Source organism: Chenopodium album, chromosome 8, assembly GCF_948465745.1.
Source record: "Chenopodium album chromosome 8, dcCheAlbu1.1, whole genome shotgun sequence".
Taxonomy (NCBI): domain Eukaryota; kingdom Viridiplantae; phylum Streptophyta; class Magnoliopsida; order Caryophyllales; family Amaranthaceae; genus Chenopodium; species Chenopodium album.
The window spans coordinates 59,415,589-59,487,677 of NC_137841.1; the positions used below are offsets into that span (position 1 = coordinate 59,415,589).

At 35.1% G+C, this 72,089-nt stretch overlaps 3 protein-coding genes, 1 long non-coding RNA gene and 1 pseudogene across 5 annotated transcripts in view; all 5 read left to right on the top strand.

Annotated features, from left to right (window-relative positions):
• Positions 1-30,797: 30,797 nt before the first annotated feature.
• LOC145643098 (uncharacterized) lies at positions 30,798-31,925 on the top strand. The gene has a single exon (XM_081694261.1). The coding sequence runs from the start codon at positions 30,798-30,800 to the stop codon at positions 31,923-31,925; it is 1,128 nt and encodes a 375-aa protein (XP_081550387.1).
• Positions 31,926-34,267: 2,342 nt separating this feature from the next.
• LOC145641907 (glutathione S-transferase L3-like) lies at positions 34,268-44,940 on the top strand. Its single transcript, XM_081692938.1, has 10 exons — positions 34,268-34,590; positions 34,671-34,745; positions 34,825-34,885; positions 35,278-35,364; positions 41,242-41,340; positions 41,423-41,528; positions 41,613-41,689; positions 41,938-42,045; positions 44,437-44,517; positions 44,632-44,940. The coding sequence occupies exons 1-10, from the start codon at positions 34,382-34,384 to the stop codon at positions 44,641-44,643; spliced, it is 915 nt and encodes a 304-aa protein (XP_081549064.1). The 5' UTR covers positions 34,268-34,381; the 3' UTR covers positions 44,644-44,940.
• Positions 38,334-40,727, top strand: LOC145641906 (proteinaceous RNase P 1, chloroplastic/mitochondrial pseudogene; annotated as a pseudogene).
• A 987-nt stretch (positions 44,941-45,927) lies between the features above and the next one.
• LOC145641909 (CDP-diacylglycerol--glycerol-3-phosphate 3-phosphatidyltransferase 2-like) lies at positions 45,928-52,144 on the top strand. The gene is made up of 7 exons (XM_081692939.1): positions 45,928-46,757; positions 47,613-47,710; positions 47,793-47,843; positions 47,934-48,047; positions 50,877-50,933; positions 51,030-51,115; positions 51,510-52,144. The coding sequence occupies exons 1-7, from the start codon at positions 46,178-46,180 to the stop codon at positions 51,631-51,633; spliced, it is 1,110 nt and encodes a 369-aa protein (XP_081549065.1). The 5' UTR covers positions 45,928-46,177; the 3' UTR covers positions 51,634-52,144.
• Positions 52,145-70,971: 18,827 nt separating this feature from the next.
• Positions 70,972-72,089, top strand: part of LOC145556182 (uncharacterized) — a 3,622-nt gene continuing 2,504 nt past the window's right edge. The window contains exons 1-2 of one of the 2 annotated variants that reach the window (XR_014091793.1): positions 70,972-71,229; positions 71,429-71,628. This is a non-coding gene — a long non-coding RNA (uncharacterized LOC145556182). The remainder of the gene's footprint in view (positions 71,230-71,428; positions 71,629-72,089) is intronic. The other variant, XR_014091792.1, reaches the window with a different exon arrangement.

The window sequence follows — 72,089 nt, forward strand, 5'->3', positions numbered from 1 at the left end:
CACTGTGCATGTTTCATCATCTTTCAGGACAACATTCATTAGAAGAAACGTTGTATACTTGCTTATTAGCTTCCTGACCTGAGAAATATTCATTGTTTCACGCATCGCATAATGTGCTGAGAAACATTTATATATCAATGATTTTTAATCATACAAAGCATATCGTGCTTAGCTCCTTGACCTAAGCAACGTTCATTATGCAATAATCACTTCATCTGTATACGTGCTTAGCTTCCAGACCTAAGTGACGTTCAAGATCGTTTCTTTACACCATAAATGATGCTTAGCTCCATGATCTAAGTTCATTCATCGTGTCACATGATGTAATTATCCTTAGCCTCCTGGCCTAAGGACATGCATCATGCATACATTACTTTCAAGAAAAGCAATCCAATCCATGCGATTCATTTTGTCTTGCTCAACGAGGAAGTTCAAAACTTCTTTCCTTTTTTTCGCGTCATTTCTTTTGGGGAAGTTTAAAAAAAAAACTTTTTCAAAATTTTCTCATTGAGGGAAGTTTGAAAATAAAAGTTCAGTTTTCACATCTTTCTTTTTCGGGAGAAAGTCGGTACCCTCCACTCATGACAAAAATTGACGGAAAATTTTTGCTTTTGCATCTTCGTTTGCTTGTGCCTGCACACACACACTCACAAGTCATACACATGTCATGTCACATCAAGTCAAACTTGGTCAAGTTAGTGGTCAAGTCAATCACAATATATACGAGTCCATTGGCAAATTTATTTTTGCAGGTCTCATCTACAGCCCACGTTCGGGGACAAGCGAACCAACTACAACCCACGTCCGGGGACAAGCGGACCATCTACAGCCCACGTTCGAGGACAAGCGAACCAACTACAACCCACGTCCGGGGACAAGCGGACCATCTACAGCTCACGTCCGGGGACAAGCGGACCATCTACAGCCCACGTCCGGGGACAAGCGGACCATCTACAACCTACGTTCGAGGACAAGCGAACCAACTACAACCCACGTCCGGGGACAAGCGGACCATCTACAGCCCACGTTCGAGGACAAGCGAACCAACTACAACCCACGTCCAAGGACAAGCGGACCATCTACAGCCCACGTCCGGGGACAAGCGGACCATCTACAGCCCACATTCGGGGACAAGCGGACCATCTACAGCCCACGTCCGGGGACAAGCGGACCATCTACAGCCCACGTCCGGGGACAAGCGGACCATCTACAGCCCACGTTCGGGGACAAGCGAACCATTTACAGCCCACGTTCGGGGACAAGCGAACCAACTATAGCCCACGTTCAGGGACAATTGAACCACCATCATTTCACGGCGCAAGGTTCTCGATACACAGAGACTTGCACTCTCATCATCTGTCGACTTTCCTCAAGCATGGAAAGTATTATCCGGTGGATTTCTTCAAGCATAGAAAACCGCCAAATTCATATGTCGGCTTTCCTCAACCATGGAAAGTATAATCTGGTAGATTTCTTCAGGCTTAGAAAGTTGCCAAATTCATCAGTCGGCTTTCCTCAGGCATGGAAAGCGTTTCAACAAACGTCATCTGGTGGATTCCTTCAAGCATAGGAACCTGCCAAACTCATTTGTCACCGATACACTGGTGCCAGATACGTATTCTATCCTTTTACTCTTTTATCTGTGGAATTAACATTTTTCTGCAGGTATCGGCGTATACAGAGTGATTTAGGATCGCAGAACATCTTAAGTCATTCTCCGTCCCTATCGGCTACTTAGACTATCGTTTTCGAAACTAAAGTTTCTACAAACTCAGTCAAAGTGGGGGCTTTTGTAGACACCTAAAAATGTCTCCCCAAAACCAAACCCGATGATGAACGATCTTTCACCGCCACTATTGGTCGGGTTCAGTATTTAATCCCGAGAGTGCTTAAACAATCGTATTTAATTAAATTAAATTTTTGAATAGTCCATGGATGAGTCTTGATGTTTGGTCAAAGCATAGTTTTAATTTCAGCCTAAACTTATTTTTTAATTTTAGCACAAACCTTTTTTTTATTTTGTTGCTTTATTATTTATTTTTGGCCCAAACTTTTTATTTATTTTCTTATTTTGGCCCAAATAATAATAAAATCAGAAAATAGCCCAAAATTATCAATCGACACTTAAAATGCTGAACGAAATTAGGGTTAAAAATGAATTTAGACGGAAAAGCGGACTGAAAATTCCCGCGTCACGGCAACAGTCCACCGTGTCACGGGAAAATTTCCCTTCTGACGGTGGGGTTCCCCGTGACACGGGACACCTGCTATGACACGGGGGTTTTCGTGTCCTTTTCGCGTAAACCCTTAATGCGTTTTCTCTCCCAATTAAAAAATATTCCCACGTCACACAAAATGTGACCCGTGTCACGGGAATTTTTCCCGTCTGACGGTGGGATTTTCCGTGTCACGGTACACTTTGCCGTTTCGCAGGATACTTTTTTAGGGTTTTTATCATTTTAGGGTTCCGTGTGTTCCCTCGGCACATTTTTTCTATAAATACCCCCTCATTTCTGATGTACGGGGCATCAATTAATTCTCTATTTTTCTCTCTTCTATGCTCTAGCTTAAACACTAGCCTACCCTTCTTCTTTCAAAATTCCTTCTTCAAGCACTTCAAGGAGTCCATACTTTACTCGTGGTTCTGTCCTTAAGCCAAGGCGTGAAAGGTAGAACTGTTTGAGGGTTTGGCCCCAAATCAATTCTATTTAATTTTATTTAATTTAATTATTGTTTTATTATTATTTCCTTGAAGTTACTAACTCGTTTATTATTTTGTAGTTGCAAACAAACAGAATCAAAGTAAGAATTATGTTTCTTTTCTTTCTATTATTTTTCTAACGATTTTGTATTGTTAGAATTATTGTTAAATTGCTTCCAATATTGGTGTTATTCTATTATTTTTATGATCACCATATTGCATGTTAAGGGGAATATGTAATTGAAAATCACGCCTAATAAGATAATTTGGACAACCGGTTTAGGTTCCTTTTTAATCTTGTTGTTTAATTCAAGTGATCACAATATATTAGAATTATATGTTGCATTAATATTCAACCAATTTAGCCTAATAATAGTTTGGAGCAAATTGAATATTTTGTTTGTATGCCTTTGAGATCGCAGGAATCACTTTTCACTATAAGAATCGAGTAGAGGCCAATACGGGCGAATGTGACTCCATGACTCACTTCGTACCATCATCCCCGATCCTCCTTTCGTGGCTCCGAACCATATGGAGTTAGTAATCTCATGGATTATGAATGGGGTGTAACCTTCACGGGTCAATCGTTGTTGCCTATCGTTGTCCCTTATTTGTTGTTGCCTTTTATGATCCGTGAACGGTTTACAAGTTGCATAAAAAGTTGTTGGCGGCTCCCTACTTTCCTTGTCCCTAATCGTATTATGTCAATTCCCACTTCCTATGAGTGCCAAGCATATTCACAACATGCTTTAACGTAGGCGCACTTCGAGCGACGCCTACAGGGATCCCAATTGGAGTGTAGAGTCTATTACTCTTCTTGGGTTTTTCGGTTACTTGCAAAGAAAAGTTTTTCCTCGTTCCCTTGCTAGCTAGGGGTAATGAGATCTTATTGGCTTCCACAAGATCTTGAATGAGGTTTTGAAACCTGTAGCATTCATTTGTGGTATGACCGTTTCCTTGATGGTACTTCTAGTAGGACTTGGGATCCCACCTTGAAGATCGCTTTTCTGGTGTTGGATTCTTTGTAGGACCAATAGGTTTGATTAGTCCTTGATCATAGAGATGATCAAAATTAGCATCATAGGTCATTCCCATGGGTGTGAATTCTCTCTTGGGTTTACTTTTCGAGGGTGGAACCTCGTCATATTCCTGCTGAAGTTCTTTTACAACTTTGAGAGCTTCGCGTAGCAAGTGCGATCCTTCCATCATAGACAATGTGAGCGATTGTATGTCTTCTTTACTTGCCGGTTCTGGAAGGCTATCCATGGCATCGAAGAAGATCTCCTCGTCTTCTTCGATGGCATGGATTTCTTTGACAGGTTTAATGAGAGACAAGGGGTCGACCTCGTTTTCCTCATCAAAGATAGCCAAGGCATGAGCGAGAGGCGCATTATCAATACTTGGCTTCTTACTGGCAGGGGGCAATGGTAGCTTGTTGTTGTCGATTAAGTCTTGGATAGCTTCCTTAAGCTTCCAACAGTTTTCGGTGAGATGGCCCCTACCTTGGTGGTACTTGCAGTGTGCATTGGGGTTGCAATTAGCCGACCTCTTTTCGACTGGTGGATCCCCAAATGGTCCAATAGGAGTTATAAGACCTTTTTCATTTAGTCGATCAAATGCGGTGTCATAACTCATGCCAATAGGAGTAAAGTTCCTCCTAAATGGTTTCTTTTGTCCTTGATTATTCATAGCAAGGACTTCACCTAGGTTAAAAGTGCTAACGTTGTTTGAGTGGGTGGTTTTGGAAGAAGAAGAATTGTCGTTCTTCTTTCCTTTCCAGCCACTGTTGGAGTTATTGTTGGCAGCTTTTAACTTAGCTAGGTCGTCTTCAATGCTGATTCCAATGTCGTAGATGGCCTTGAAGGTATGAAGATTGTTTTGATACTTGAGATGCTTGGAATATTTTTCTTGAAGGTTTTTGATGAATAATCTTATAGATTCTTTTTCACTCGGCACCTCGATCATCTTAGCTGAGGTTTCGCTCCATTTATTAAAGAAAGAGGTGAAGCCTTCGTTCTCTTTCTGTTTGAGGATTTCAAGTTCCCTATGGTCAGTCTCAACTTGAATGTTGCATTTGTATCTATCAACGAAAGTGTTTGCTATGGATTCCCAGGTGGAGGTCTTTTCTTTTTCGAGAGAAAAGAACCATTGTTGGCAAACGGTCTCGAGAGATAGTGAGAACAGAGATGGGAACACCTTCTTGTCGATACCCTTAATACTCATTATCGTCTCGAAGGCTCTTAAATGAAAATAAGGGTTATCGGTTGCTTTGAATTTCGGGATGTCATTGGCATTGAACTTCTGCGAAAGAAGATCTTTGTCCCCCGAGACCCCTTGTGAACTAATCCCTTGAAACTTGTAGTCGCTAGATAGCTAGTTTGCTTAGGCTCTCTTGCATGAGGTCCATCTGTTGTTGCTTCACGGGAACATCGATCTTAAGTGTGAGGAGCTTCATTGCCTCAGTCACGGTAACCAGTTGGTTCCTAAGCTCAATGACTTCTTCTTGTGTTGCCATTATTATCCTAGCTTTCCTCTTACGAGCTATGGGTTTGTCGAAAAGTTGGACTTGTACGAAAAGGTTGTCTTTGATTAACCGCCCTTCCTTTCTTGACCACGCGCTGTAATTTAAACCATTTTACGTTTTAATTACTTGACTCAAATCGACCTTGACTTTACGGTTTTAAAAAAGAGGGAAAAAAATGGGTGCATATTTTTGGCAAAAATAATGTATATATTTTTAGGGAACTTAGTATAGTTTTTAAATTGGAGGACTAATTTCCGACTTACACCCCTAAAAAAATGACGGAAAAAACGCGCATACAAGACTCTCTTAAACATGGTCAAAGTGTGTGTATTGGTGTGTGCGTTGAGTGTAAGTGACATGTTTGGACTCTTGTGTAAGACCATGGGACTTAGTGCCTAGACTCAATTAATGACTTGACAAGGTATTATTGACAGCGAAGTTTAACCGAATTAATTACCAAACTGGTTAATTAAACACTATGTGATGACTCGATCAATAATCCGAACTGTCGTCAAAACGAAAGGACTGGCGCCTCTCTTTGCAGTGTAGCGCCAAACGACAGAGCTGTCGCCAGGCGCCACACTCCACAGAGTGGCGCTACAGTTCAGATTTTGGCGCCATTTTTGGAGCTTCAATCTGGAACTGTTTTTGGTGTTATTAATCAACAGGGGTATGCCTAAAGTCGTTCTAGGTCAACTCTAATTAAAATATTAGACTTTATTTACTCAAATTAATTAATTAATTAATTAGGCAAAGTTCTTTAATTCATTAATTTATTTAATCTCAGCACAAGTCAAACAAACGGTTAAGAAAAACATAGTATATGCACAACAAATAATGCACAATTAGTCAAGTAGGCACGATATGATGCAATGAGTTTGCAACCTAACCATGGCTCTAGTTCTCTAAATTTCGGGATATGGGTTAGTCAATAGAGGGTCCATGGTTAATTTTCCGGATGCACCGCACGGACGCCTAACCGTGAAGGGTTGGCGCGAGTGGATGGGACACCGCGAGTTTTAGAAAAGACTCACTTCCATGGTTTGGTAAATTCAACAATCTCGGATGTACCCTTTGTTGCTCAGAGCGTTCAATCAGGTAGATGGAGCATGAATTCCCATAGGGTTATGTCCATATGTAGAACACATATGGGTTTCAAAAAAGTGAGAAAAACTCAATCAGGAAGTAGGATCGAGCAAACAATGCTAAAAACTGGTCGAAATTAGAACGCATATTTCTGGCTCGGTATTGGAAGAATTTGGCGCCAGCAAACAGAGATTGGCGCCAGGTTTTAGTTGTAGCGCCTGGCGACAGAACTGTCATCTGGCGCTACAGTTAAAATTCTGGCGCTAATACTCTGGTCGCTGACGATAATTCCTACATGCCTCAGCAGCTTTCTGTGCTCGATAAAATTTTTCAGTTTCGCACAGTGTTATTTCGATCCTAGTTGTGAAAGATATTTCTCAAATTTCCTACGTGTAAAATCCTATGTTTTAACTCATTAAGGATGGTCTTTCCAATGAGATCTTTTTTATGCATATGACAATAATGTTAATCAAAATTACGCACATGAAATACTTAGAACGTTTCGAGTCTCATCCACTCATTCTAAATCATTGCCGAAATAAATTTCAGGAATTAAAATAGAAATCCTCCCCAAGTGGAGTCGCCAAAAACTGTAGGGAATATTTCAAGCATTAATCCCCTACCTTGAACCCCACTGTGATCATACACTAAAGTACGGTGGCGTCCAAAGGGAAAGAAGATAGCTAGAGCAAAAGAGTCGCCAACAAGTTTTTTAGGAACTTGTAAACCGTTCATGAGGTGAAGGTTACACCCCTTAACGATCCAAGAGATCGTCAACTCCATAAGGTCATGAACCAAATAGGGTTTGGGGATGAAGATACAAATCCAACCTAAAAGAGATTGACCTGCCCTAATAATAGGCCTCTACTTCATTCTGATCATACTCATGTGCGCTTTCTGACTAACATGCAATCAATAGGATTAACCCTAAACATGTTTAATCTATGTTGGTTGAATTTAATGCACAAATAAATCTATTATTGGCGATCACTTGAATTATAATTAAATTTAACCCTAACAAGATTATTAATTATCTTATTAATCGTGATTACAAGTACAAATTCCCTTTAAACATGCATAAAAAGGTGTGATCAAGCAATAACAATAAATATCAAGCAACATAATAATCATAAAAATAATTATAATCATAACAATTATCATAAAATTATAATCATAAATCATGTTAAAGCATAATAATAATAATAGCAAGATCCTAGGCATGATACTAACAAGATTAATAACAAATCCTAGCATGTCACTAAGCAATAAAAAATCAAAGCTTTAACCCTAACATGATACTAACAATCATAAATATTAGGAAGAAAATAAAAGGCATCATACTTTTAATCATACTTAATATTAAAGTTACCCTAGACATGATACTAGGAATATCATAATAACAACCTAAGCATGAACTCTATATCATAACATCAATTAAAACCATTAAAGTACTTACTTTGATGCCTCGTACCTCTTTCTAACAACAAAATACACACGTTAGTAACTTCAAGGAAAATAATAAACAACAATTAAATTAACTAATTGAAAGAGAGATTTGGGACCAAACCCTCAGAAATTAAAACCTTTCACGTCTAGGGCGAAGGCAACTTCGAATTATGCTAGGTGTATCTAAGTCTAATGAATGCGGAATTTTTATATTTGAGAGAAGTCTAGTTTAGAAAAGAGAGATAGAGAGAGAGCAATCAAGAAAATCTTGATGAGAGTTGGTGAATGTAAACGGATAATTGGTGAGAATTGATGAAAATTGATGAATGAAAACGGAGTTTTTAGCACGTTATTTATAGAGAAAATCAGCCAAAAAGATAAAACATCAAAAACAGAGTTCTGACGCAAAAAGCCAAGTTAGCGCTAAACGCTGACCTTAGCGCCAGACGCTAAGGCTAGCGCTAGGCGCCAAGCGTAGCGTCAGGCGCTACAGCTGGCGTTTAGCGCTGACTCGTAAATTCACGTGTTTTCTTAAAATCAGATAGAAATTTCCGTACAGGAGGATAAAATCGTATTTTCCTCAAAAACGTTCTTTGATTTTAATCAAAACTCTAAAAAGTCAACAAAAAGTCAATTTATCAATGCTAATTGAATTAGGAATGAAAAGAACCTTCTAGAAGAATCTAGAAAACTAAAACCATTCCCAATTGCATTAAGAATGATAAATCATATTAGGCCCTCCTCTAGATTATTGGGCCGCATATAAGGCTCAAACCAGGCCCAGTTTAGTAATTTGGTCATAACTTCCTCAATACTCATCGGAATTGGGCTTATAATATATCGTTGGAAAGCTCTTTTCAAGCCCCATCCAACTACACTATTATTGGACCAGTATCATGGACCAACCAAACTGGATTGGCTGTTTTCTTAAAATAGGTTTTCAAAAACAGAGAGAAGAGAAAAGAAATTAAAACTTTCCGCAACACTAAACTTTCCACACTTTTACTTCATTCGATTATAATTCGACGTGAAAGGTACTCATCACCGGGTTTGGTTTTGGGGAGACACAAATGGGTGTCTACAGTACCATCATCCCCGATCCTACTTTCGTGGTTCCGAACCATATGGAGTTAGTAATCTCATGGATTATGAATGGGGTGTAACTTTCACGGGTCAATCATTGTTGCCTATCGTTGTCCCTTTATTCATGGTTGTCTTTTATGATCCGTGAATGGTTTACAAGTTCCTTAAAAACTTGTTAGCGACTTCCAACTTTCCTTGTCTCTAATCGTGTCCCTAATCGTATGTCAATTCCCACTTCCTATGAATGTCAAGCATATTCACACATGCTTTAACGTAGGCGCACTTCAAACGACGCCTAGAATAACCCATGTATTAAACATTAAATACTCATATTGATGATAAAAATTTCAATCTTCCAATTCCCAAAAAATATTAACATTAAAATCCCCTAGTTACTTTAAGAACCTTAATTACCAAATTTAATACCCCAATTTTCCAAATTTACACACAATAAATTACTAATTCTACAGATTATAAACCCTAATTCTCCAAATTTATAATCTCTAATTACCCATGTTAATAATTTCGAGGTACATCATTGCAAATCAATGAAAGTCTATGTAAAGTATACTACTAGATTCAATTTAAATATTCTCTTTACTGAGCTATTAAAATCTTATTGTTTAGATGATGAAGTGTTTTCTTTTGTTCACGGTGTTTTGTAGTAGAAAATGGAGAAAAGGAAAGACGATGAAAAGAGAATGGGAAAATTGACTCATTAATAATGGTGTCAACAAATTTAGTCATGCAATATGTTGTTCAACGATCATTTTATAACTTACTCTAATACAAAATTAAAGATATTAATGATCAAAGTTGGAAATCGACAAGACTTTCCGAAAGGTCGAAACTATTGCAATTAAAAAAACAGAGGAAGTACTCTCTTTAATTTGTTCCTAATCCTTGTAACATTTTGACAGCTATATGTGCGATGTACAAATTTGTCCATAAAATATATGCAATCTATATTAATATATTAAAAGGCGTTGCTAAAAACGTCAATATGCCACGTAGTTCCTATTTTGTTGCGCCACATCATCTTGTCAACATCTCATGATGCCACATCATCACTCAAATAATGTCACATCACCCAAGCAACTAACATTAGTCCATATAAAACATAAGGATAACGTGGTTCGAACCCTCAACCTCTTATAACACATATGACTGTTTATGTAACACCCTAGAATTTCCTTCCTTTTAAAAGACCTGTATTACCCTGTTTAAAACTTTAAAGAGGAATATCTAAGACATTATTGCCACCGTGAAAACAGCTAAGGCAACTATCAAAGACACACAACGGAAGACTAATTTCAAAACCATTCAAAACAAGTCGACTTGAAAAGTCAATCAACGAAAGTAAATTCAAACCAAAGTCAAATAAACGAAGTAAAATAAAATCAACCTACAACTTGGAACCATTATAGGCCCTTATTAAAACCAAACCATATTCAAAACCTTTTGCGTTAGTGTAGGCGTCGCTCGAAGTGCGCCTACGTTAAAGCATGTGTGAATATGCTTGGCACTCATAGGAAGTGGGAATTGACATTGCGATTAGGGACGACTATTAGGGACAAAGCAAAGTAGGGAGCCGCCAACAAGTTTTTAAGGAACTTGTAAACCGTTCACGGATCATAAAAGGCAACCACGAATAAAGGGACAACGAAGGCAACAACGATTGACCCGTGAAAGTTACACCCCATTCATAATCCATGAGATTACTAAATCCATATGGTTCGGAACCACGAAAGGAGGATCAGGGATGATGGTACGAAGTGAGTCATGGAGTCACATTCGCCCGTATTGGCCTCTACTCGATTCTTATAGTGAAAAGTGATTCTTGCGATCTCAAAGGCATACAAACAAAGATTCAATTTGCTCCAAACTATTATTAAGCTAAATTGGTTTAATATTAATGCAACACATAATTCTATAATATTGTGATCACTTGATTTAATAAAAAGATTAAAAAGGAACCTAAAACGGTTGTCCAAATTATCTTATTAGGCGTGATTTTCAATTACATATTCCCTTTAAACATGCAATATGGTGATCATTATAACAATAGAATAAACATTAGTATTGGAAGCAATTTAACAATAATAGCATTAGTCAAATCAAATAATAATAATAACGTAATCATGATGCTAGCAATAAGAATAAAAATAAGAGTAATTAAGTGATTAATTACTCACTTTCCACGTTTCCTTGAATTGCTACATCATGAATAAACTGTTAGTAACTTCAATAAAAATATAAATTAAATGGAAATTAAATTAAATAAATGTAGATTTGATTTGGTCCAAACCCTCAGTTAATTATACCTTTCACGTCTTGGTTTAAGTATAGAACTTCGGGTATTGTATGGACTCCTTGGAGTGCTTAGGGGAAGTATATATTATGGAAGAATAGGGAGGCTAGTGTTTAGGCTAAAGAGGGAGAAGAGAATTATTTTATGAACAAGCTTGTTGATGATTTAAAAAGGGGAGATATGACCTCTATTTATAAGGAAAAAAGAGGGGTCGAATCAAGAAAAGATAAGAATTCGAATCGGACAGCACTTTTTGCGGTTTTTGTTTTTATCATATCTTTTGATCCAGAAATCGGAATAAGATAAATAATATTTCGTTGGAAATATCTTGAAGTCTACTTTCTAACCCAATTAGAATAAGATTAAAATATTTTATAGAATAAAATATATGGCCGAAATAGTGAGACGGTGTCAGTTTTGGATAGAGTTTGATATTTTATTCATATCTTTTCCGTTATAGCTCGGAATTGATATTATAATATATCATTGGAAATATAATTTCAAGGGCTATCTAACCATATAAAATTTGGATAAAAAATATGTGCCACAAAAAAAATATCTGTCTATCTTTGAACGTCTTTCAATTCGAATAAAATTAGGACTTTCAAAAAAAGGAGTTTTATTCAATTTCAAACTCTTTAATCTTATCTTTTCAAAAAGGATAATTAGGATCTTTTAAAAACTTATAGAAGCTTCCAATTAATCCTAATTGGTTTAGGAATTAGATTAAATGATTTGGACCCTCCACATGATCATTGGGTCGTAGGTAAGGTGGGCTTAGGTTCGGTTTGGGCTCAGTTTAATATTTTGGCCATAACTTATTCGTTGTAACTCGGATTTGGGCTTATAATATATCGTTGGAAAGCTCTTTTAAATCCCCATCCAACTCTTCAATCATCGGACCCATATTATGGACGAAAATAAACTAGACTAAACGTTTTTTTTAAAAAGGACACAAAATGAATGATTTTAAAGGACACGAAATGAATTTTTTTGGGTTCAAAGGCACGAAAAGAGGAAAATAAGTTATGGTTTGGGGAAATGAGCTATAATTTGGGTTGGTTTATAAAATGGAAATATAGATTTAAGCACTCCAAGATTAAATACTCAACCCGGCCAATAATGGCGGTGAAAGGTTGTTCATCATCGGGTTTGGTTTGGGGAGACATTTTTAGGTATCTACAGAAGCCCCCACTTTGACTGAGTTTGTAGAAACGTCAGTTTCGAAAACGATAGTCAAAGTACTCGATAATGACGGAGAATGATTTAAGACGTTCTGCGATCCTAAATCACTCTGTATACGTCGATACCTGCAGAAAATGTTAATTCCACAGATAAAAGAGTAAAGGGATAGAACACTTATCTGACACCAGTGTATCGGCAACAAATGAGTTTGGTATTGTAGACACCCATTTGTGTCTCCCCAATACAAAACCCAGTGATGAGTACCTTTCGCGTCGAATCATAATCGAATGAAGCGAAAGTGTGGAAAGTTTAGTGTTGCGGAAAGTTTTAATTTCTTTTCTCTTCTCTCTGTTTTTGAAAACCTATTTTAAGAAAACAGCCAATCTAGTTTGGTTGGTCCATGATACGGGTCCAATAATAGTGTAGTTGGATAGGGCTTGAAAAGAGCTTTCCAATGATATATTATAAGCCCAATTCCGATTAATATTGAGGAAGTTATGGCCAAATTACTGAACTGGGCCTGGTTTGAGCCTTATATGCGGCCCAATGATCTAGGGGAGGGCCTAATATGATTTATCATTCCTAATGCAATTAGGAATGGTTTTAGTCTTCTAGATTCTTCTAGAAAGTTCTTTTCATTCCTAATTCAATTAGCATTGATAAATTGACTTTTTGTTGACTATTTAGAGTTTTAATCAGAATCAAAGAACGTTTTTGAGGAAAATATGATTTTATCCTTCTGTACGGCAATTTCTATCTGATTTTAAGAAAATGCGTGAATTTCTAAGTCAGCTCCAAACGCCAGTTGTAGCGCCTGACGCTACGCTTGGCGCTAGCCTTAGCGTCTGGCGCTAAGGTCAGCGTTTGGCGCTAATCTGGTTTTTTGCGTCAGAATTCTGTTTTTGATGTTTTATCTTTTTGGCTGATTTTTTCTATAAATAGCTTCCTAAAAACTCCGTTTTCATCATCAATTCTCAACATTTCTTATTCTTACCAATTCTCTCTATTCATTCACCAACTCTCATCAAGATTCTCTTGATTACTCTCTCTCTCTCTTTTCTAAACTAGCTTTTTCACAAATACAAAAATTCCGCATTCATTAGATTTAGATACACCTAGCCATATTCGAAGTTGCCTTCGCCCTAGACGTGAAAGGTTTTAATTTCTGAGGGTTTGGTCCCAAATCTTTATTTCAATTATTTAATTTAATTGTTTTGTTTATTATTTTCCTTGAAGTTACTAACGTGTGTATTTTGTTATTATAAAGAGATACGAGGCATCCAAGTAAGTACTTTAATGGTTTAATTGATATTATGATATAAAAATCATGCTTAAATTGTTATTTTGATTCCTAGTATCATGTTAATTAGGATGTTTTATTGCTTCCTAGTATCATGTTTAGGATAAAGAATAAGTTCCTTAAATCAAGTATGATTGTTATGATGCTTCCTATTTCTCTTCCTGAAATTCATGTTAGTATCATGTTAGGGTTAAAGCTTTGATTTTTTAATGTTTAGTGACATGCTAGGGTTTATTATTAACTTGTTAGTATCATGCCTAGGGTCTTGCTATTATTATGCTTTAACATGATTATTATAATTGTTATTATGATGATTATTGTTTTGATCATTATGACTATTATTATAATTTATTATTATTTATTATGTTTCTTGATTTTTATTGTTATTGCTTGATCACACCTTTTTATGCATGTTTAAAGGGAATTTGTACCTGTAATCACGCTTAATAAGATAATTAATAATCTTGTTAGGATTAATATGATTATAATTCAATCGATCGCCAATATTTATTTGTGCATTAATATTCAACCAACATAGATAAACAGGTTTAGGGTTAACCTATTGATTGCATGTTAGTCAGAAAGCGCACATGAATACGATCAGAATAAAGTAGAGGTCTATTACTAGGGCAGGTTCAATCTCTTTTAGGTTGGATTTGTACCTTCATCCCCGAACCCTATTTGGTTCAAGAACTTATGGATTTGACGATCTCTTAGATCGCTAAGGGGTGTAACCTTCACCTCGTGAACGATTTACAAGTTCCTTAAAAAACTTGTTGGCGACTCTTTTGCTCTTCCTTCTTTCCCTTTGGACGCCACCATACTTTAGTGTATGATTACAGTGGGGTTCAAGCTAGGGGATTAACTCTTGAAACATTCCCTACAGGTATTTTCCTATGCTTGAAGGAATCCACCGGATGACGTTTGTTGAAATGCTTTCCATGCTTGAGGAAAGCCGACAGATGAGTTTGGTAGCTTTCTAAGCCTAAAGAAACCTACCGGATGACACTTTCCATGCTTGAGGAAAGTCGACATATGATTTTGGCGTTTTTTCTATGCTTGAAAAAATCCACCGATAATGCTTTCCATGCTTGAGGAAAGCTGACAAAGGAATTTGGCAGTTTTCTATGCTTGAAGAAATCCACCGGATAATATTTTCCATGCTTGAGAAAAGTTGACAGATGATGAGATTGCAATTCTTTGTGTATCGAGAACCTTGCATCATGAAATGATGGTGGATCGATTGTCCCCGAACGTGGGCTGTAGATGGTTCGCTTGTCCCCGAACGTGGGCTGAAGATGGTCCGCTTGTCCCCGGACGTGGGCTGTAAATGGTCCTCTTGTCCCCGGACGTGGGCTATAAATGGTCCGCTTGTCCCCGGACGTGGGCTGCAGATGGTCCGCTTGTCCCCGGACGTGGGCTGGTTGTAAATGGTCCGCTTGTCCCCGAACGTGGGCTGTAAATGGTCCGCTTGTCCCCGAACGTGGGTTGGTTGTAAATGGCCTGCTTGTCCCCGGACGTAGGCTGTAGATGGTCCTCTTGTCCCCGGACGTGGGCTGTAATTGAGACCTGCAAAATAAAATTTGTCAGGGGACTCGTATAGACTATGATTGACTTGACCAAGTTTGACTTGACATGACATGACATGACATGTGTATGACTTGTGGTTGTGTGTGTCTTGAGTGAGTGTGTGCACTGACACAAGCAAAAAATGCAAAAGCAAAAATTTTTCGTCATTTTTGTCATGAGTGGAGGGTACCGACTTTCTCCCGAAAAAGAAAGACGTGAAAAATGAGGTTTTTTTTTAAACTTCCCCAAAATAAAAGGGTCATGATAAAAAAAGGGAAGAAGTTTTGAACTTCCTTGTTGAGCAAGAGGAAATGAATCACATGGATTTTCTTCTTGTCATATTGAACTGCTCGTCTTGAGTATAATGTATTCATGATGCATGTTCTTAGGCTAGGAGGCTAAGGACAATTACATCATGTGACACGATAGATGAATGAACTTAGGTCATGGAGCTAAGCATCATATATGGTGTAAAGAAACGATCTTGAACGTCACTTAGGTCTTGAAGCTAAGCACGTATATAGATAAAGTGATTATTGCATAATGAAAGTTGCTTAGGTCAAGGAGATAAGAACGATATGCTTTGGATGATTACAAATCATTGATATATAAATGTTGCTCAGCACATTATGCGATGCATGAAACAATGAACATTGCTCAGGTCAGAAAGCTAAGAAAGTATACAATGTTTCTTTTAATGAATGTTGTCTTGAAAGATGATGAAGCATGCATAGTAAGGAAACAAGATTTCACGATAAAGGGTTCCTAAGGGAAGGATGATTGATATGGATGTGTGAGTGAAGTGTGTAAATGTGATACTAAGGCTGGTTGCAAAGGTTATGGTGATGGAAATATATGTGAGAAGAGTAAAAGATGATGAATCTTTAGGCTGGGTAGGCTAAATGATATGGGTACAAGCCCCCAAGTCTAGCTCTAGATGGATAGGAGTAAGCATTGGATATTCTTTGACTCAATCAAGCATGGATATGAATATAAATGTGAATATGAATGTGGTCGCGCCTCAATGTGAGGTTGCCTACGTATCCGTTAGGAATCAGGCCGAACGTAGCTCTAACTGAACTTTGCACAAGTGTATGTACACCTCAAAGAGGTCTTTCAAGGGTTATAATATGGTTAAGTTGATGGTTTAAAGAAGAAAAAGGTACAAGGCTCAAGATCCGAGAAAATCCCCAAGATGTGTAATTGTGAATTTGAAAATTTTGAATTTTGCAAGTTTATTTTCTTTTTTTTTTTTGTTTTGAATTTCTTTATTCTTTTTTTTATTATTTTGAATCAATGTAGGAAATCTCAGATCATGCGGTCCATCACTCACCTAACATTCATGTTTCTCAGGCACGGTACCAAGCACTCGATGAGAGACGCAATTTGAGACGTGTTCATATCAAAGACATTGGAACACTTGCCTTTAGACATTGTTTTATTGTTGTTTTGCTACTTTTTTTTACTTGCTTTTTGAATGTTATACAATTACACATCTTCCAATCCCAGGGTTAAGTGAATGTGGGTTGAAGAAATGAAGGCCAAACGTTAGACGAGGCTCAAAGTGGTTGATGAAGAAATAGAATGTGATTGAACGGTAACTGGGAATGACAGGGTTGCAAAGGTGCCTCAAATCATTGGTGTACCTTGTGTTTAGTTCAGTAATTGATTTTTGTTGCTAATTACATGATCGAATGTAAGAAAGAGATGCTCATTTATGAAGAAGGTAAGAAATGTGACACAGACACATGGATAAGGAAAACCTATACTAGACTTTTTAGGGGGAAGGGTTTGAAACAAAAGAAGAAGAAAACATGAAATCTTGGTGAGAAGCATGCATCGTGCATTGTCTTCATGGCTGTTTATGAGTAACTTCTTGCCACTTGGTGAGGAAAAAAGTTTCTTGTTGTTGATGCTTTGATTGGAAGGAAAGAATGAAGGAGTGACGTTCCCCTTATTCTTCCAACTATTGCCTAGTGATTTTAGACTCAAGTACTGTGTAAGGATAAACTCACTTAATGCATTCACTCAATACTCGGATTGAAAAGAAAGAGTGTATGAAACGATTTTGAAAACTGATGGGAAATATTCCACTCATTCCTATTACGACGGAAAACGATGCATGCATGGTCCTAGTATACGATCATAAACAATATAGTGCATTACTCGAAGAAAAAGTGTGTGCAATGACTCAACATGTGTGATTAGGTGAGTTTATTAAGACTCATGGTATGATCGCATGGCTAGATATGAGGACGTTGTGAAAAACAAAGGACCCAATGACCAAATAGTACGGAAGACTAAAAGACAAACTAACTTGATTAATTTTGTCCAATTTTAATGTTTATGATATTTACTAGGTGAAAAGGGTCCATTGGCAATCATTAGTCATAAATAAGATCAACCACAATCAAAGACAAAGAACACATGTTAAGGTTAGCACAAAAACTCACAAGAAACTAGGAAGAGGACTAGAATTCTAGAAGAGTTAGGACTCATGGATATATAAAAAAAAATCTATAATCCTATATAATACGAGTTGACATGGATTAAAGGACTTCGCTAAGACTGCTTGACACGAAAATATTTAAAAAAAATTAAAGAAGAAAAAAAAAAGTTGACGCTAAAAAGACACCTAAACTGGACAGACTGTAGTATATCGGTTATAACTTTTGATCTGTGACTCTGATTGGAACGAAACCAACTCCAAATGAAAGATAAAACTCGGGGCTACAAATCCATAGGTTGTAAGATATGTAACTCTTTCTAGAACTCTGGATATGACCAAAACAAGTTGACTCTTGTGCAGTATACAGGAATAAAAATCCGGGTGACTCAAAAATAAAAAAAATCTATGGCTCGACTCTAATAATAAAAAAAGGGGTTTTATAAGAGAAAAAATAAATAAATAAATAAATAAATAAAAATTCAAAAAATGCACATATAAGCACATTGTCACGAATGATGCAATGAAGTTCGCAACCTAAAGTCAAGTTTTATGTTCGACTATGGTCAAGCTTAAAAGGGTGTCAAAGGGTACCATGGTTAAGAGTTTGGACGCATTAGCAAGGCAGCCTCCCTTGAGGGTGTATGCCAACGGGCGGCTCCGCGAGTTCTTGATGAAATCGAACTCGACTCCATGGTTTGGGTGGATTTAAAAACTCGGATGAACCCTTATTTCCATGAGCGTTTTTGGGTTGATAGAGCTTAAATCCCCCAGGCTAGCCACATACGTAGAACACGTACTATTGTGGAAAAAAAAGGTAACCTAAAAAGCATATGCATATGTGACAATGCCAATTAAATCGCAGGAATACAATTCAAGAATCTTTCAAGTCTCATCCACTCATCTTAATTAAATACAGATCACTCAAATCGATAAATAACCAAGAATCCTCTCCAGTGGAGTCGCCAAATTGTAGGCGTCGCTCGAAGTGCGCCTACGTTAAAGCATGTGTGAATATGCTTGGCACTCATAGGAAGTGAGAATTGACATTGCAATTAGGGACAACTATTAGGGACAAAGCAAAGTAGGGAGCCGCCAACAAGTTTTTAAGGAACTTGTAAACCGTTCACGGATCATAAAAGGCAACCACGAATAAAGGGACAACGAAGGCAACAACGATTGACCCGTGAAGGTTACACCCCATTCATAATCCATGAGATTACTAACTCCATATGGTTCGGAACCACGAAAGGAGGATCGGGAATGATGGTACGAAGTGAGTCATGGAGTCACATTCGCCCGTATTGGCCTCTACTCGATTCTTATAGTTAAAAGTGATTCTTGCGATCTCAAAGGCATACAAACAAAGATTCAATTTGCTCCAAACTATTATTAAGCTAAATTGGTTTAATATTAATGCAACACATAATTCTATAATATTGTGATCACTTGATTTAATAACAAGATTAAAAAGGAACCTAAACCGGTTATCCAAATTATCTTATTAGGCGTGATTTTACATATTCCCTTTAAACATGCAATATGGTGATCATTATAACAATAGAATAAACATTAGTATTGGAAGCAATTTAACAATAATAGAGTTAGTCAAATCAAATAGTAATAATAACGTAATCATGATGCTAGCAATAAGAATAAAAATAAGAGTAATTAAGTGATTAATTACTCACTTTCCACGTTTCCTTGAATTGCTACATCATGAATAAACTGTTAGTAACTTCAATAAAAATATAAATTAAATGAAAATTAAATTAAATAAATGTAGATTTGATTTGGTCCAAACCCTCAGTTAATTATACCTTTCACGCCTTGGTTTAAGTATAGAACTTCGGGTATTGAATGGACTCCTTGGAGTGCTTAGGGGAAGTGTATATTATGGAAGAATAGGGAGGCTAGTGTTTAGGCTAAAGAGGGAGAAGAGAATTATTTTATGATCAAGCTTGTTGATGATTTAAAAAGGAGAGATATGACCTCTATTTATAAGGAAAAAAGAGGGGTCGAATCAAGAAAAGATAAGAATTCGAATCGGATAAAACTCTTGCGATAGACAGCAGTTTTTGCGGTTTTTGTTTTTATCATATCTTTTGATCCAGAAATCGGAATAAGATAAATAATATTTCGTTGGAAATATCTTGAAGTCTAATTTCTAACCCAATTAGAATAAGATTAAAATATTTTATAGAATAAAATATATGGCCGAAATAGTGAGACGGTGTCAGCTTTGGATAGAGTTTGATATTTTATTCATATCTTTTCCGTTATAGCTCGGAATTGATATTATAATATATCATTGGAAATATAATTTCAAGGGCTATACAACCATATAAAATTTGGATAAAACATATGTTCCACAAAAATAATATCTGTCTATCTTTGAACGTCTTTCAATTCGAATAAAATTAGGACTTTCAAAAAAAGGAGTTTTATTCAATTTCAAACTCTTTAATCTTATCTTTTCAAAAAGGATAATTAGGATCTTTTAGAAACTTATAGACGCTTCCAATTAATCCTAATTGGTTTAGGAATTAGATTAAATAATTTGGACCCTCCACATGATCATTGGGTCGTAGGTAAGGTGGGCTTAGGTTCGGTTTGGGCTCTGTTTAATATTTTGGCCATAACTTATTCGTTATAACTCGGATTTGGGCTTATAATATATCGTTGGAAAGCTCTTTTAAAGCCAAAGCTCTTTTAAAGCCCCATCCAACTATTCAATCATCATACCCATATTATGGACCAAAATAAACTAGACTAAACGTTTTTATAAAAGGACACGAAATGAATGATTTTAAAGGACACGAAATGAATTATTTTGGGTTTAAAGGCACGAAAAGAGGAAAATATGTTATGGTTTGGGGAAATGAGCTATAATTTGGGTTGGTTTATGAAATGGAAATATAGATTTAAGCACTCCAAGATTAAATACTCAACCCGACCAATAATGGTGGTGAAAGGTTGTTCATCATCTGGTTTGGTTTTGGGGAGACATTTTTAGGTGTCTACAGTTAGTCATTGTAGACACCCAAATGTGTCTCCCCAAAACCAACCCAATAATTGAATACCTTTCATGTCATTGATTATCGAACAAAGCGAAAGTGTGAAAAGTCTAGTGATGAGGATGTTTTTATTAAATTATCTCTTCTTTCTGTTTTTGAAAATATTTCTTTTCTTACTCTATTTATGAAAAAATGTGCATTCTAGTTTAGTTTGATCCATGGCAAGGATCCAATAATAGTGTAGTTGGGTCGAGTTTGAAAAGAGATTTCCAACGATATTATAAGCCCAATTCCAATGAATGATGAGGAAGTTATGGCCAAATTACTAAACTGGGCTCGGTTTGATATTTATATGCGGCCCAATGATCTAGAGGAGGGCCTATTATGGTTTATCATTCCTAATGAAATTAGGATTGATTATAGTCTTCTAGAATCTTCTAGAAGATTCTTTTGAATCCTAATTTAATTAGCATTGATAAATTGACTTTTAAGAGTTTTAATTATAATAAAAGAAGTGTTTTTAAGGAAATTACAGTTTTGCCCTCTCATACGCTTAAAAACGCGTGGAAAAACTGATTGCAGCGCCGTACGACACATCTGTCGCATGGCAACAGACTTGGCGTCTGGCGACATGCGTGTGTTTGGCGACAGCGTCGTGTTTTATTCTTTTCGAAACTCTGATTCATTTTTTATCATATCCGGCTGATTTTCTCTATAAATAGCCTCCTAAAATTCCATTTTTAATCATCAATTCTCATCTAATTCTCACCAACTCTCATCAAGAATTTCTTGATTACTCTCTCCCTCTTTCTAGTCTAACCTTTTACAAACACAATTCCTCATACATTAGCACTAGACACACCTAGCCAAGTTCGAAGTTTCCTTCGCCTTAGACGTGAAAGGTTTGATATTTCTGAGGGTTTGGTCCCAAATCTAGTCTAAACTTTCTTTGATTCTTTATTTCAATTATTTAATTTAATTCTTTGTTTATATTTTCCTTGAAGTTACTAACGTGTGTATTTTGTTATTAGAAAGAGATACGAGTCATCCAAGTAAGTGCTTTAATTGTTTTATTGATATTACGATATATAAATCATGTTTAGGTTGTTATTTTGCTTCCTAGTATTATGTTAGGATGTTTTATTGTTGTCCTTAGTATGATATTTAGGGTGATTTGCTTTTATCAATAATGATTTCTATGATGCCTTTTATTTTCTTTCCTAATAGCATGTTAGTATCATGTTAGGATTTAAAGCTTTGATTTTCAATGTTTAGTGACATGCTAGGGTTTGTTATTAATCTTGTTAGTATCATGCCTAGGATCTTGCTATTCTGCTTTAACATGATGATGATGATTATTGGTTATAATTATTATTATGATTATTTTTATAATGATGATTATTGTTGCTTGATATTTATTGTTATTGCTTGATCACGCCGTTTATGCATGTTTAAAAGGAATTTGTACTTGTAATCACGCTTAATAAGATAATTATTAATAATCTTGTTTAGGGGCAATATGATTATAATTCAAGTGATCGCCAATAATAGTTTTATTTGTGCATTAATATTCAACCAACATAGATAAACAGGTTTAGGGTAAACCTATTGATTGCATGTTAGTCAGAAAGCGCGCATGAATACGAGAAGAATAAAGTAGAGGCCTATTATTAAGGCAGGTTCAATCTCTTTTAGGTTGGATTTGTACCTTCATCCCTGGACTTCCAGTCTTGGTTCCAGACCTATTGGAGTTGACGATCTCCTGGATCGTTAAGGGGTGTAACCTTCACCCTGTGAACGGTTTATAAGTTCCTAAAACTTGTTGGCGACGCTTTTGCTCTAGCTTCTTTTCCTTGGACGCCACCATGCTTAAGTGTATGATCACAGTAGGGTTCAAGTTTGGGGTAATGCTTGAAATATTCCCTACAGTCATGCATAATAATGATATCATAAATAATTAAAGCGATAACCACATCATATACTTATAGAAACTAGCATGATTCGCTCTTCACTCATGCCCATTCATGAATATGCTTCATCAACCGAAAAGCTTCTCTCTACTTGTTTCCACTACTCTCCATTAAAAATAGGTCATCATAGGGACAAGATAATAATTTGGCATGTCCCCTGGTAAGTAGAAATCATCAAATTTAGCTTTGACGGCATAATATGGAGGCTCTTCAGGCAAACAACGAACAATCATGGCTAAAATACGATCAGGGCTATTAAAAACCTTGTCCTTTAAAACATTACTCCTGTACGAACAGTAAAAACGAATCTTTTGAACATAATCATAAGGATGTTCATTAGGTTTCTTTTGGAGAGTTCCTAATATGGTGAATCTGTTAGGAAGGTTCGGCATCCTGTAAAGAAAAGACTTAAAATATAATTCCCTTTTCCAAAGAAAACAAAATAATACAGTTCTTGCATGAAATAGGTTCAATGTTCAATCAAACAATTTTCTTATTCCTACACACATAAATACATATCCTCAAGCCATACGTTCATGATTAAACATTTATAACCTAAATATTAATGCATACAAGAATATGATTATTTCTAACTTATATGCCCAATTTCTTTCCTACCCATTCTCACCAACATGCTTTTAAAACTGTAAACACATAATACTTGCCTTAATCCTTGCTTTCCTGCAAAATGAACAAACTAAAAATATTTTTTACTCCTTTTTAATTTAATTTTTCTTAAATAATAGGGAAAAGACCAAGACATTTCGGCCCTCCCCCTAAAAAAATTCGGACATTCACAAAATAGAAAAAAAAAATTCGGACCTCTTTTTAAAAAAAAATTTGGACCCTTTTTAAAAAAAAAATGGGTTTAAATTTAATCAATAAATATTTGATCCTCCCAAAACAAAATAAAATAAAATAATTCTCTAAAAATTTCACCAGTAAATAAGTACTTGGCCAAGTTTAAAATTAAAACACTTTAAAACACGTTGTTGGCTTTAGTGGTAATAAAATCTCAACCAAAGTTCTCAGATACCATTTGTAACACCCTAGAAATTCCTTCCTTTTAAAATACCTGTTTTGCCCTGTTTAAAACTTTAAATACGAATATCTAAGACATTACCGCCACCGTGAAAACGACTAAGGCAACTATCAAAGACACACAATGGAAGACTAATTTCAAAACCATTCAAAACTTGTCGACTTGAAAAGTCAATCAGGGAAAGTAAAGTCAAACCAAAGTCAAATAAACGAAATAAAATAAAACCAACCTACAACTTGGAACCATTATAGGCCCTTATTAAAACCAAACCAAATTCAAAACCTTTTGCGTTAGTCATGCATAATAATGATATCATAAATAATTAAAGCGATAACCACATCATATACTTATAGAAACTAGCATGATTCTCTCTTCACTCATGCCCATTCATGAATATGCTTCATCAACTGAAAAGCTTCTCTCTACTTGTTTCCACTACTCTCCATTAAAAATGGGTCATCATAGGGCCAAGATAAAGACAAGGCCAACTGTAGACACCCAAATGTGTCTCCCTAAAACCAAACCCGGTGATGAGTACCTTTCGCGTCGAATCATAATCGAATGAAGCGAAAGTGTGGAAAGTCTAGTGTTGCGGATAGTTTTAATTTCTTTTCTCTTCTCTCTGTTTTTGAAAACTTATTTTTTAAGAAAACAGCCAATCCAGTTTGGTTGGTCCATGATATGGGTCCAATAATAGTGTATTTGGATGGGGCTTGACAAGAGCTTTCCAACGATATATTATAAGTCCAATTCCGATGAATATTGAGGAAGTTATGGCCAATTTACCAAACTGGGCCCGTTTTGAGCTTTATATGCGGCCCAATGATCTTGAGGAGGGCCTAATATGATTTATCATTCCTAATGCAATTAGGAATGGTTTTAGTCTTCTAGATTCTTCTAGAAGGTTCTTTTCATTCCTAATTCAATTAGCATTGATAAATTAACTTTTGTTGACTTTTCAGAGTTTTAATTAAAATCAAAAAGCATTTTCGAGGAAAATATACGATTTTATCCTCCAGTACGGCAAACTTATCTGATTTTCGAAAACGCGTCAAAAACAGGCCTGGCGCCTGACTCCAGGCATTGGCGCCTGGCGCCAGCCATTGGCGCCTGGTGCTAGCCATTGGCGCTTGGCGCCAATAAGCTGGTGCTGGCGCCAGCTCTGTTTTGCGTGCGCCAACCTCGTTTTGCGTGCACCAAGTGCTCTGTTTTGATATTTTATCTTTTTAGCTGATTTCTCTATAAATAATGTATTAAAAACTCCGTTTTCATGGACCTACAATCAGTTTTCATTCGCAATCATTAATTCTCTAATTCTCTCTTAATCATTCACCAATTCTCATCAAGTTTTCTTGATTATTTCATCTCTCTCTCTCTTTTTCTAAACTTTTTTTTTCATACAAAATTCCGCATTCACAAGATCTAGAAACACCTAGCCATATTCGAAGTTGCCTTCGCCCTAGACGTGAAAGGTTTAATTTCTGAGGGTTTGGTCCCAAATCTCTCTTTCAATTATTTAATTTAATTGTTTGTTTATTATTTTCCTTGAAGTTACTAACGTGTGTATTTTGTAATTAGAAAGAGGTACGAGGCATCAAAGTAAGTGCTTTAATGGTTTTAATTGATTTATGATGTAGACATCATGTTTATATTGTTATTATGATTCCTAGTATCATGTCTAGGGTATTTTTAATATTAAATATGATTGTTGCGATGCTTCCTATGTTCTTCCTAATATTTATGATTGTTAGTATCATGTTAGGGTTAAAGATTTGATTTTTATTACTTAGTGACATGCTAGGGTTTGTTATTAATCTTGTTAGTATCATGCCTAGGATCTTGCTATTATTATGCTTTAATATTAACATGAACATGATTATGATTATAATTGTTATAATTTATGATGATTATGAATATTATTATTATTATTATTATTATTATTATTATTATTATTATTATTATTATTATTATTATTATTATTATTATTAGTACGTATTGTTTTGATTATGATTATAATTTATGATTATTATTATTATTGTCATTATAATTATTATTCATGATATTTATTATTATGTTGCTTGATGCTTATTTATTATTTATTGCTTGATCACACCTTTTATGCATGTTTAAAGGGAATTTGTACTTGTAATCACGTTTAATAAGATAATTAATAATCTTGTTTAGGGTTAATATGATTATAATTCAAGTGATCGCCAATAATAGTTTGTTTGTGCATTATATTCAACCAACATAGATAAACAGGTTTAGGGTTAATCCTATTGATTGCATGTTAGTCAAAAAGCGCACATGAATACGATCAGAATAAAGTAGAGGCCTATTGTTAGGGCAGGTTCAATCTCTTTTAGGTTGGATTTGTACCTTCATACCTGGACTTCCAGTCTTGGTTCCAGACCTTATGGAGTTGACGATCTCTTGGATCGTTAAGGGGTGTAACCTTCATCCTATGAACGGTTTACAAGTTCCTAAAACTTGTTAGCGACTCTTTTGCTCTATCTTCTTCCCTTTTGGACGCCACCGTACTTTAGTGTATGATCACAGTGGGGTTCGAGCTAGGGGTTAACGCTTGAAATTTATTCCCTACACAAACAAACACACAAAACACACAATCAGCAAAGCTGAGTACATAAGCGTAATTAATACACTAACATATAATTTCCTATCAACACACAACTTACCTTGTTGCACCTGTTTTTCAAGCATACAACATTCAATAAAAAGTTCTCACTAGACCCCTACATAATTTGTTTAATGTTGACTACGCATCGAACGGGTTTCCCCACTAACCCCCCCAATAAATTGAGCTTGCTAACACGGGAGCTAACCGTGCCATCATCAATAACCACATGTAAGTGGCGAAATTCCTGCGCATAACAATAATAAAAGGAATGTACAGCATCCTGTACTCCAATAGAAGTTATGGTTAAATATAAAACCCCATTACTCCCCCTATATGTTCATACTCAAGGTATATACGTTCCAAGAGTTTTGGTGCGTAATCTCTTTCACTTTACGTTCTTTAAAATTTATTAACTTGGTGATGACTCTCAAAACATAACAACATCAAACATCATGATTATTCAAACAATTAAACACTTTAATTTAATTATTGAATAATTAGTGACCACATAATATTTAATGTTGATCCCTTTTTTAATCTACCTCGGTGTCAATGACACCTTAAACGCATTAGGCGCCACAAATCCTATCCCTCGGTGTTAAACACACCTTAAGTGCACTAAGGCACTAGCTTATACTTTATTCCTCGTGTACATAGACACTTACATAGCTCCTTTCTCATGCTTAAAGCATCAATAAAAATTATATGAACCATGATAAAATTCCCTTTTAATATTCCAAACCAAATTAAACATTTAGGGCTTGTTTGGCATCATTTTTGGTTTTCAGTTTTCTGTTTTTTTAAAACTAAAAACCAAAAACAGGAAACAAGAAAAAGGTGTTTTCACTTTTCTGTTGTCAATTTTTAAAATTATCATGATTTTAATAAGTCTAAATAATTTTTGATTCATTATGTAACATATATAATATACTTTTAAAAAACAAAAAACCAAAAAACAGAAAACCATATTGATGCCAAATGAACCCTTAGTAATTAAATATGCTCTCTATCATGCCATAAATAAAAGTGTGGTTCATAAACAATATTTCAAACTATAATTTTCCATCCATTACTCTATCACAAATAAATCGGGCTTCATAATTCAATCACCAATATCATCCAAATCATAATTTCCCTTCTACATCTAGCATGATACTACTTGTAATCAATTAAACACATTTAGTATTCTACTACATCGATAAAATTATGCTAAGTACGCGAGCGTACCTTTCACTTTTTATGAATCCAAATTATTGAAGGCTAAATTAATGTATAATTGCAAACAAACTTTCAATAAAATTATATACTTTATATAAATTGAATCGATTTTAATATACATACAATTATGAAAATAACATAATGAACTTGAAAAAAAACAAAATTACAGTATGAGCTCAAATGTAGAAATAAATACTAACACTGCTATTAATTGAAAACGGCATAATACTTAGCTTTCCCTCAAATTTCATCCTTATTAACAAGTTTCAAAACTAGATCTACAACTAATAAGAACACGTTGTGAAGGAGACTTGCAGATTTGCACCCAACACATGCATAGCTAGTTAGCTACACATATTACGAACCAAATTTGGTTTCTTCAATTGTTATGAGATGAGAGAGATTGACTGATGAGATTAGAAATAACAGAGGGATTAAAAAATGGGAGATTTGAATTTTGAAGAGTGAGAAAGATGAGTAGAGGAGAGAAGATGGTTCAGAGTTTACAATAGGAGAGGAAAAGAAAGCGGCGGAAGTAGTATAACAAGGGTTTTGGGCTTTTGGCTTTTTAGACCCACAAAAAAAATACACTATAAAACCTACTCCGTGTCTCTGTATGACTATCATACATATGTAGCAGGTCGGACTCGGATTCGGGTTGGATCCATCGGACCTCAAGCAGGATCCGAGTCCGATCCGACTCCATTCGGATTCGGACTTTCTTAATCGGTTTCGGATTCGGACTTGACTTTTTCGGATTTGGATCGGACTTTTGCTTCGGATCGGATCGGACTTGGATCGTATTCGGATTAAATTGCCATCCCTACTCATAATTTAATTAAAATAAGCTGAAATTATATTTAAAACATTATACTTTAATCCCAATTAATGGGTAATTGAAATTCCTTAAAGAAACTTGATTTTTAATGCACTACCAAAAATTCTAGCATTATATTTTGATGAAAACTTACTGTAATTAAGCCTTAAAACACTTTAATCAAAGGTTTAAACCATTATACATCATAACCCTTCAATAATTTATAATTCAAGAACCTAGGGTTTCAAAAATTGGGGCTTTTCAATTAAAAACAAAATCTGAAAATTAATTAACATAATACTCATAATCAAACATCAAAAATTCAAATCACAAAACTCATAATTAATAATTAGATCTAGGATTAAACAAAATTTTAAAACAAAGTTTTAATTTTTTTTTTGTTCGAAGAGGGTGGGTGGCAGCGGCAACCACCACGCTTGCTGCTAGCGCCGGTGGCTGCCTGCTGCCGGCGGCTGGCGTTGCTGGCAGCCGACAACCACCTAATGCTGGTGGTCGGCGGTGATGGGGGGTGGTGCAGGGGGGAGGGGAAAAAGAAAAAAAGAAAAATAAAGAGAAAAGGGAGAGAAGTTACCTTGGGTTTTCTCCACTCCGGACAAAGTTTGATTGCCTCAAGTGTTGAATATTTATACCCCTCCTCTAGAAACCCTTCTCCTTAATTTTTTTTTTTAATCTTTCCTAATCTTTTCCCTAATAAAACTTTACTGAAATAAAACTTTCTTAAATTAAACCCTAACTTAAATAAAATAACTAATTAAATAAACTTTCCTTTTTATAAAAATAGTTCCAAACTCATTAAAATGAATAATTTAAATACTTTAAATAAAGGATTTTTTGTAAATTACCACCCTAAAATTTAACATGTGTTGAAATAACCACCCATTTTTGTTGAAATTAAAAATAACCACCCATGTGTTTACAAAACTGTAGGTTTTACCACCCCTACCTATACTCCGACAAGTTTTCCGAGCATGTGCCCTACAATTTCATTATGAAGAACCCTAATTTCCATTTCAAGTCAAATTGAATGAATCAAACAACGATTACATCATTAAATTTCTAATAAAACACATTCCAAACAACAAATATCGTATAACTTGAATTCTACTTCATTAAACATTGCAAAATAACTAAAAAAAAATAAAAATTAAGTGTGTTCTTCAATTACCTTGCTGTATAAATTGGTGTAAAAAAAATTTAGGTGCGTTATTCTTCAAAGGATTTGCTTGTCAATTTGCAAAACTTAGAGTAAAACTTGGTAGAATTTGTGGAAAAAATGAAGAATTTTAAGTTTGGGAATAGTTTGTGAAACAAGAGAGGAAATAAATTGAGAAACAACTTTTATAAAAATAAAAAAGCAGTCGTTATGTGGGGCCCATACTCGGAAAACTAGTCGGAGTATAGGCCGGGTGGTAAAACCTACATGTTTTGTAAAATGTGGGTGGTTATTTTTAATTTCAAAAAAAAAAGGTGGTTATTTCAATACATGGTACATTTTGGGGTGGTTTTTTTTAAAAAGAAATTCTTAAATAAAACAATTCAATTTAATTAACTGCTTCTCAAAATACTTATCTTAATTAAAATACGTATAAAAATACGAGGTATTACAATTTAACCATCTAACCCAATATCAGCTATGTTATTTGTATGGAAAAAAATTCATATAAGTGCATACAACAAGGTTCAATTAATATATATATATATATATATATATATATATATATATATATATATATATATATATATATATATATATATATATATATATATATATATATATATATATATATATATATATATATATATATATATATATATATTTAAAGAATAACTCAATTTTGGTTTGACAATGACAATTGCAATTTTGAAAATTCTTTTAAAAAATTTATTAATTGTACGCCTACAACAGTAGCAACCCGGGGCAACACTCGGGGTCACTCACTAGTTATGTATAAAAAAACAATCGTAAATAAAAAAATTGTTTGAGATATACAATGAAACTGATTCAACAACAAATTACACATTATTTTTTATTTTTTTTAAATAAAAAAATATTATCCCCTTCACTCCATAAAAAGAAAACTTGTCAAAATCAAATACTTGTGAGTTGTGAAGTTGTAATTGCAAATACAAAGTACAAGTATTCAGATATAGAGATAATATACACAATTACTAACATGAAAAAAAAAAAAAAAAAAAAAAAAAAAAAAAAAAAAAAACAATTGGAAGTACAATAACCCCCCATAAAACATTTTTTTTAGAAAGCCACAAGGGTGGAGCGAGAGTTGATCCCAAAACTTGTTGAAACGAGAAAAACTCTAAGTAATTGAGCTATCCCTCACTCTGTCACCTAAAAAACATGTGTGCTTTCTCAATACTTTTACTCAATACTTTCTCAAAATTGTAATGATTTTGATGAGAATTTCATGAATCAACCTCAATTTCAACTTTTCCTACAAAGATTGAGCAACACCTCTCTGCAAAATCCTCCACAACAACAAATACCTCCACAACTTGAAATACCTCCACAAATTCCAACTGAAAACACTGATTACGAGCAATCACCTCCTGTCTACCAAGGAAGTAACTCTCAGTACGATGATAGCCAAGAAAAAAATGTGCCTGAGACACCTCAATACCCTCCGTCGACTCAAAGAATGCGGGTGGGTTCCAACCAACAACTCGCTAAAGCTAGTCGTATTTGGTCAGTCGCAGAAGATGAAGCTCTTATTGGGCTATATTTAAAATACAGTGGAAATGCGATAGTGGGTACGGGCATGAAAGCTGCTGAACTTTGGCGACAAATATCTGCGGCGTACGACATGGTTCAAGCTAAGAAGCCAGAAATACTACCACCCAGAAATGCGAAGAGTTTGGAGAACCGTTGGAGAAGGATGGCGGCAGATGTACTGTTATGGACAAGTTGTTATGATGAAGCGGGTCCGTTAACTGGAAGTGGATTCAACGAAGTTGATCGAATTCAAAAGGCCTCGAAGTTGTTCCATATATCAGCCAAATCACCACACAATTTTGTTTTTCCCCACGCTTGGGAAATGATAAAGAATGACCCAAAGTGGAGGCCGAAACTCAGATGGGCATTGTCACTAAAGGAACGACAGGATTGTCAACTGCGTCCGGAAGGGGACACCGAGGATAGCAGTGGAAGTGGAAAGAGATCGAGAACTGACAGTGAAGCTGAAGGAGATGTTCCCGTTAGTGGGTTTTCATCAGGAGGTATACCCAGACCCGACGGGGTAAAAAAAGCAAAGGCTAAGCGTAAGGGAAAAGCTATTGCTCATGATAGTGCAATTTTAAGTATTGGTGAACAGATACAGGCTTGTACTGAAGTTATAAGCTTTGAGGCAAATTTACGGCAGCAAAGGTTGGAGCTTGAAAGGGAAAAGGAAAAGAGGAAAAACAAACAGGTCGAATTACAAGAGAAGAAGATGAAATTTGATATGTTGCAAGCAATTATGTCCAAAACGACGCCACTTACACCAACTGAAGAAGCGTGGAAGGAGGAACTAATTCAAGAAGTGTATGGTGGAAAGTAGAGTAGTTTATTATGCATTATGATTTCAAGTATTTTGTTTATTTTATGTTGCAATGAATTAATTTTTATTATTAATTATGTTCCAAAAATTTATCAAATTATATTACATTTTCATATATTTTGTTCAATTATGAGTAAAGTACTAGCTACTGTGTGTAGATTTTGTCTTATACAATTATGAGTCAAGTGGTTGGTTTTATCAACCATTGAACTGTCAAATCCCAAAAAGTAGTCAAGTCCAATTGTAGTTTTTATACAACCATTGAGTAGTCATTTCATACATAACTTCAACCGTATGACAAGCATTGGTATTGATTATTAAGAATTGAGTAGTCATGTATTTTGTTTTTACTATACATTGAGTAGTCAGTTCACACTCAGTTGAAGGACATGCACTGATAACATTTCCTATTTAAAGGTGTGAAATCCATAAATTGATCCACAACACCAAAACATTCAAAAACCAAACACAAAAAATGTTTTCCATAAGCTCAACCTCAAGCTCAAATTCTTCTGATTCAGATCAATATGCGGAATTTGATAATCTAGTTGACGAATTTGTCACAAATCACTTACCTAACATAATGCTTCCTCAACCACCTCCATCCGAGACCGAAATTGTAAATGAAGATGAAACAGTCCCGCAGCATAGGGGAGATAGAGAAAGGGAGAAAGGGCATTTGCAATTGTACAATGATTACTTTGCAATAAATCCTGTGTATTCCGAAAATCAGTTTCGTCGTCGATTTCGAATGCACAAACCTTTATTCTGTCGGATTATGAATAAAGTGGTTGAGGGCGATCCGTTCTTCCAGCAGCGTAGGAATGCAGCTGGTAGGCTTGGCTTATCACCTCTGCAGAAATGCACCGCTGCAATAAGAATGTTAGCGTACGGTGTTGCTCCGGATGCCGTAGATGAATACATACGCATGGGTCAAACAACATCTAGAAAATCAATGCAACATTTTACTCAAGGGGTGATCAAGCATTTTGAGGCCGAGTACTTAAGAAGTCCAACAGATGAAGATTTAAGGAGAATCCTTCACCAAAATGAAATGCGTGGAATCCCGGGCATGATCGGTAGCATCGACTGCATGCACTGGGAGTGGAAGAACTGTCCTATGGCTTGGAAAGCACAATACGCAGGTCGTAGCAAGAATGCAACCCTTATCCTCGAAGCTGTTGCGGATCAAGATTTATGGATTTGGCATGCATTTTTTGGAATACCCGGCTCTTGTAATGATCTTAACGTCCTATACCGCTCTCCGGTGTTTGACGATGTTTTGAAAGGTCGGGCACCACCAATTAGTTTTATGGTAAACGACCATGAGTACAACATGGGATACTACTTAACAGATGGTATATATCCAAACTGGGCAACATTTATACAAGGTATCACATATCCTTAACTCCAGAAGGACAAGTTATTTGCAGATAAACAAGCTGCAGTTCGGAAAGACGTTGAACGTGCGTTTGGAGTTCTACAGGCTAGGTTTGCCATATTACGACAACCCTCACTTGCTTTCGACGAAGACATTTTGAGCGACATAATGAAAGCTTGTATCATTATGCACAACATGATTGTCGAGGATGAACGACACAATTACACTCGTGCCGAAGTTTTGAGAAGGTATTACGAAGAAGATCGCCCTCAGCTTCATAGAGCAAGGTCCGGTCCGAGTACAAGTGCCACAGTGAATAACAACGAGCCTTTCGAATTTGACGTTGGCCGACCACCAAACGTTGATTTTGACGCGTATATTCAAAGAAGAATTACCCTACGTGATAGCCAAACCCATTTTTCTTTGAAAGATGATTTAGTTGAGCATATTTGGCAAAAATACGGTCGTAATGAATAAATAGTTTTGTAATCGTTAATTTATTTGGTTTGTATGATTGATGTACGATCATTATGTTCCAATGTTGTAATCGTTAATGTTGTACTAATGAAAAATGAAATTTCGCATAAAATAATGACACAAATAATTAATATTGTACTCATAAATAATTTAATCAATAAAAAAATTTAGTTAAGAATAAATATTATTATTTTATTAAAAAATACATTTTGCAAAAATTAATATTAAAAATAATTAATATTGTACTATTCATAAATAATTTAATCAATACAAAATTTTGTTAACAATAAAATTAAGAAATACTAAATTACAAATTTAATGATGTGTAGGAGAGATAAATATTGGTGGGGTATAGGGTTAAAAATAGGAGAGAGAATGGTGGGGATTATAATTTTTGACCATTGGTGTAGAATAAAAATGACCAAGAAAATGCCCATGGGGAGGAGTAAAAAAGTGGTTAGAGAGAGATTGGGCAACCAAAAAAATGCCCATTAGTGGCAATGCTCTTAATTGATTCAAGTTTATCGCGTATAGACTCCGGCTAAAACTAAAGTGCTTTAATTTCAAAGTGCAGAACTATAGCAACAACGAACTGAAAATGGGTTCTACAACTCCAGCAATAATGAGTAATGTTTATGCATCAACCTCACATTTTCCAATCATCTCTTTCCTTCCATTAAACCCCACTAAATCAATAACACTCTCAAATGTTCATATTCATCAACAAAAACACCATCATTTTCACTCTCTTCACTTGAAAATCCAAAGAAAAAATGTCATCACTGCTTCATTAATCGCTTCCACCAGGTAATTTAGCATATTAATTGATTAATATTGGTTCTATATTATTGGGTTAATTGATTTTTTGTCTCTAAAATTGTAATTAGGAAAATGGAAGAAATCTTGCCTCCACCTCTTGATTCTACTTCAGACCCACCTCTATTGTTTGATGGCACAACAAGGTTCTACTCCTAATTTTCCTTTTTTTTTTTGGATTATTGATTTAATTGTGGTGAGTTTTGATTTTTATTTTGTTTGAAGGTTGTATATTTCATACACTTGCCCATATGCTCAACGGGTTTGGATTACCCGTAATTGTAAGGTAATTTTTCTAATTTTAACCAATACGGAGTAAAATTCTATTTAGAAAGAAACATTTTCTTATTTCCTAAAAAAAAAAAAAAAAAACATTTTCTTTTGTTTGGCCTTTTTTTAAAAAAAAAAAAAAATTTAGGGCTTGTTTGGCATCAATTTTGGTTTTCAGTTTCCTGTTTTTTTGAAAACCAAAAACCAAAAACAGAAAACAAGAAAAAGGTGTTTCCACTTTTCTGTTGTCAGTTTTCAAAATTATCATAATTTTAATAAGTTTATATAATTTTTGATTCATTATGGGACACATATCTTATACTTTTAGAATACAAAAAACCAAAAAACAGAAAACCACATCAATGCCAAACGATTAATTTCTTGTTTTTGTTTGTTTTTTGGGAGAAGGGACTACAAGATAAAATAGAATTGGTGGCCATTGATCTCAAAAACAGGCCTTCGTGGTACAAAGAAAAAGTCTACCCATCAAATAAGGTAATCCTTTTCAAGTCTATTTGCTTTGGAAGGCTAGTCTTTTGTCAATTGGACTATCAATCACCATTACGTGCATTTAGGGTGTCAATTCGGTTAAACAGTTCGGATTTGGGTTGGGTTTGGTTTATCAGTTTCGGGTTATAACGGGTCGGTTTATAACGGGTTGAAAAAATAAGCGGGTCGGTTTGGGTCGGTTTTGAAAATTATTGGGTCAGTTCGGTTTGGAAATTTTAATCGCAGTTTCTATTCGGATCGGGTCCTTATCGGGTCGGGTTCTAGTCGGTTCGGGTCATAATCAATTTGGGTTGAACCGGGTCGGTTTGAAAATGGGTTTAGCCCATTTAATGTGGGTTTCGGTTAAAAACAGTTCGGGTCTTAATCAGGACGGGTCGTAATTGGTTCGGGTCATAATCAGTTTGGGTTTAACTGGGTCGGTTCGAAAATGGGTTTCGGTTCAAAACAGATCGGGTGAAATCGGGTCCAATCATTATCGTTTTAGGTTATAATTAGTTTAGATTGAACTTGGTTGGTTTGAAAACGAGTTTACCCAATTTGAAGCGGGTTTCTAATCAAATCATATCGGGTTAAAATTGAGTCGGATGATTATCGAGTCGAATTAGTCATATAACGGGTAGGAACGAGTCATGTTATAATCAAGTCAAGTCATAAATAAGTTGGGTTTATCGAGTAGTGGGTTGAAACAGATTAGATCATAACATATTGGGTAACAGGTTGTAAATGACTCAGTCATAACGGGTTACGGGTTTTAAACGGTTTGGTCACAACGGGTTACGGGTCGGTCATAACGGGTTACGGATTATAACCGGTTCGGTCACAACGGGTTACGGGTTGGAACGATTTAGGTTTATCGGGTTTTAACGGTTTTCGGTTTAAAACGGGTCGGGTTACTATCGGGTTTAAACGTAATCGGTTTGGGTTGCTTTCAGTTTCGGGTTGTAACGGCTTGGCTTGATAACGGGTCGGGTTAGTAACGATTCACACAAATTCGGTTCAGTTCAGTTTCGGGTTGGAAAAAAATTGGGTCGGGTCAGTTTTCGATTTCCAAAACACGGGTTTTAAACAATTCAGTTCCTTTTCGGATCGGTTCGAAACAGTCGGGTTTAACGGTTCGGGTCAAAAATTGACAGCTCTAGGTGCATCGTAATGCTAGTCTCCTAAATTTGCAAAATTAGTCTAGGGGCTGTGCCATGCACAGATTTTAGTAAAGTTCAATTTATTATGAAGTATTACCTAACAATATATGGAGTACTTGTAATTATTACTCCGTAGTTTTTGAAGACGCTTGTTAATATAACTAATATTTCTCCATTTTATTAAGAATTTATAATCGTAAAATCAATTCATTAATACTCCATCCGTTCTCGAAAGAATGATTCATTTGGCCTAATTTTAGTCCCAAAAAGGATGACCCATTTGTTTTTTCCAGCATCTATTAAAATCTCAAAATTAATTATATATCCTCAAATATTTTTGTCATGTAGCTCCTTCTTCCTATTTTACCCTTGTATTTTTTCAGATCTTTGTGCCATCTCCTCTCTAAATTTCTAAACTTTTTTTCTCTCTCCTGCCACCATTTGTTATTTATTTTCCACAATAATGTAAAAAAGAAAACAAATTCCCTTTATACACCGTTTTAAAAATAAATTCCCCAAACACCGTTCACGTAGGATTGGTGTGGGGTTTTATTTTGGTTCACCATAAACCGCTAATAACAACAGCGGTTTTGGTTTTAGAACTGCTACTCGTATTAGCGGTTTTACAATAGACCACATTTTGAAATAACAGGTTTATTTTCTTTTGAGAAAAAACAAATACCAACCGACAAACCCGCTTTACTTGGGTGTAGGTGTCCTTTTCATAATACTAAGAACAAAAAGCACCGATCCTACTTGGACGGTACATTGGGAATCTATATCTATACTAAAAAGCGTTCCTAAAACATAATATGTGACACGTGTCATCCTTTTAAGCTCTATAAATGTGTCAAGTCATTAATATATGCCACGTGTCATGTATTTTAACAGTATAAATATGCCATGTCACCTCCACAACAAAGAATTAGATTTGACATTTAAAAAATGCTTACAACATGACATGAACTTGAGACCAATAAGTACTACGATACAAGTCTTACCACCTTAGCTAACCATATATTGTGTCAATTTATCCAACAAAATTGTAAAAAGTAGTTAACTTGGATAAGATGATTAGTCCTTAATTGTACTATTTGTTACATATCATAGGATAATTTAACAACTTATATTAAATTTTGTTACATATATTGAATATGGTTCTCTTAATACAAATCTTTATTCAAAATATTACATTTTGAAGATAATTATCTATACATTAAACAAAAAATAATCAAACGTTAACTACAAACTAGCAACTCGGGGCATCGTTCGAGCCATACACTAGTTTATTTTTAAACTAATGTATAATGGGAATTAATTTTTGATCCATATTGAGGGAAATCATTTTTCTTGTATTTTCCCATATATTTGTACTTGCAAATTATTATTGATTTGTGTTTTCCCGCACATTTGTACTTGCAAATGAAGTTTCTTAATACCCGCGAAATCAACCCAAATGGGTCGTTCTTTCGGGAACGGAGAAAGTAATAAACAAAACTACATATGTACTTTGGAGTATGTTTTTTTTTTAATTACTTCCTCCATTTTGAATTACTAGGGTGGCTAACGCGCACAATGCGTTAAAACTTAAAAGTATGAGAAAACTCTTGTGAATTAATCGGTAGGTCTTCAGGTCGTGAAAATAGAATTTACGGTCTTCGGTTTAGCCCTGGTCCAATATCCTTTGAAAACGGTCTTGAATTGGACCGATATTACGGACTATTACGGAGTACATTACAATTTTACCCATGATGATAAGGAAATGGCTAAAATGCCCCCCTACAAGCCAAAAAAACCAGCAAGTGCCAAGTGGAGAGTGAAAAAATTTGAATCCTCTTGCTAAACCAATCCCCCCAAATCCCTACTCCTTATCCCTTTCCCTTAGCTTTCTCAGTGCTGCAACCCGACAACCTCGCCGCACTAAGGGCGTCGGACCACCGCCATCCGCCGCCTTATCACTCGCCGGAACTCTTCCCCACCACCAATTTCAGCTTTTCTCACCTCCAATTTTCAAAGGGATGTTTTTACCCCATTAATTCCGGCAACTTCGCAATTTTGAAAATTAGGGTTCATCCTCATTTGATTAAATCCTTAAAACCCCAGAAAAATTAATGCTCATTTGATTGAAACGTTAAAAACCCAGTAAATTTATCCACAGTTTGAAGCTGATTTGATGCATATTCGCCTCATTATCATGCCCAGGATACCTGTTTTGATGAGCTTGCCTCGATTCAGCTTTGCTCAATGCCGCCCAATTTTCTCTGTCCTTCATGGAACCTGCAACAATGGCGGTTATACCCATATTCCAGCTTCTTCTTCTCTTTCTTTCATTAGCAAAAAAACCCTTTTCAGTTATCCCTTTTCTTCCACCTTTGCAGTTTCTGCTGCTGCGGCTTCTTCAACCAAACCTGTTTCTTCTTCGGATGTTCCGGGTAAAAGGATGTCATTGAAACAAAGGAAAAAATCCCGAAGTGTGACGCCTGAATACATACTGAAGTGTAAACTTGATATGTGTTCAAAGTTTAATAAGCTTGATGATGCTCTGCGCCTTTACGATGCTGCTAGAGTTGATGGTACAGAACTATCTCTTCATCATTACAATGTACTTTTTTATTTGTGTTCTAATCATGCTTTGAATGGTATTAGTGATTGTGGTATTGATAGTTTAGAAAGGGGATTTGAGATATTTAGACAAATGGGTATTGATAGAGTTGTTCCGAATGAGGCTACATTTACTAGTATGGCTAGAATAGCAGCTTGTAAGAAAGACCCGGAAATGGCTTTTGATTTAGTTAAGCGGATGAAGGATAGTGGTAATGTTCCGAAGCTTAGATCATACGCGCCAGCATTGTTTGGGTTTTTAGATAAGGGGGATGCCGATGGGGCGTACAAGGTGGATGCACACATGATAGAGTGTGGGGTAGTGGCTGAGGAGCCTGAGCTTGCTGCTCTTTTGAAGTTGAGTGTGGATGCCAGGAGGGGAGATAAGGTTTATGAGATGTTGCATCGATTGCGAACTAGTGTGAGACAGGTTTCTGAAGAGACTGCTAAGATAGTGGAATGCTGGTTTAAATCTGAGACAGCTAGTGGTGTCGGGGTGGAGAATTGGGACGTGGGCAAGGTGAAGGAAGGTATAATGATGGGTGGAGGTGGGTGGCACGGGCAAGGGTGGCTTGGTAGCGGTAAATGGGGTGTAGTAAAGACCGAGATGGATAAGAAGGGTGTGTGTAGTTCCTGTGGTGAGAAACTTGTGTGCATTGACATTGACCCTAAAGAGACTGAGAATTTTGCTTGTTCATTGAGTTCTTTGGCATGCAAAAAAGAAAAACTGGCTGACTTTTTGAAGTTCCAGCAGTGGCTTCAGAGTAATGGACCTTTTGATGCAGTTGTGGATGGTGCTAATGTTGGCCTTTGCGACTCAGAATCTTTTGACTTTAGGCAGCTTGCTAATGTTGTAAATAGGCTACAACAAATTAGCCCTACAAAGAAATTGCCTCTTGTCATTCTTCATCAGAATCGTATTTATACTGGCCCAGCTGAAACTACTAATATAAAGAGAATGTTGGGGAGCTGGAGGAAGGCTGGTGCCCTTTATGCCACCCCACTAGGTTCAAATGATGACTGGTATTGGTTATACGCTGCTGTTAGATGCAAGTGTTTGTTGCTTACAAATGATGAGATGAGGGACCACTTGTTCCAGCTGCTAGGAAATACTTGTAGCATTTTCCCTCGATGGAAGGAAAAGCATCAGATTAGGATGACAGCCTCAACAAGTGGTCTTGTCCTCCACATGCCTCCACCATATTCAATTGTAACTCAAGAATCTGAAAGTGGTAGTTGGCATATACCTACAGTGACAGGTGATGACCTCAAAATACCTAGACAGTGGCTCTGTGCTACTAGAGCTACTAAGATAAAATCCAAAGTTAAAGCTCAATTGTCCAATTGAGTCATTAAAGGTTGATCACTTCATGGAATCATGGATAGAAACTAATAAAGAGAGAATGATTGAATTCATTTCTAGTGGTTAATATCCTGGGTTTCTGCTTCACAAGGCACAAGCGGTAGTATGTTTGAGATTGATAGCTCATCTTTTTTAAAGTATTCTTTATGATCATATTTTGGGAAAGAAATTCCCTTGGCTTGTATTTGTTACATCTATGAAGTACTTCATATAAAGAAATTATTGTCCTATTTTTTCGAGCACCACTCTAATATGTGACATCACCGACATGACAATGTCAAGAGTGTTATCCTACTTATGTATAAATTCTTCCTTCAAATATATTGTTCCATTTCAGTACAAATTGGCCTCTATAGTGGATTATAAAAATTGTTTAGATATGAATGACAAGTTTGTTTTGAAATCATCAAGGGAACAAAGATACTTGGAGTCTAGGATCTTTGATCATAAATCATGGTTATGGGCACTGTGACTGAATGTTGAAGTAGTTGCTCTGTTATACGTATGATTCTTCCAACATTTATCAAAATGCTTTATCAAAAGCCGGCAAATTTCATGTCATAATCAATAGCAAACCCAATTCTTCCTTCTGACTGTTGTCCAAGTTATAATAGTGAATTTGTCAGTTTCTCTTGTTTAAAATATATCCAATGGGACAAGTTTTGATTATAACAAAAATGTAGTATTAAAAATTTAAAATGGTTTCTTGATGAAGCTATTTCTTCTTACTACCATGGTTGCCATTTAAAATAATGTCAGGTTCCATCATTAGAGTACAAAAATGAAGTTAGAGGTGAGAGCCTTGATTTGATGAAGTTTATTGACAGTCACTTTGAAGGGCCTTCCTTATTCCCCAGTGTAAGCTTTGGAAGATAAATCCTTGCGTTTATTTGCAATTAGGTTTATGTTTCTCTCTATTAGAATAAATTTTATCTTGCAGGATCCTGTGAAGCAGGACTTTGCTGGCGTACTATTTTCTTATATTGACTCATTCCATAAAGCTGTGACTTCTTCTTTCAAGGAGGATGGAGTGAATGCAGAAACTGGTATATTGAAATCTGAACCACGTGTTTTTAAATCATTGTTTATGGCTTTCACTATTTCCCTTGTCATTGACAATTTGACATCAGGTACTGCCTTTGATTACATTGAAGATGCGCTTTCCAAGTTCAATGATGGCCCCTTTTTTCTGGGTCAGTTCAGTCTGGTATGGATTTATGCTTCAAGTTTACTCTTATAATTTGACGCAAATACTTGATGAATGCTCTTCCTCACACTCAATCACTTATAGCAAATATGAGGGTTGCTAAATTAACATCTGAAGAAGCATACTCTTGCAGTCTTGCTATTTACTACGGAATGAACTGTAACCAGATATGAATTTTGTACCTTTGGATAGTTTACAGGGTCAGAATTCTTCATTTGTATTGACTCTTTTAATGACTTCCACCACAGGTTGATATTGCTTATGTCCCATTCTTTGAAAGATACATCCCCTTTTTGAAAGATGTGAGGAGCTATGATATTACAGCCGCGAGACCTAAGATTGCTATGTGGATTCAGGTATATTAAATTATTGATCAAAGACAGTAGTATAATTAAGTTTAGAAAAAAGAGAACGCAAAAGAAAAGCTTCTTATACTCCATTTATTTAAATTTAACTGCCTAGTTTGACTTGTGAAAATTCTGATGGGGATAAAATGTTACTCTTAGAGGTTAATAATTTTCTGTTACAATGTTTTCCTATCATTCTATGGTGGTATTTCATTGGTCATCCTTTACATTGTAGTCCTGGACAAGAAGTTTGAAATAGCTTTTAGAGTCATGCCAGATTTGGGTGAGGTAAGTTTCAAGCTAGGTATGGGTTGGGTCCATTTGGGTGCAGGTCATATTCGGGTAAAGTGAATTTTGGTCCAGATTTGGGTTGAGTCTAGTTCGGGTCATCTAGTTTCGGGTACGGGTAGTGTCTTTTTTGGGTATGGGTCGCATTGGGTCGGGTATTGTTTGCCTGGTCTACAAGCAGCCAGAGGTTAAACTGGCAACTTGGCAAGAGGCTCACCACCAACTGAACTCTGAGGCACTAACCTTGCTAACTTCTTCACTTGTATCTGTGCAAACAATCATTATATTTATCTCACATTCACAGTAGTTACTAGTTACTTAGTTAGAGTAGTATCTTGCTGCATTTCCTGGAGCTTCGTAGCATTCCTTTCTTTCCATATAAGTATGCTCGGATACTGTTATTCTGTGCACACTATGGTCACCTAAATCTTACAATGCCAGTCACCAGGGTTTCTTTAAATACTAAGTCAGTTGAGGATATAACTCCAATTCACCCCTGAGCAGTTCTTTCATCTTCCTTGTCACACAGACTACTTTTAATCTTTGCCTTCCAAATAAACATATTATCACAAGTAGAAAGTTTGCCTAAAATTGCTGGCCAGGTAATGAAGTTACATTTGGGAGGTGTAGGAATGCAGGATTGTTGCAAATCATTTTACTCCCAAGGAACTAATCATGATATATTCATCTCTTTTTTAGGATATGCTTATTGAGAACAGTTGTAGGCCTTGTTTCTGTAAGAGATGAATGAGCTGCACTCTGAATTTTCCTTACCATTAATGAAGCCTGTCTAGGCACAATCATAGTAACAACTAACAAGGTCCCTGTCCTTCACATAATACTCATGAATCCATTTCAACCATACCTTTGAATTCACAGTTTTTATTTGTTTTTAACAAAAGAGGCAGGCAGGTAGCAACCCCCCCGTCCCCCCCCCCCCCCCCCGGCATCAACCAAAAAAAAAGAGTAACCTGATTTGTGAAGGGACGCAAACTGATTGTATAAAAAAATCTGGGTAGTAAGGTGATTAAACTATTTGCAGGACCTCCATTTTCTGTACGAAATATTTTGGATGAATTTATTTCATTTTTCTGTTGGGAAGGCTATCTAAGCTATTTTCTTCACTATTTGGCCAATAAGAGAACCCTTATTCTAACCTCTTTTATACTTCGTGTGTACTCCATCAATTGTTATTACGAAGTATAAATTAGCCTTTATGTGTTTCTAGAAACTCCTGTACCTGTTAAACTGTTACATTAATCTATTAAATCAAGGCATAAAGTGTGTGGTAGGTAATTATTTAGCTAAATAATACATCTACATTACTGTTGCATTTTTGCATCTGTTACTTTAGGTTCCAGTCATCTGTGATAGACTCAAATCAGTAACACAACAAAACCAATATAACAGCAATGCTGTACTAGGCTGGTTGTCGGACTTGTAATTTCTGATTTTTAATTAGTGAATTAATAAAGATGGAAGCTTTAATGTTGATTGATAATGGTGGAGGGGTTAGAAAATTATAGGGTTAATAGCTGTAGGCTATAACTCTCTAATAATGGCTTGACGCCATTACTCTCTCTAGGTTTCCCTAATACAATTTTCTGCCCACTGCTTCTCTCCCCCCACCCCCCCCCCCCCCCCCCCCCTTTTCTCTATTTATACTAAAGCTTAAGACTAACCTAGTAGTACTAGACTAGACTACCATTATTGCCCCTCCTTAGGTTAGTCTATTACGTCATCTTATGACGTTTAAGAACAGAAAAATTCCCAGATTCAAGACATATTAAGCCTATTTGTGCTGCTTCCTGTGAGTTCTTAAGCAACCCTTCACTACAAGCTAACAATACCAGTGGTTAATGTGGCTATGTGCTCATGAAACAGACCAAATTTCAGTTCATTTCTTGTATTATTCAAAACATGTGGACCAGTAGCTTGGAACGATTTTGGTGCTTAGTGATGATTCAAACATTGTGGATATTTCAAGAAAAACTCTGCTTATATTTTGCAAAGGGTTGAATAACGTAATAAAGTAGTCTTTAAATTTTTATTCCAAATAAAAGTGTCTTGCAAGCTGTTCAAGCTGAACAATTCTGTGTGATAATGTCGCAGGAGATGGATAAAATAGAGGGCTATAAGCAAACACAAACTGATCCAAAGTTGCTTGTTGAAAGTTACAAGAAACGTTTCTTGGTAATGATTACACTTTTATCAACTCGTATATATTTTTATGCATGTATTTTTCATACATTATGTTTTATACTCTGTAGCACATAATTTTCGAACAACTTTATATGATACTTGCAGACCAAGCTTTGACGAGAGGACGAAGCTAAGCTACGGAAAGCTTGTTATTAAAGCTTGTTATTTTATTTATAGAAGGTGATAATTGTATCGATAGATTACATGTGAAATGGATTAGTCCTCTAAACTCAAATAACTGGGGTAGTTGTCAGCTTAATAAGCCATGCTTGTTAGCACGAGGAATGCCCTTATATTTTCTGATGCTTCCTGTATATTCTCAGTGAAAGCTTTAGCACTTTTACTTTTCAAACTGTGATGTATTATAGCTTTTACTAATATAATACAAGTAATAGCATTTCTTGGTAAACTGTATGAAGTGTTTCCCAGTGATTGCAATATCTTTACCAGAAATATACGAAGTATCAGATAAGTAATATCCAAACTAAATTTTTTGGTATCATTTTGAAACTTTGAGTAGATGACATTCATGACAACCAGCTTGATAAATTCCGTTTTGCCTATTTACTTGAAGAAATTTAGGATTATTGAGGGCAAACCATCCCCAGTACTCTCCTTTCAATATGCCATGCCATCTACACTCAAAATGCAATCAGTAATCATGCAAAATATGCTTCAATCAATGCAATTCAATCTTAGCTTCAAGAATTGTGCTAAAAGTAATACAATGTTTCTTATAACTTGTACAAATTATACAATAGGTAGGACTAATAAAGGTGGGTACATATAGGCCCATGTGCCATGCTAGCATAGTTTGAGCTCAAATGGGGTGTACTTAGAATCGGCCTAGTAATAGTTGTTGGGCTTAGAACGAGCCTATTAATAGTTGTACAATGCCAAGACTCGGGTCATGTGCCATGCACGTTGAGTTATACCAGCACATTCCCTCATTAATTTTTAATAAGAGGGATCACATACGGAACATCTTATGTGTTTGTGCTAAATATTAAAAATGATGTCCATGCACGACTCATGTCTTGCCGACATACGTTTTATGCCATACTAGACTTTGCATGAGCTTGTTTTGTATTGGACTATTTTCTTATCAGGCTTGATCAACTTTGTATCAATTTGAACTATGTCCACTTTTAAGTACTTGAATTACACTCTTTTTTCTCACTATGATCCTTTTTTTTTTGTAAGAAGAAAAGCCTCATTTGAGGGGAGCACAATAATCCAATTGAGTCCCAAATAAAACATAGGCAAGTTGCATGTACTTGTACCTAAATTTTTTTTTGCTAATATCAGTAATTAATTAATTAAATCACACTTTCACAGTTGCTAATTTTTATCCTATATTTAAAACTAGCATGCCACATCAACTAGCAACCAAGTCAAGTGGGTTAACAAAGTTATTTCCGTACCTCTATTATCATCCTTCAAATTTCAACAAAATCACAAAATCATTCAATTCAACTCATAAAAAATTTCCCTTTTCCAAATTTAGCAAATCCAACTTAATCAAATTTCTCCCTATAAACCCACCTAATTTCCATAAAAATATCTCTACATAAATCTCACAACTTTTTCCAATTTTTTTATTTCCATTTATTTATTTATTAAATTCCCAAAAAAAAAAAAAAAATTAAAAATGCCACCTTTACAACTACTTCTCCGGCGCACAATAGCCACCGCCGGCGGTGCAAACCCACCATTAATTCTCTCTCCTACGGCATCAATGGCGAAGCAATCAATCCCAAGCACCATTGTTTATTCCTCAAAGAGGAGCACGTTAGCAAAAAAGAGGGGCGCGTGTTATGGAGTTGCGTGTGCGCACGTTAAGGGGTTAACTACAACCACTACAAAAATAAAGCAAATGATAACATACAACATCCCTAACAACATTAATAGGAAAAGGGTATTTATGCTTTCTTCTTCATCTTCCTCTTCTTCTCCAATTTCAGAGGAGAGAGAATCTAAGAGTAGTGAAGAAGAAGAAAAGGGGGGTGATAGATTTACTAGGGTTTCTGATTTTGGGGTTGGTTCGTTTGGGTCTGAAATGGGTTTCAAGGATAAGCGAAACGATGATGATTTGAATCGAAACGGTGTCGTTTTGTCTACAGAGAAAGATCAGGAGGAAAAGGGGGATGCTTGTTCTTCTACCAAATTGCTTACATTGCCTACTGTTCTAACCCTTGCTCGTGTTGCTGCCATTCCTGTTTTTATTGGAAGTATGATGATTTATTTTTGATTTTTGGTTTTTGTTAATCTGATGGGGTTTTTGATTTGTTGTGGAATTAATTTGTTTGTTGGTTTCGGGGATTGGGATTGATCTGATTTGAATTGGGTTTTGTGGGTTTTCATTGAATTGTTGTAATATAATCTTGTAATGTAGAACTTTGATGGGTTTTTGTGATATTGTTGATTTTGGATTATGATGCTTAATTTGGGTGTTTTTATTTATGTTTGTCGATTGGTTTGTTTTCATTATGAATTTTTCTAGTTTTGTGAGCTAGAAATGCAAAAAAGGTTGTGTATTTTTGGTGGGAGTTTAGGTTGTTTATGTTAAAGTTGAACTAAATACTGATTTTTTTGGGGGATAGAGTAAATCTTAAGCCTTTGTCTTGTGTTGGGTGATTTATCTCTTGTTATTGCTAAGATATTTTGTTGATTTTTCATGGTGGAATTTTTTACTCTTTAGGAAAGTGCCATGCTTTTTTTACTTGTAAGGAACTAGGAATTACTTACAAAATAAATCTGAATTGATCTTATTGGCAGATAGGTACCCATATCTTGGACTCTCCCCGTCCTTCCTTGGGTTTTGGATGCTTATTTTGTTGCTCGTCAATAGCTGTAGAATGTTTAGACTCTTGAAGTTAATTTACATCTTCTGTTTGTAGAATAAAGAGTTGCTCTTGCTTTTTTCTCATTAGTATCGGAGCTATTCCTAGATTGTTGTATTTGCACTGATGCTGTGCAGTTTATTTTATCACAACTCGAATACTAAAGCAGTAATACAAAGGTTGTTTTTTATGGTGATAATTCTGCTCATCGATAATTGCTAACATTTAGGCTTCTGTTACCAGCATTTTACGTGAATAGTTGGTGGGGAGCTGCTGCCACGACCAGTTTATTTGTTGCTGCAGCAATCACAGATTGGCTTGATGGCTACCTTGCCAGAAAGGTATTTATAGAATAAAGTTATATGCTGAGATGAATTTGTTTACTTCCCTCGCTTATTGTTATACTTGGGCGATTTCTTTCAGATGCGTCTAGGTACGGCATTTGGTGCTTTTCTGGATCCTGTGGCTGATAAGGTACTGCCTATAGGAAAAACCTTTGTAATGTTGTTGATAGTTGAAGTATTTTCTTAGTAATTTATTGATTCATCTTCTTGGTTGATGCAGCTTATGGTCGCTGCAACATTGGTCTTATTATGTAGCAAACCACCTGAAATTGCCTTATTTGGAGATATTCCTTGGCTATTTCCAGTACCAGCCATTGCAATTATTGGGAGAGAGGTTTATTTGCATGCCCTTTGCTTCAAAATTCTCAATTTTTACAAATAATTTATGTGATGTAGTTGATTCTACCTATGTTACTCGGACTCTTCATTTTACCTCAAGTACCGTGTCGGACCCTGGACACTCGGACATGGGTATGACACTTGGACACTTCATTTTAGTTCAAAATCATAGAATTTTTTTCACAAAATAGCCGAGTCGGACGCTTGGACTCGTACCAGTGTCAAACATGGGTACCCGACTCCGAGTAACATAGGATTCTACCTTATGCTTGTGTGTTCTGTTGACAAGGCTGAGTTGAATATTGGGAACCCATACCATGCTTTTAAAGCCAAGCATTTGTTTATTTGAATTAATGTACTCTGAACTGTCTAACCTGAAGTTCCTTGAAAATCTTAGCTGATGATTTGATGATAAACTAACAATTTAGTGTTGTATGGAACACAGTATGGTAAATTGAATGGGTATGAAATCATAGTTCATGGATAGGAAAATAAAAAGAGGGTGGGGGAGGGGGGGAGGTTATGGTGAGCAAGTTATTTAGAGTCAAAGGCTTAGGCACATTCCCTGTGTATATATTGCATTCCCCAAACACAAAGGCCTTTACAATTTGTGCAATTGTTCTAGTATATGATCTAAGTACTTTGCTGACAGCAATTGAACTCTTTATTAGCTTCTTTATTTTACACCTTTGTTGACAGTAGTATCCTTTATAAATTAGAATGGCCGCTCTGTTGTGATTTGTGACTTTGTTTACTGGCACAAAAAAAATAAATTATTTCCATACTCTTCTATCCTTTGATTCTGATCCAAAGCAGTTACTTGATTAAACTCCTTAAGTTCCATTATAAACTTTGTTAGTATTTTGGGTTGTCCTAAAATATACTTCACATTTTCTTTTGTAAGAAGTTGATTATTTTGAATTTTAGTATTTCCTCTTTTCTCACCATCCCATCAATTGTATTTCTTTCTTATTCTTAACACTATCTCTCTTTCTTATTCAACCTTTACACTACACTCAACAGCTATTCTTAATCTTTGTGCCCAGTCCTTATGTGAGGTCTATTATAGGACACAGGGATCATTGCAGTTTCAGTTGGGTTTCTTGCTTCAAAGAAAATTACTGGGGCAGGGTATAGTTTTTTATCCTCGCAAAGTTTGACTTTTGTGATCCAAGTTTTATAAGTGTTACAAGTATCATTACTATTGTTCTATATTTTTCTGAAATTAATGATTTGTAATGAAAAAAAGTCATTGCTCAAGTATATCCTGAAAGACAATAAAAAGTTTAAAGGTTCACTAGTTTGCAAACTGAACATCAATCAATTATAATCAATCAAAAAATTGGCCATCAAATTACAATTTTAGGAATCCAGCTCTTTTCTAGTCAAATACTGGTAGGAAACATCCATGAAGCAACTTTACTTAAAATCATATTGTTGAAATTCTGTGAAGAGAAAGAATACATGTGGGAATCAAATAGGATGGTAAAAAAGACTGAAGGAGGAGAAGGAAGGGAAGATTGGGGTGTGTAGTTGCTTGCATTTGACAAATATTTGTGTTTATACAACCTGTCTGCATTGAAATGTGCTGAATTGTATTCAATATCACCATTTCCATGCCAGGACAAGGCACTCTGTGCTCTATTTGTATTTAACAGCCAAGGGAATAATGCGCATAGTGAAGCAAATCTCATCTATTTGGATTATTCTGTTACTTTGAAAATATATGCCAACAATTATGGTTTCTATGTTTTGTGGAGGCTCCTGTAAATGATTGCTAGTATTTAATCGTATCTGTGTCTTACTATTACTAGTTTTACTTTCTAGGAGAGATTGGGTAACTTTGGTTGACCGATGAATAATGCTTCAATTGGTGGTCATAATTATGGTCATAGCAAGCTGAAAAAGTGAAAGTGAGAGGGAAGGATGGTTGTTCAACTTCTTGGTCACCAATTAAACACCCTTTGTGATGTATGGTTGAACCTGTCTTTAATAAGAAATTTTGATCACATGCTTGTATCCTTTTATTTGGCTATGCTTCTACTCACATCTACTCTATTCCATTTTTTGCAACCCCCCTTTATTTACTTTTTCCTCCATCTATAAAATTTATACCTTACTCTCTCTTTATGTACCTGTTTCTTACAAATCACCTTTTTCATATACCCTCTTGTTTTTTTCAAAATTTTCTTAATATATGTATCTACCATAACTATGAACAACAAAGTAAACATAGGTAGTCTCTTTATGTACAGTTATATGTTTTATCTTGGCTCTATGATTTACCCCATTCTCGAGTTTTTGTTGATTGTTTTTTTCCTTCATAATTAAGTAGGCAGTTGCATTTTCAGTGCCTTATATATTACACACTCCAAAAATTGCTTTTGCTTCATGGATAACTTATAGTACCCCCTTCATCAGGGTTGGCACGGATATTAAGAATAATTGCTCAATGTCGAATAAATATTGATAGAGGGAAGATAGAGAAATCAAGAGATTGTGTTGAAAAGAAGATTGTTAGGATGGAGGGAGAAAAGGAATGTGGAGTTTTCTGTAGGATATGCCAAATGGATAGTGTGAAGTTAAATTTTGGATGGAGGATGAGCTATTTTTTTTATAGAGCAGAGACTAAATATAATGATTTTTTTTTTTTTTTTTTTTTCCCTGATGATTAGTATATGTGTTATGCTTTGTGATTTAATTACTTTTGCATGTTCTTCAAATTTAATCATCTAGTTAACAAGCAAGCATCTCGCTACTAGCATTATTCATATTCTATATCTGTTGACTACCTAATTTTTCTTAATTTTTGTACTCTTTCTAGATAACCATGTCTGCAGTTAGGGAATGGGCTGCCTCTCAAGATGCTAAGCTTCTGCAGGTTTGATAATCTTTTGACTTTGCTCATCTGTTGAATACATGGATTTTTATACAGTGAACTGATATTATATGATCATATGATTGTCACTCTTCCTAGGCTGTTGCTGTAAATAATTTAGGAAAGTGGAAGACTGCAACACAGATGACTGCACTTACTTTTATCTTGGCTACTCGAGACAGCAGGTATTTTCTTGCTTGAGTTGCTTCTATTTTATATATTCAAGTTAAAAGATACACGCTACGCGTGTACGGTATAAGAAATTAGATGGAAAAAAGATAATCGACTCAAGAGTGGACGAGTGGTTTCATTTTTTATGGGGAGTGAGAGAACAGTTGAAGATATAAAATATTGTGGAGAAAAGGGAGCGGTTATTATAGGGACATAGATAGGGTAGTTATGATAATCCTTTTTAATTTTTTTTTTTAATAATTCTTAATTTTAATTGTAAGAAAAATAAAGTAAATTTACAACTTGACAGGTAATTTGGGGATAATGAAATTTATCACTCAAAATACCCTTTCACTTTATATATAGGATATATATATAGTTTATGTTCTAACTGTCATATTTCTGCAGTTTTGCTGCTAGTCAAGGGGCTCTAGCAACTTCTGGTGTTGCTCTGCTCTATATATCAGCTGGGCTTGCAGTATGGTCACTAGTAGTATATATGAAGAAAATTTGGAAGGTGTTAATGAGATAAATAGTAATACGTCCATTGCTGCCTCTTTGGTAAGTTCTACACAGTTATGTGGATCTGAATTGGTCGGTTTGTTGCTAGAGACATCCGGACTTGAGATGATGGATCCCCATCTTCGTGATGCTGAGAATGAAAGATACTGTGCTCCTCTGTATAATGCATTCTGCTGAATAATCTTCGGCCGAGTAATTGAAATCGCTTTTTGCGGGAATTCTTGTTCATATTAGTGGAGTTTTTGGGGGATTCGTCACGGATTGATTTTGAAACTATAACACAAGCCTAATCCCAGTATATTATTTTATTACCTGGAGATTCTTACAGCAACAAGCACTGGTTCGGATGGTGATAGGCAAGGGTTATTAGTTCTTGTTTGATGGTAGTAATTTTTTATGATATTATTTGTTGAACTTCAAAGATACAAACCTGTAATATACTTATATGCTGACTGAACAAAGCATGAGCAGCTTTGTCTTATAGAGTTTTCAACTTTGTCATATGTTACTTCCTTTGTTCCTTTTTGTATGCTTCACTATTACATTTACTACCTCCGTTACAGGTTATGTGCAACGATTAGATATTTTCCCTCTCTGTTTTATGTCAAATCGTTGCACATAACATGTAACGGAGGTAGTATTTGTCCTCTCTTTTCAATTATTGGTCTCCTTTCGATTTTTGGATAACGTACAATCTTCTCGGTTCACCTTTCTTTGCTTTACTTGATATCTTTTCTCCTTACTTCACTCTTTCGTCTTTGAATCTACGAGTATTAAGTTTATTTCTTGATCTCTAGGGTATATCTACCTTCTCCATGCTTCCCTTCCATATCGGAATTGTACTTTTTCTTACCTTTTCAGATACCTTTCCCTCTTCTCGTGCAATCAGTATTTTGTCAAGTTGGATTGGTAAATCGTCTATTTTTTGGGAGTAAGATTCTCATATCTACAAAACCGACGGCAAACTGTGTTACTAAACCATTGATACTCATATCCTTGGAGGTACATGGTACATTGACATAATATAATTAAAAATTATTGAGTGAGAACCATCCATGAATTTTATTCTACTCTCAGAAGTTTCTAATAGAGAACGACACAAAACTAGTTTGTAATGCCATTTTAATCACTTATTTAACAAACATGATAAAGGTAAGTTCATTATACATTTCCACACTTTTTGCTTACTCTCTCGTTAATATTTAGTTGTAAAACACACTGTAAGTGGTCGTTTGAATAACATAGGAAATTCAATTTTATGAAAATTAAATTATGTTATAATCAAATTCATAGGAATTTTTTAAAGCTGTTAGATTAGTAATAGGGTGCGTAACTCTCTACGTTAATTTCTATTTTGGCAAAATTCATATTTTATATATATATATATATATATATATATATATATATATATATATATATATAGGGGGAGACTCTCGTGAGAATTTTTCTTATGTGAGAACACTCTTTATGTTCTAAATTTTAAATCTAATGTTCTAAACTTTTCCTTAGGTGTTCTAAATTAAATCAAATGTTCTAATTTAGTACTCACATGTTCTAAACCATAAATTAGTTAAGTTTAATATCATAAATTTTAAATAACTTGTTCCAAAATTTTAACTTATATGTTCTAAATTTTAAAATGTGTGTTCTAAGATTTTTAATTATATGTTCCAGATTTTAAAGCGTATGTTCTATTTTTTTACTCATATGTTCTAAATTTTTTACTCACGCTTTCTATATTCTATATCAGTTTGTTCTAAATTTTTATTCACATGTTCATAATCTTAAATTAGATGTTCTAAATTTTACTCATATGTTTAAAATTTCATAAAGCATATTTTATAAATTTTTAATCACTTGTTCTAATTCTTAAATCAAATGTTCTAAACATATTACTCACATAGATGTTCTAAATTATTACTCAGATGTTCTAAATTTTAATTTCAGACACATGTTCTAAATTTTTATTCGTATGTTCTAAACTTTTACTCACATGTTCTAAATTTAAAATCAATTCTCATATAAGTATGAATTCTCACATATGAACCTATTCTCACCGGATCCCTCCCCTATATATATATATAGACAACACAATTGCCTATCTGCATCTCCCTCTTATATTCTCCCTTTCCCCTTACTTTATAATACGTTATCAGCACCATTACTTTACCTACCAAAAGTCGGAGGAAACCATAGTCAAATAATATAACAAAGGATCATAATCATCTATGTAAGTTTTTTTTTATAGACAATTTTACATAGATTCTTACCAATCTTGATGAATCATGCTGCATATGCCGCATAAGGGGGTCGGGTCTTGTTATGGACAATCACGTAAACACACTGATTCATACTTACATATTTATATTTTTAGATTTTTTAAATATAAGATCATGCATATGTTGGTACGTCCCTAATTTTGATATCATATGATATAATGTTAATCAATAAGTATTACAAGTCTCTTTGGTTGATTAATAAACTCTTACATTTTGTTATGTCAAACCTTTATGTGAGTTTCCCCAACTTAGTTTTATGTCATTTTTTCCGAGAGTAATAGCATTCATATTTCCATTGTATTTTACTTCATATAATAGGAGAATGTTAGACTTTATAATTTGATTACCACTAGTTATTGCATTGGTAATTTCTACTAAATTTTATATTATAATGGTTGCTACTGATTTTATTATCATGACTTTGTTTTAGTGCTGCAACATTTTTATTTTGATCTGTGCATTACTCTTGATTAGTGTTTGGCTAGTTTGCTTGATTAAGTATATATGATTATCATACATATTGATATATGATCTTAATATTAGGAAGCTTTATATTATGCATCATTTGGTTATAATAGTACTGCTTAATTTTATTTTGCCAATACATGTTAATGCCTTTTATTATCAACTATTATACTTTGATATGTATATGTTTGATATTTTATTTGATCTAATTTTGAACTATATGTTGTATAGTGAAAAATGTCGAATCTTGCCAAGCTTGAATTTGTGGCCCTTGATATTACTGGAAAGAACTATTTATCATGGGTGTTAGATGTTGAAATACACCTAGATTCTAAAGGGCTTGGTGAAACAATCAAAGAAGCTAATGAGGCAACACCTCAAGATAAGGCTAAGACCATGATATTCCTTCGCCATCACCTCCATGAAGGACTTAAAAATGAAGATTTAAGTGTGAAAGACCCACAAATCCTTTAGAGTAATCTTAAGGAAAGGTATGACCACCAAAAAACAGTGATACTCCCTAGAGCTTGTTATGAATGGTTGAATATGAGATTACAAGATTTTAAATCTGTTAGTGAATATAACTCAGCTATGTTTAAAATAACTTCTCAATTGAAATTATGTGGAGAAAATATTACTGATGTAGAAATGCTTGAAAAGACATACTCCACTTTCCATGCTAATAATATTATCCTGCAGACACAATATAGAGAAAAAGGCTTTCAAAAATATTCTGAATTAGTATCTTGTCTTCTTGTGGCTGAGCAAAATAATGAGCTGTTAATGAAAAATCATGAATCACGTCCTATTGACTCTACTCCATTCCCTGAAGCGAATGTGACAACCCATAACGAAAAAAAAAACGATAAACAGAGACCATTCCAGCAGTAGCGGTCGAGGTAGAGGTCACGGTCGCGATCGTGGCCAATGGTGTGGTCGCGGTCGTGGGCGTGGTTTTAGTGGATATGGTAGAGGTCGTGGAGGTCATTTACTAACATTCTCACCAGAAGTGGGAACGTAGAGATGATAAAGAGAAAAGTAAGACAAATATATGTTACCATTGTGGAGGAAAAGGCCATTGGTCTCGGGTTTGTAGAACTCCAAAGCATCTTGTTGAACTTTACCATGAATCAATGAAGAAAGTAAAGAAAGTTGAGGCAAACCTTGTTCTTAAAGATGGTGAAGGTGATTTTGATTTTAGCAATGCAAATCAATTCGATGTTGCTGATTTCCCTACTTCCCTGGAAGGGAATAATTTTGATTTTGGCAGTACAACTGATATGTCTATTTTATATAGTATTTTACCCCCGTCCCTTGGTCATAATTAGTAGTGTTTTTGGCTCTTTAGAGCCACTTTTATTACTAATTGGTGTTTTTTAGTGTTTTCGTAGATTTGGTTGACTTTTGTAGGGATTTGCACTTTTGGAACATTTTTCCGAGATATTATGCAGTATCTACGAGCATTGGAGATGCACGACCATCCTTCATAGCCCAGAGCCGGTTAGAGCCATCGTACCGGTGATTAAGGGCTTGGTATATGTGATATCGGGGCATTTGGACCGAGTATTCAAGACCCGAAGAGGAAATTCGGATTGGCCCGAAGAATTGGAGCTCAATCGAAGTCCAAAGAGTAGCCCGATAGTGCCGCCCGGCCAAAGGAGCTCCCGCCCGAAGGCGCGCCCGGCCGGACGGGGGAAGCAAAGCCGGCGCTCGAACTCGCGCCCGGCCGGGCACGAGAGACATACCTGGGAAGAAAAAGGCGCGCCCGATCGGGCAGGGCCTCGCCCGATCAGGCGCGTGTTATTATTAGGCGATTTAATCGTCATTTAAGTTTGTTTTAGTTTAGGATTCTTGCTTGATATAAATACTTTTCCGTTAAGCAAGTTTAGTACATCTTCTTTTACTCTTTCTTGATTCTTCTCTTAGATTTTCTCTCTCTACTTAGTTTTTAGATTAGTTTTCTCTCTCTAATACTTTGTTCTTTACTCTACTCTTAATTCCAGATTACTTTGGTAACGATTTCTTCTACTTTAATCTCAGTTATTTATTTTAATTCTTTCATCATGTCTTATATTATTTGTAGGGAATAATTTCAAGCATTATTCCCTAGCTTGAACCCCACTGTGATCATACACTAAAGTACGGTGGCGTCCAAAAGGGAAGAAGATAGAGCAAAAGAGTCGCCAACAAGTTTTAGGAACTTGTAAACCGTTCACAGGGTGAAGGTTACACCCCTTAACGATCCAAGAGATCGTCAACTCCATAAGGTCTTGAACCAAATAGGGTTCGGGGATGAAGGTACAAATCCAACCTAAAAGAGATTGAACCTGCCCTAATAATAGGCCTCTACTTTATTCTGATCGTATTCATGTGCGCTTTCTGACTAACATGCAATCAATAGGTTTAACCCTAAACCTGTTTATCTATGTTGCTTGAATTTAATGAACAAATAAACTATTGTTGGCGATCACTTGAATTATAATCATATTAACCCTAAACAAGATTATTAATATCTTATTAAGCGTGATTACAAGTACAAATTCCCTTTAAACATGCATAAAAGGCGTGATCAAGCAATAATAATAAATATCAAGCAACATAATAATAATAATCATCATCATAATAACGATTATAATAATCAAAACAATAATCATCATAATAACAATCATATTAATAATAATAATAATCATGTTAAAGCATAGCAAGATCCTAGGCATGATACTAACAAGATTAATAACAAACCCTAGCATGTCACTAAGCAATAAAAATCAAATCTTTAACCCTAACATGATACTAACAATCATAAATATTAGGAAGAACATAGGAAGCATCATAACAATCATACTTGATTTAAGGAACTTATTCTTTACCCTAAACATGATACTAGGAAGTAATAAAACATCCTAACATGATACTAGGAATCAAAATAACAATCTAAGCATGATTTCTATATCATAATATCAATTAAACCATTAAAGCACTTACTTGGATGCCTCGTACCTCTTTCTAATAACAAAATACACACGTTAGTAACTTCAAGGAAAATAATAATCAAAACAATTAAACTAAATAATTGAAAGAGAAATTTGGGACCAAACCCTCAGAAATTAAACCTTTCACGTCTAGGGCAAAGGCAACTTCGAATATAGCTAGGTGTTTCTAGATCTAATGAATGCGGAATTTTTGTATTTGAGAGAAGCTAGTTTAGAAAAGTAGAGAGAGAATAATCAAGAGAATCTTGATGAGAGTTGGTTAAATTAGAGAGAATCGGTGATTGTAGGTGAAAACTGGTTGTAGGTGAATGAAAACGGAGTTTTTACGACGTTATTTATAGAGAAAATCAACCAAAAAGATAAAAATATCAAAACAGAGTCTGGCGCACATGAAACAAGGTTAGCGCCAACGGTGGCTATTGGCGCCAGACGCTGACCCTGGCGCTACAGCTGGCGTTTGGCGCTGACCTTGAAATTCACGCGTTTTCTTAAAATCAGATAAAAATTGCCGTACAGGAGGATAAAATTGTATTTCCTCAAAAATTCTCTTTGATTTTAATTAAAACTCTGAAAAGTCAACAAAAGTCAATTTATCAATGCTAATTGAATTAGGAATGAAAAGAACCTTCTAGAAGAATATAGAAGACTAAAACCATTCCTAATTGCATTAGGAATGATAAATCTATATTAGGCCCTCCCCTAGATCATTGGGCCGCATATAAGGCTCAAACCGGGCCCAGTTCAGTAAATTGGCCATAACTTCCTCAATATTCATCGGAATTGGGCTTATAATATATCGTTGGAAAGCTCTTGTCAAGCCCCATCCAACTACACCACTATTGGACCCATATCATGGACCAACCAAACTGGATTGTCTGTTTTCTTAAAATAAGTTTTTAAAAACAGAGAGAAGAGAAAAGAAATTAAAACTATCCGCAACACTAAACTTTCCACACTTTCACTTCATTCGATTATGATTCGACGTGAAAGGTACTCATCACTGGGTTTGGTTTTGGGGAGACACAAATGGGTGTCTACATTATTTCTTTGATTAGTTTAGATATAATTATGTGTGAGTAGTTTTATTTCTAGGGTTTGTGGGGATCCATAAATAATATGAAGGGGTAATTTATTGTTGTTGATTTTCAATGCTAGATTAATTTCCTATTGATTGATTTAATGCTCTGTGACTAGATTAGGACTGATCTTTTATGCATGAGTTTGACAATATTGATTCGAGATTCGAGAGATGAGAATTGATGTTAGGTCTAGTTTCAATAGGCAGGTTAATTTATAAATGGTTAAGTCGAGATTCGAGAGATGAGATTTAATAAAGGTAGATTAATTATGTGATTGTAATACGTAGCGAAAGCCCTTTATGATCTGATTAATGTATGCATTGATGATTGATTATTATGTTTTACCCTGGAATATTATTTATTGGTGAACCTATGCCCTAGGCCTTTATTCATTGTTTTCTCTTTACTCTTAATCTCCGTAGTTTAGTTTTATATCCATATTATTAAATTGTTACTTTATAATTTAAATTGCTTTAGTTAATTAGGAATAGAAAGACCAGTTTCCACTAGTAGAATAAATGTGATGGGAAGCGGTTATAGGCAAACGGTTTACAAAATCCGCTTCCCATTAGATTAATAATAAAAAAAAAAAAAAAAAAAGAGGGAAGTGTAATGGCCAGCGGTTTTGGCGCGAACCGCTTCCCTTTTAACTAATGGCCAGCGGTTTGGCCTTGAACCGCTTACCATTAGTTAAATTGGCAAGCGGTTCAAGGCCAAACCGCTGGCCATTTAAAAAAAAAAAAAACCTAAAACCGTGCACCCCTCCCTTTATTTCTCTCTCTCCTCTTTCTTTACTCAGCTCTCTCTTCCTCTCCTCTTTCATTTTCGGTGCTCTCTCTCTCTCCTCTTTCTTTCTCCCGTTTTCCCCCTCTCTCCTCTTCTCTTTCCTTCAATCCTTTCTTCTTTCACTTTCTTTTTTTCTTTGTTCTTTCTCATCTCCAAAAAATCGAACCAAAACCAAAAAAATTCGAGCAAATTCAACCAAAACACCAAGTTTTCGAGCAGATTGAGGACAATTTCGAGCAAATTTCGAGTGCAATTTCAACCAAATTCGTGCATGCGTTTGGGTGTTCAAGTTTTTTAGGTCAAATTCGACCATGAAAACTCTAGATCTAGAGTTTTTATGGTCGAATTTGACCTTTAAAACCTTAATTTCAAGCTTTTCATGGGGGTGGGTGGAGGTCGTGGTGGGCTAGATGTTTTTTTTTTAAGGTTTGTCGAATTTTTTTTTTAAAATTTCGATTTTAGATTTATTTTTGGTGTGGGTACGGTCGTGGTGGGTGGTGGGTCGTGGTTTGGGTGGGGTCTGGTCGTGGTTTGGGTGGGGTCTGGTCGTGGTTTGGTTGGGGGTCTGGTTGTGTGGGTGAGGGTTGTGGTTTGGGTTAGGGTTTTGGTGGGTTTCGGTGAGGATTTTGGTGGGTAGGGGTTAGTTGGTGGTTCTGGTGGGTGAGGGGTGGTGGGGGGTCGTGGTGGGTTTTGGTGGGTTTCGGTGTGGGTTTTGGTGGGTGGGTGTTAGTTTGTGGTTCTGGTGGGTGAGGGGTGGTGGGGGGTCGTGGTGGGTTTTGGTGGGTTTCGGTGAGGGTTTTGATGGGTGGGGGTTAGTTGGTGGTTCTGGTGGGTGAGGGGTGGTGGGGGGTCGTGGTGGGTTTTGGTGGGTTTCGGTGAGGGTTTGGTGGGTGGGGGTCATCAGTTGGGGTTCTGATGGTGGTGGCTGCTCGTGGGGGTCGTGGTGGGTGGTGGTGCTGGACGGTGGTGTTGGTGGTCGTGGCTGGAAGTTTGATCTATACATCAGTTTTTTTTTTTTTATTATTTGTATTAATTTTATTTATTAATTTTTTTTAATGTAAATGTAATATTACAACAAATAATTAATAAAAATATTAATGTTTTTACATATGCTTGGTTTATATATCAATTTTTGTGGAAAAAACCCAAAAAAAAAAAAATTTATTTTTTTATTTTTTATACCCATAATGGGCAGCGGTTTGGCGCCAAAACCGCTGCCCTTTCTCTAGTAATGGCAAGCGGTTCTGAACCGCTTGCCATTTAAATGGCTAATGGCAAGCCACCTAAGCCCATGCGGTTCAAAACCGCTTCCCATTAGGGGGTTTGAACCGCTTGCCATTACGTTTATTCTACCAGTGTTCCCTGTGGATTCGACCCTAGTTCCCTATCTGCATTAGTTAGAGGATTTAGGAATTATTTTTGATTAGGTGATACGACTTTAGCCTGTCAACAACTCATCTAGAAGCTGCTGATTTCTTCACTGCCCCAGAAGGGAATAATTAAAATTATATTGTTTTGTGTCAGTTTTAAGTACTAGACTTATGTTTGCTTATTATAGTGATTTACTTAAGTTAATTTCTATGGTTGTAATAAGGACTTTTGCTTTATAAATTTATGAACTATTTGAGTGTTTCTATTGATTTATTTATTTATCATCTTTATTTTTATGCTTAATATTTTGACATGTATTTTATTTCATGAAGAACATGGATATTACTAAAGTTCAGTTTGCTATGAATGGTGAAGAATTATGTCTTGCTGACAATGCAACTACTAATTCAATACTTAAAAATAAAAAAATATTTCTCTCATTTGATGATGAAAAGGATTAATGTGAGTACCATATCGGGTAGTACAAATATCATTGAGGGCTCCGGAAGAGCCACTATAAAATTGCCTTGGGGAAATGAAATTAAAATAATTGATGCTTTATACTCCCCATTTTCTCAAAGAAATTTATTAAGTTTTAAGGATATTCGCAACAATAATGGTTATCATATTGAGACAATCAATGAAGAAAATAACGAATTCCTTCAAATCACGAATATAACTCAAGACACAAAACATGTTTTTGGAGAAACTCCCTACATTCTCCAGTGGTTTGTACTACACAAAAATCAATACTATTTAAACTCATGTTATAGTAAACCAGAAGTTTACTGATAATTTTGTTGTTTGGCATGACCGGTTAGGCCATCCCGGTTCAATAATGATGCGAAGAATAATTACAAATCATGTGGACATTCTTTGAAGAGCCAACAGATTCTTCATAATAAATTTTCATGTGCTGCTTGCTCAAAAGGCAAGTTGATAATTCGTCCATCACTAGCTAAATTAATTTTGAATCAATTAGTTTTTTCGAACGCATACAAGGAGACGTTTGTGGGCCCATACAACCTCCATGTGGACCATTTAGATATTTTATGGTTTTAATTGATGCATCAACTAGATGGTCACATGTGTCCTTGTTATCAACTCGTAACCTGGCGTTTGCGAGATTACTTGCCCAATTGATTAAGCTACTGGCACATTTTCCAGATACTTCTATTAAGACTATTCGGCTTGGTAATGCTGGTGAATTTACATCTCAAGCTTTCAATGATTATTGCATGTCCATTGGGATAAAAGTTGAACATCCTGTAGCACATGTTCATATACAAAATGGTCTGACAGAGTCATTAATTAAACGTCTTCAGTTAATTGCTAGACCACTGCTTATGAAATCCAATCTCCCAATTTCTGCTTGGGGACATGCTATATTACATGCAGCAGCACTAATTCGCATCAGGCCAACAAGTTATCACAAGTTCTCCCCATTACAATTGAGTTATGTCCAGGAACCAAATATTTCTCATGTAAGAATTTTTGGATGTGCTGTTTATGTTACAATAGCTCCACCACAACGCTCTAAGATGGGTCCTCAAAGGAGGTTGGGATATATATGTTAGGTTTGAATCCCTGTCAATAATTAAATATCTAGAGCCTACAACAGGGGATTTATTTACGGCTCGTTTTGCAGATAGTCATTTTAACGAGTCACTTTTCCCAACATTAGGGGGAGAAAAAAGAGAGTTGGAAAAGGAAATTAAATGGAATGAATTATCATTATCTTATCTTGATCCTCTAACTAAACAATGTGAATTGGAAGTTCAAAAGATAATTCATTTACAAAGTTTAGCGAATCAATTGTCAGACTCGTTTGCTGACCCAAAAGAGCGACCAAGTCACATATTCCAGCTGTAAATGCCCCATTTAAAATAGTTGTCCCGGAAGGACAAAATAAATTTGTTAATGAGTCTAAACCACGTCAGAAACGTGGAAGACCAATAGGTTTCAAAGATAAGAATCCCCGGAAAAGAAAAGGAGCATTGATTGATGATGGTCAAATTGAAGAAACAATTTTCGAAGGATCTCCAGAAGAGAATTTAGACATGATACAAGAACAAATTCAGGTACCTAATAATGAATGAAGAAATTTCAACAAATTATATCATGTTTGGAATTACATGGAACCGAAATCAAATCGACGTCGATGATGTCTTGATGTTATGGATAATAATGAGGATCATGAACCAAAATCCATTGAATAATGTAGAAAAATAAATGATTGGCCAAAATGGAAAGAAGCAATCGAAGCAGAATTAAAATCTCTTGAAAAAAGAGAAGTATTCGGACCTGTAGTCCGTACACCTGAAGGTGTAAAGCCACTGAGATATAAATGGGTCTTTGTGCGAAAGAGAAATGAAAAGGGTGAAGCTGTAAGATATAAGGCATGATTAGTTGCACAAGGATTCTCACAAAGACCTGGTATAAATTGTGAGGAGACATACTCTCCTGTGGTGGATGTTACTACTTTTAGATTTTTTTATTAGTCTGGCAATAAGAGAAAGACTTGACTTATAATGTTTGATGGATGTAGTCACAACTTATTTTTATGGCCCACTAGATAATGACATTTACATGAAGCTCCCATATTGATTAAAGTTGCCAGAAGCAGCAAAATCTAGTTCTCGAGAACATTTCTGTATTAAATTGAACAAATCTCTTTATGGATTGAAACAATTTGGGCGTATGTGGTATAACTGTCTAAGCGAGTATTTGTTAAAAGAAGGTCATAAAAATGATCCTATTAGCCCATGTATTTTTTATAAAGAAATTTGGATTAGGATTTGTTATCATTGCAGTGTATGTTGATGATTTGAATATCATTGGAACTCCTGAAGAGATTTTGGTGACTGTCAATTATTTAAAGAAAGAGTTCGAAATGAAAGATCTTGGAAAGATAAAATTTTGCTTGGGGTTACTAATAGAGCACCTAGAGAATGAAATCCTTGTGCATCAATCAACATACATAGGAAAAGTTATTAAAAGATTTTCTATGGATACAACACATCCATTGAGCAACCCTATGGTTGTAAGATCACTTGATGTAGAGAGAGATCCGTTCCGACCTCGGGAAAATGATAAAGAAATTCTTGGTCCTGAAGTACCTTTTCTTAGTTGTAGACACCTAAAAATATCTCCCCAAAACCAAACCCGATGATGAACAACCTTTCACCGCCATTATTAGTCGGGTTGAGTATTTAATCTTGGAGTGCTTAAATCCATATTTCCATTTCATAAACCAACCAAATTCCTAGCCCATTTCCCTAAACCTTAACTTATTTTCCTCTCTTCGTGCCTTTAAACCCAAAATAATTTATTTCGTGTCCTTTAAAATCATTAATTTCGTGCCCTTTTTAAAAAAGCGTTTATATCAGTTTATTTTGGTCCATAATCTGGGTCCAATGATTGAATAGTTGGATGGGGTTTGAAAAGAGCTTTTCAACGATATATTATAAGCCCAAATTCGAATTATAACGAATAAGTTATGATCAAAATATCGCATATTCTTAGGTGCACACTCATGCACCTAGAAATAGGTGTAACAACAGCACAATATGAACATTAGCTTTTTAGAAAGGGAACACTAGCTTTCTTCTCCTCTATTCTTCTCCTTTGTTTTATATTTTCTTTCTCCTCTAGTTTTTTATTTTACTCCTTTTTTACACTTTTTTGATTGAATTTGTTTCTTACAACATGAAAGTAGTTATTATTAAGTATGAATTTTTGTGTGAATTTCGATTTTGTGCTTTAATGTCGATTGATTAAGGTTTATATGAATCTTTGAATTCACAAATTATACTCAGTTTTTTCTCCTTCCTTCTTTAATTCCTTTTTCCTCTTTTTTTTTATATTTTGTTTTTTATTTTTCTCGTTTTTTCGATTTAATGATTGAATCAGTTCCTTACAATATGGAATTGGTTGTTTATCTGATTTTTTGAATTCATATGAATTGAATTTTTTTTTATCTGTGTATGAATTTCATCTGATTTTCTGCATTTTTTTTTATCAATGAACATAATCATGCAAAATATGAGCATATTCATAGGTTCCCTTAAATGTAAACATTAGTTTTTCATAAAGTGAACATAGACATAAAACATATGAACATATGGATTTCAGAAAGTAAACATAACAATTCAAAATATGAACGTAAGCATTGGTTTTCTTAAAGTGAATATAACCATTTAAAAGGTGAACATATGCGTAAAAAATATAAACATGTGCATTTAAGAAAGAGAACAAATGCATAAACAGATTTAATGAGAATATTTATGGACAACAAATATTTCCTATGAATATTTACATTATGAGCATATAAAATATTATTATGAATATAAGGCATTTAATTATGAACATAAAAAAATGAAGAAATAAAAAAAAATATATGATTATGAAACATATGCGTCATAAGTATAAAAAATATGAACATATGCATTCAAAATATGAACATATGCATTCAAAATATGAATATATGCATTGGTTCATTTTTGAATGCGTATGAACATAATTAAGCATTTCAGAAGGTGAAAATATACATAAAAAATATGAACATATGGTTTAGAAAGTGAATATAAGCATTTCAGAAAGTTTACAAAAGGAACCAAAATATGAACATAAGAATTCAAAATATGAACATATGCATTTCGGAATGTGAACATAAGGTATCCGTTTAATTTCACTAATTTTTTTGACAATTCCAATAAAAAACATTCGAACAATATTCAAACAAAATTAAGTGATAATCATATAAATTCAAACAAAATTAAGTGAAATTTACATAAAATTGCCTTTTTTTAGGGAGGATCTTTTTATTTTGCATCTCTTCTCTAATGTTCATTGATGTTTTTGCAGTTTTTAGCGAGAGGAAATGAAATGGAGGAGAGAGAAAGTAAAAAAGAGGAGAGAGAAAATCATATAGAAGAAGAAGAGTTTTGAGTTTGGAGGTGACGTTACATTTATTGGGTGTGGTGGGTGTATTTGTAGTTTCCGTGTTTTTTAGTTTTAGGGATTTTTTTAATTGGGTTGTGTGTAATTGGGCTTCTGGCTGTGTTGTTACACCTATCTAAGGTGCACAAGGGTGCATCTTAGACTAATTGCCAAAATATTAAAGTGAGCCAAAACCGAACCTAAGCCCACCTTTTCTACGACCCAATGATCATGTAGAGGGTCCAAAGGATTTAATCCCATTCCTAAACAAATTAGGATTAATTAAAATCTTCTATAAGTTTCTAAAATATCTTAATTATCCTTTTTGAAAAGATAAGATTAAAGAGTTTGAAATTGAATAGAACTTTTCTTTTTGAAAGTCCTAAATCTATTCGAATTGAAAGACGTTCAAAGATAGACAAATATTATTTTCGTGCCTCATAGTTTTTATCCAAATCTTAGATGGTTGGATAGCCCTTGAAAAAATTATCTTTCCAATGATATATTATAATATTAATTCCGAGCTATAAAAGAAAAGATATGAATGAAATATCAAACTCTATCCAAAATGACACTGTCCCACTATTTTGGCCATATCTTTTATTCTGCAAAGGATTTTAATATTATTCCAATTGGTTTAGAAAGTAGACTTCAACAGCTTTCCAACGACATATTGTTTATCTTATTCTATTTTCTAGATCAAAAGATATGATAAAAACAAAAATTGCAAAAACTGCTGTCTATCGAGTTTTATTCTGATTTAATTCGGATTTTATCTTAATTCTCCGACCCATCTTTTTTCATTATAAATAGAGGTCATATCACCCCTTTTTGAATCATCAACAAGATTGATCACAAAATAATTCTCTTCTCCCTCTTTAGCCTAAACACTAGCTTCCTTATTCTTCCATAATACTTCCCTTAAGCACTCCAAGGAGTCCATACTTGACCCGAGGTTCCGTCCTTAAACCAAGGCGTGAAAGGTATAATTAACTGAGGGTTTTGACCTAATCAACTTTAATTTTAATTTAATTTAATTTCCATTTGATTTATACTTTTATTGAAGTTACTAACAGATTATTCATGATATAGCAATTCAAGGAAACGTGGAAAGTGAGTAATTAATCACTTAATTACTCTTATTTTTATTCTTGTTGCTAGTATCATGATTAGGGTTATTATTATTATTTGATTCGACTAACAATTTATTGTTAAATTGCTTCCAATATTAATGTTAATTCTATTGTTATTATGATCACCATATTGCATGTTTAATGAGAATATAAGAATCGAGTAGAGGCCAATACGGGCGAATGTGACTCCATGACTCACTTCGTACCATCATCCCCGATCCTCCTTTCGTGGTTCCGAACCACATGGAGTTAGTAATCTCATGGATTATGAATGGGGTGTAACCTTCACGGGTCAATCGTTGTTGCCTATCGTTGTCTCTTTATCATGGTTGTCTTTTATGGACCGTGAACGGTTTACAAGTTCCTTAAAAACTTGTTGGCGGCTCCTTACTTTCCTTGTCCCTAATCGTGTTATGTCAATTCCCACTTCCTATGAGTGCCAAGCATATTCACCAGTTGCTTGCTTAACGTAGGCGCACTTCGAATAACGTCTACATTAGTGCAATTGGAGCACTAATGTACCTTGCAAGTCATACACGACCAGACATATCATTTTTCAGATAATTTATTAGTAAGGTTTAGTTCATGTCCAACCCGGAGGCATTGGAATGGGATTAAACATTTACTTCGTTATCTTCAAGGTACGAAGGATATGGGTTTATTTTTCCCAAAGTTGTCTAAAGAAAATTTTATTGGTTTTGCAGATGCAGGTTATTTATCTGACCCTTATAATGGTCGATCACTAACTAGATATGTGTTCACATATGGTGGTACTACCATTTCTTGGCGTTCCATGAAACAAACCATTGCAGCTACTTCTTCCAATCATTATGAGATTTTAGCAATTCACGAGGCTAGTCGTGAATGTGTATGGTTAAGGTCGGTAATTCAACATATAAAAGAAGTTTGAGGTTTATCATTTGGAAAAGTGGCACCGACAACTCTATATGAGGATAATGCAGCTTGTATTGCTCAACTTAAGGAAGGATACATCAAAGATGACAGAACAAAAGCACATCTTACCCAAATTTTTCTTCACTCACGATCTTAAGAAGAATGGAGATGTAAATGTATTGCAGATCCGTTCAAGTGAGAATTTAGCAGACTTATTCACTAAGGCTCTTCCAACCGCAACATTTAAAAAGTTAGTTTATCATATTGGATTGCGCCGTCTCAAAGATCTTCAGTGATATAATAATGAGAGAGAGTAATTGCGCGCTGCACTCTTTTTCCCTTATCCATGTTTTTTCCCACAGGGTGTTTCCTGGAAAGGTTTTTAATGAGGCAACATATAAGCGCATTAAATCTCTCTTAGATAATGGGAATCCAAGGGGGAGTGTTACAAATAATAATGTATGCCCATTATAGCGTGTAACTATCTCTTTAATATGACTATCTTAAGTGTCTTTGTAACTTCATTTGTAACCTCTATAATAATGTATGCCCATTATATATATATATATGGCTCATGAAATGGATGAATAGAGACAACACAATTGCCTATCTACATCTCCCTCTTATATTCTCCCTTTCCCCTTTCCCCTTATTTTATATTATAGTTAATTTAATTCACAATATTGAAAAGTTATACAATAAAATAAATCATCACAATAATGTGCAACCATTTATCACAATAATTACTTAGTATGATATTTTCAATTTAATGTTTTAAAAAATAAAAGCATACTAAAGATATGAATAAGGTTTATGGCCTTTATATATTTCGATTATATTATACTTTTAATCAAAATGATTTATATATATGCCTATTTACATGTCTCATGTATTACCCTTTATGTGTATATTTATTTAAATCAAGCTAATTATTCAAACATACTCTCTTCATTTCATAAGGTTGTCATAGTTACAAAAATCCAATTTACAAACATCCATATTGTACATTTTTATCCTACAGTGATCAAAAGTTACACCAATATAAATAAAAGTTACCGTGATATATCTATTTAATGTAAACCACATATCTAATTATCTATCAATATTTTAAAAACGGACATCATCAACACCTTAATATCTGACGTTAAATATTTTAAAATATGACGTCAACACTTTAATATTTTTCTGTGTGGCTGGCAATGAACACCGTGTCAGGGGTTGCTCGAGTTGCTGGGTTATTCAAGTTACTTGGTTAGGGGTTACTCGAGTTACTCCTGATATAGTTTCATTCTCGAGTAACCCCCGACCCTAACCAAGTAACCCCTCGAGTAATCTATCTGACCAAATCCCTCGAGTAACCCCTGACCGCCTCAAGTAGCCCTTGACCGAGTAACACCTCAAGTAACTCCTGTTTGAACCCTCAAGAAACCCCGGACTGAACTCCTTAAGTAATCCCTGACCAAACCCCTTAAATAACCCCTGCCCGAGTAACTCGAGTAACCCCTTAAGTAAACCTGACTGAGTAACTCGAGTAACCCTTGATCGAGTAACTCAAGTAATCCCTGACCGAGTAACTCGAGTAACCTCGGTCACACGGTGTGGCCGGCAACTTATAAAAATTTGTGAATACTTTAATCTGACGTCAACAATTTAATGTACTACGTATCTAACATAGTAGCTTAGCATCTTCATCATTTTCATCAAAATCATATCAACACTCCATACACTTGAAGTTGGTGTCATACAGTGATATCCACATTTCCCAACCTCTTATAACATCTCCCTATAAAGATCAAACCCACTATTCACCTTCAAAATCATATCTTTATAACCAAATCAATCTATGTATGTCCTTGCTTGAACATGTAAAATCGAAACCCAATTTGAATCCTAAGCCATATGTTACCCCCAATTTCTCAAATCCACAATCAGTGTTTTCCTACAATTCCTTTTTCATGTTATAGATTTTAAAAATTAATCATCCAATTTAAGCTTAAGAATTGTCGAATTCCTTTTTAAGTTAAGCCTTGTTGCAGCTCCTCGATTTTTTTGTGGGTTTTTTTGATTTTATCCTAGGAAACAAAATGAAATCCAAATCCAATTCTTCGTTAATTATATATCAACATAATAATATACAATGTATTATAATCGAATTTATTGCGGAGGTAATAGTAGGAATTTGATTCCTAAATCCTAATGGTCGGAAATGTGTTCTAAATTTCTAATTATTGACTGATATATTCAATATATAAATACATAGTAATTTTTCAATCATTATATAAGTATAGAACTATATTTATTTCTTTCAATATTTTATGCCTGTAGCCTTTATTTTATTATATATATATATTTTTTTTTGGCGGTCACAATTTAGTTAAGTATATATTTCTACTTGCAGTCATAATTATTAAAACGATATGTTCAAAATATAATTACTGAATACTATTTTCATTCATTATTTAAGTAAAGAGCTATATTAATTTATTTCATTCAATATTTCATGCTTGTATTTTTTTTTCTATTTTACTTAGTCACAATGTATTTTAGTATATATTTTTACTTGTAGTCGTAATTTGAATCAAGTCATAGAGAGTTGATTTCTTACAAATATGATTATTGATACTATACATTTTGTTATAAATGTAATGACTGGAGCCATTCTAAAAGGGGAGAAAGCTGCTTTTCCTTACCCGATGTTGCTCCCCGATGGAAGTGGGCATCTAAGGAGATCCTTGATCGACCTTAGAAAACCCCAATGACTTCATCTTATGAACTGCCAAGAGAAGCTTCATGCTAATCTTTCTAATGAGTAAGCACATCCATTCTCTTAGGGCTTAGGGGATGCCAAAAGCTAGCCTCACTCTCATATCTCTTTACCTTTCTTGGCTTCCTAGTGTTTTCGCCCTCTTTTAGTAAGCAGCTTGCGGCAGTGGTTTTCTCTTACTTTATTTTCCCTTCCAGAAAGAAAGAAATGCATAGCGATTGGTGCTTCTTTAGGGGGGAGGATTTGGGTGGGATGACGCTTTCCTAATCAAAAGATAGAAGACCACCCCTTCTCCCGATGTTACGGGGTCATTTTGCCGACACTAGTGGAAAAATTGTCATTCGTAACAGGCTATTTGTAACGGGTAAAGTTATGCCCGTTACAATAAACATATTCGTAACGGAAAAAATAACAGTCCGCTACAAATACATATTATTCGTAACGGGCACCATATTGCCCGTTACGAATAAATAAGTATTCGTAACGGACAATATAATGTCCGTTACGAATACTTATTTATTCGTAACAGACAAGATAGCGCCCGTTACAAATGTTGAATTTGGCCCAACTAATGAGAAAAGCCGTTCTTATAGTTATAACTAGGGTTCCTTACTTTCACTCTTCTCAAGCCGTCATGCTCCTCTTTCCTCTCTCCTCTATCATTTCACTCTATCTCCCTCATCTCCTCACTCAATCCCCCTCTTCTCCTCACTCAATCTCCTCCATTTTTTTCATCTCTATGTGGATATACGAACAACGGAACAAGCATAAGATAGTGCCCTAACTTCTACGACTGAAGATGCTTCGATGGTGGTTCCGGGTCCTGTTGGTGAATTACTCGCGAAGATTCAGTAGATTCAGAATGCAAAATGTGCTGAGATTCAAAATTCTATCTCTGAAGGTGAACTAATTTCTCTTTTTTGGGGGTTTTTTAAAAAAATTTCTTTCTGGGTTCATTTTGATTTTTTTCTCTTTATGGGTTTGTTTTATCTAATATGTGTGACTTGATTTGGATGATTTATGGGTTTGTGTTAATTTTGCTGGATATTTTGTTTTTAAAAAAACCCTCATTTTGTTTCTTTTTACTCCTCATTTGCAAGCTTGCAGCCGTCTCTCTCTTCTCTCTCCTCGGTTCTCTTCTCTATTCTCTCTCCTCGGTGGTTATCTTCTCTGTTCTTCGTAACTCGAAAATCACTATAATCATGGCGATTAATATGAGCAAGAAGCGAAAGTTCATCGCTGATGGTGTCTTCTGTCGACTGGAGATCTTGGATATAGTTTGGAATAAAGCAGATCTGAGGTAAAATACCTTTTTTTCATTGAATATCTGTTTTACATTTGAGGGTTTGTCGTTAATTTAATTCTTAGTTCAGCCATGGATCATGATAGTAAAAAGGCTCGTGATGGTCACCTTTGGCCATGTTCCTGTCCCAAATCATTAAGTCAAGTTCCTTATTCTTAAATTGACAGGCCGCAAAATGTAAGGAAAATGAAACATTTGTCGGGCAAGTTTTTTTAATAATAATAATTTTTTGGTTGTCTCCTATTTCAATTATTTTTATAATGGATAGATTGGATACATTACAATTTGATTTTTATCCACTAAAATAATTTTTTCAAAAAAAAAAAAAAAATTTTATAATGGTTACAATAATATTGTAATTCAATTTTCAAATTGGTTGTATTTAGCGTGACAAGAATTTTTTTGGGAAGTCTTTTGGTCGTAAAAGAGTACTTGTGGAATTAACTGGTGGTAAATTT

Coding starts and splice junctions, on each gene's coding strand:
- LOC145641909 (XM_081692939.1), top strand. CDS start 46,178: ATGCCACCTTTACAACTACTTCTCCGGCGCACAATAGCCACCGCCGGC. Junction 47,844..47,933: donor TGGATCCTGTGGCTGATAAG/GTACTGCCTATA, acceptor TGGTTGATGCAG/CTTATGGTCGCTGCAACATT. Junction 51,116..51,509: donor TTGGCTACTCGAGACAGCAG/GTATTTTCTTGC, acceptor ATATTTCTGCAG/TTTTGCTGCTAGTCAAGGGG.
- LOC145643098 (XM_081694261.1), top strand. CDS start 30,798: ATGAATCAACCTCAATTTCAACTTTTCCTACAAAGATTGAGCAACACC.
- LOC145641907 (XM_081692938.1), top strand. CDS start 34,382: ATGGGTTCTACAACTCCAGCAATAATGAGTAATGTTTATGCATCAACC. Junction 34,746..34,824: donor TTGTTTGATGGCACAACAAG/GTTCTACTCCTA, acceptor TTTTGTTTGAAG/GTTGTATATTTCATACACTT. Junction 41,341..41,422: donor GGCCTTCCTTATTCCCCAGT/GTAAGCTTTGGA, acceptor TTTATCTTGCAG/GATCCTGTGAAGCAGGACTT.